At 44.5% G+C, this 72,089-nt stretch overlaps 3 protein-coding genes across 3 annotated transcripts; 2 read left to right on the top strand and 1 right to left on the bottom strand.

Moving 5' to 3' along the window:
* Nucleotides 1-39,356: 39,356 nt before the first annotated feature.
* Nucleotides 39,357-50,132, bottom strand: LOC139384024 (alkB homolog 1, histone H2A dioxygenase). The gene is made up of 6 exons (XM_071128654.1): nt 49,995-50,132; nt 48,260-48,368; nt 45,833-45,995; nt 45,431-45,521; nt 40,652-40,845; nt 39,357-40,001 (listed from the first exon to the last, which is right to left on the bottom strand). The coding sequence occupies exons 1-6, from the start codon at nt 50,130-50,132 to the stop codon at nt 39,539-39,541; spliced, it is 1,158 nt and encodes a 385-aa protein (XP_070984755.1). The 3' UTR covers nt 39,357-39,538.
* Nucleotides 50,133-50,286: 154 nt separating this feature from the next.
* On the top strand, nt 50,287-53,366 carry LOC139383736 (SRA stem-loop-interacting RNA-binding protein, mitochondrial-like). The gene is made up of 4 exons (XM_071128294.1): nt 50,287-50,398; nt 50,869-50,927; nt 51,712-51,819; nt 52,902-53,366. The coding sequence occupies exons 1-4, from the start codon at nt 50,335-50,337 to the stop codon at nt 52,971-52,973; spliced, it is 303 nt and encodes a 100-aa protein (XP_070984395.1). The 5' UTR covers nt 50,287-50,334; the 3' UTR covers nt 52,974-53,366.
* Nucleotides 53,367-53,450: 84 nt separating this feature from the next.
* Nucleotides 53,451-56,871, top strand: LOC139384023 (zinc finger BED domain-containing protein 4-like). The gene is made up of 3 exons (XM_071128653.1): nt 53,451-53,895; nt 54,070-55,454; nt 55,599-56,871. Exons 1-3 carry the CDS (start codon nt 53,744-53,746, stop codon nt 55,988-55,990), a joined length of 1,929 nt encoding a protein of 642 aa, XP_070984754.1. The 5' UTR covers nt 53,451-53,743; the 3' UTR covers nt 55,991-56,871.
* Nucleotides 56,872-72,089: the final 15,218 nt, after the last annotated feature.

Genomic DNA, 72,089 nt, shown 5'->3' with positions numbered 1-72,089 from the left:
ACATCCACGTTATGATAGAACACATCCACGTTATGGTAGAATACATCCACGTTATGTTAGAACACATCCACGTTATGATAGAACACATCCACGTTATGCTAATCATCATGTGACAGGGCTTTGTAAACCCACTCTGAAGAATAATAATTAATTAGGCTGGCTGGCTGTAGTCCACGTCCCGGGTCGTCTTCATTAGGCTGGCTGGCTGTAGTCCACGTCCCGGGTCGTCTTCATTAGGCTGGCTGGCTGTAGTCCAGGTCCCGGGTCGTCTTCATTAGGCTGGCTGTAGTCATGACCCCCGGGTCGTCTTCATTAGGCTGGCTGTAGTCATGACCCCCGGGTCGTCTTCATTAGGCTGGCTGTAGTCCAGGTCCCGGGTCGTCTTCATTAGGCTGGCTGGCTGTAGTCCAGGTCTCAGGTCGTCTTCATTAGGCTGCCTGTAGTCCAGGTCCCGGGTTGTCATTATTAAGCTGGCTGGCTGTAGTCCAGACCCCCGGGTCGTCTTCATTAGGCTGGCTGGCTGTAGTCCAGGTCCCGGGTCGTCTTCATTAGGTTGGCTGTAGTCCAGGTCCCGGGTCGTCTTCATTAGGCTGGCTGTAGTCCAGGTCCCAGGTCGTCTTCATTAGGCTGGCTGTAGTCCAGACCCCCGGGTCGTCTTCATTAGGGGAGGTAGTAACTGAATTTGTCCAATAAGAAACACTTATTTTAGTACAGTTGAAGTCAGAAGTTTACATAAACCTTAGCCAAGTACATTTAAACTCAGTTTTTCACAATTCCTGACATTTAATCCTAGTAAAAATTCCCTGTCTTAGGTCAGTAAGGATCACCACTTTATGTTAAGAATGTGAAAGGTCAGAATAATAGTAGAGAGAATTATTTATTTCAGCTTTTCTTTCTTTCATCACATTCCCAGTGGGTCAGAAGTTTATATACACTCAATTAGTATTTGGAAGCATTGCCTTTAAATTGTTTAACTTGGGTCAAACTTTTCAGGTAGACTTCCACAAGCTTCCCACAATAAGTTGGGTGAATTTTGGCCCAATCTTCTTGACAGCGCTGGTGTAACTGAGTCAGGTTTGTAGGCCTTCTTGCTAGCACACGCTTTTTCAGTTCTGCCCACAAATTTTCTATGGGATTGAGGTCAGGGCTTTGTGATGGCCACTCCAATACCTTCTTTGTTGTCCTTAAGCCATTTTGCCACAACTTTGGAAGTATGCTTGGGGTCATTGTCAATTTGGAAGACCCATTTGCAACCAAGCTTTAACTTCCTGACTGATGTCTTGAGATGTTGTTTCAATATATCCACATAATTTTCCATCCTCGTGATGGCATCTATTTTGTGAAGTGCACTGGTCCCTCCGGCAGTAAAGCACCCCCACAATATGATGCTGCCACCCCCGTGCTTCACGGTTTGGTTGGTGTTCTTCGGCTTGTAAGCTTCCCCCTTTTTCCTCCAATATAACCTTTCAGGTTATGTCGATATAGGACTCGATTAACTGTGGATATACAGTGCCTTGCGAAAGTATTCGGCCCCTTTGAACTTTGCGACCTTTTGCCACATTTCAGGCTTCAAACATAAAGATATAAAACTGTATTTTTTTGTGAAGAATCAACAACAAGTGAAACACAATCATGAAGTGGAACGACATTTATTGGATATTTCAAACTTTTTTAACAAATCAAAAACTGAAAAATTGGGCGTGCAAAATTATTCAGCCCCTTTACTTTCAGTGCAGCAAACTCTCTCCAGAAGTTCAGTGAGGATCTCTGAATGAGCCAATGTTGACCTAAATGACTAATGATGATAAATACAATCCACCTGTGTGTAATCAAGTCTCCGTATAAATGCACCTGCACTGTGATAATCTCAGAGGTATGTTAAAAGCGCAGAGAGCATCATGAAGAACGAGGAACACACCAGGCAGGTCCGAGATACTGTTGTGAAGAAGTTTAAAGCCGGATTTGGATACAAAAAGATTTCCCAAGCTTTAAACATCCCAAGGAGCACTGTGCAAGCGATAATATTGAAATGGAAGGAGTATCAGACCACTGCAAATCTACCAAGACCTGGCCGTCCCTCTAAACTTTCAGCTCATACAAGGAGAAGACTGATCAGAGATGCAGCCAAGAGGCCCATGATCACTCTGGATGAACTGCAGAGATCTACAGCTGAGGTGGGAGACTCTGTCCATAGGACAACAATCAGTCGTATATTGCACAAATCTGGCCTTTATGGAAGAGTGGCAAGAAGAAAGCCATTTCTTAAAAGATATCCATAAAAAGTGTTGTTTAAAGTTTGCCACAAGCCACCTGGGAGACACACCAAACATGTGGAAGAAGGTGCTCTGGTCAGATGAAACCAAAATTGAACTTTTTGGCAACAATGCAAAACGTTATGTTTGGCGTAAAAGCAACACACCATCCCCACTGTCAAAAATGGTGGTGGCAGCATCATGGTTTGGGCCTGCTTTTCTTCAGCAGGGACAGGGAAGATGGTTCAAACATTTTTTATTTTATTTTACCTTTATTTAACTAGTCAGTTAAGAACAAATTCTTATTTTCAATGATGGGAAGATGGATGGAGCCAAATACAGGACCATTCTGGAAGAAAATCTGATGGAGTCTGCAAAAGACCTGAGACTGGGACGGAGATTTGTCTTCCAACAAGACAATGATCCAAAACATAAAGCAAAATCTACAATGGAATGGTTCAAAAATAAACATATCCAGGTGTTAGAATGGCCAAGTCAAAGTCCAGACCTGAATCCAATCGAGAATATGTGGAAAGAACTGAAAACTGCTGTTCACAAATGCTCTCCATCCAACCTCACTGAGCTCGAGCTGTTTTGCAAGGAGGAATGGGAAAAAATTTCAGTCTCTCGATGTGCAAAACTGATAGAGACATACCCCAAGCGACTTACAGCTGTAATCGCAGCAAAAGGTGGCGCTACAAAATATTAACTTAAGGGGGCTGAATAATTTTGCACGCCCAATTTTTCAGTTTTTGATTTGTTAAAAAAGTTTGAAATATCCAATAAATGTCGTTCCACTTCATGATTGTGTCCCACTTGTTGTTGATTCTTCACAAAAAACAGTTTTATATCTTTATGTTTGAAGCCTGAAATGTGGCAAAAGGTCGCAAAGTTCAAGGGGGCCACTGTAGATACTTTTGTACCTGTTTCCTCCAGCACCTTCACAAGGTCCTTTGCTGTTGTTCTGGGATTGATATGCACTTTTCACACCAAAGAACGCGTCTCTTTCCTGAGCGGTATGATGGCTGCGTGGTCCCATGGTGTTTATTCTTGCGTACTATTGTTTGTACAGATAAACGTGGTACCTTCAGGTGTTTGGAAATTGTTTCCAAGGATGAACCAGACTTGTGGTCTACCATTTTTTTTCTGAGGTCTTCTTTTGATTTTCCCATGATGTCAAGCAAAGAGGCACTGAGTTTGAAGGTAGGCCTTGAAATACATGCACAGGTACACCTCCAATTGACTCAAATTATGTCAATTAGCCTATCAGAAGCTTCTACAGCCATGGCATAATTTTCTGGAAATGTTCCGTGCTGTTTAAAGGCACAGTCAACTTAGTGTTTGTAAACTTCTGACTCACTGGAATTGTGATACTGTGAATTATTGTAACGGTATTCGTCGTCGGAAGAAGAGGAATCATCGGACTAAAGCACAGTGTGCTAAGTGTTCATACTCTTATTTCAACTGAACACTAAATAACAAAACTAACACAGAGAATGAACGAAAACCGATACAGTCCTGTCAGGTGCAGAAACACAAAACAGAAAATAACTACCCACAAAAAACCCTGTGGGAAAAAGCTACCTAAGTATGGTTCCCAAACAGAGACAACGATAGACAGCTGTCCCTGATTGAGAACCATACCCGGCCAAAACATAGAAGTTCAAAAACATAGAAGAAGGAACATAGAATGCCCACCCAAATCACACCCTGACCAAACCAAATAGAGACATAACAAGCTCTAAGGTCAGGGCGAGACAATTATAAGTGAAATAATCTGTCTGTAAACAATTGTTGGAAAAAGGACTTGTGTCATGCACATAGTAGATATCCTAACCGACTTGCTAAAACTATAGTTTGTTACCAAGAAATTTGTGGAGTGGTTGAAAAACTTGTTTTAATAACTGCAACCTAAGTGTATGTAAACTCCCGACTTCAACTGTATTTCCATTGCAAAACTCATCCGCACTGCCCTGGTCTGTGGTCCTGATGAGGCCTAGACTAGCCCTGTATAATGACTGCCCTGGTCTGTGGTCCTGATGAGGCCTAGACTAGCCCTGTATAATGACTGCCCTGGTCTGTGGTCCTGATGAGGCCTAGACTAGCCCTGTATAATGACTGCCCTGGTCTGTGGTCCTGATGAGGCCTAGGCTAGCCCTGAATAATGACTGCCCTGGTCCGTGGTCCCGATGAGGCCTAGACTATCCCTGAATAATAACTGCCCTGGTCTGTGGTCCTGATGAGGCCTAGGCTATCCCTGAATAATGACTGCCCTGGTCTGTGGTCCTGATGAGGCCTAGACTAGCCCTGAATAATGACTGCCCTGGTCTGTGGTCCTGATGAGGCCTAGACTAGCCCTGTATAATAACTGCCCTGGTCTGTGGTCCCGATGAGGCCTAGACTAGCCCTGTATAATGACAGCCCTAGGTCTGTGGTCCTGATGAGGCCTAGGCTAGCCCTGAATAATGACTGCCCTGGTCTGTGGTCCTGATGAGGCCTAGACTAGCCCTGAATAATGACTGCCCTGGTCTGTGGTCCTGATGAGGCCTAGGCTATCCCTGAATAATAACTGCCCTGGTCTGTGGTCCCGATGAGGCCTAGACTAGCCCTATATAATGACTGCCCTGGTCTGTGGTCCCAATGAGAACTAGACTAGCCCTATATAATGACTGCCCTGGTCTGTGGTCCTGATGAGGCCTAGGCTATCCCTGTATAATGACTGCCCTGGTCTGTGGTCCCAATGAGAACTAGACTAGCCCTATATAATGACTGCCCTGGTCTGTGGTCCTGATGAGGCCTAGGCTATCCCTGAATAATAACTGCCCTGGTCTGTGGTCCCGATGAGGCCTAGACTAGCCCTGAATAATGACTGCCCTGGTCCGTGGTCCCGATGAGGCCTAGACTAGCCCTGTATAATGACTGCCCTGGTCTGTGGTCCTGATGAGGCCTAGGCTATCCCTGAATAATAACTGTCCTGGTCTGTGGTCCCGATGAGGCCTAGACTAGCCCTGAATAATGACTGCCCTGGTCTGTGGTCCCGATGAGGCCTAGACTAGCCCTGTATAATGACTGCCCTGGTCCGTGGTCCTGATGAGGCCTAGACTAGCCCTATATAATGACTGCCCTGGTCTGTGGTCCTGATGAGGCCTAGACTAGCCCTATATAATGACTGCCCTGGTCTGTGGTCCCGATGAGGCCTAGACTAGCCCTGTATAATGACTGCCCTGGTCTGTGGTCCCGATGAGGCCTAGACTAGCCCTGTATAATGACTTCCCTGGTCTGTGGTCCCGATGAGGCCTAGACTAGCCCTGTATAATGACTGCCCTGGTCTGTGGTCCCAATGAGAACTAGACTAGACCTATATAATGACTGCCCTGGTCTGTGGTCCCAATGAGAACTAGACTAGCCCTATATAATGACTGCCCTGGTCTGTGGTCCCAATGAGAACTAGACTAGCCCTATATAATGACCTCCCTGGTCTGTGGTCCCAATGAGAACTAGACTAGCCCTGTATAATGACTGCCCTGGTCTGTGGTCCCAATGAGAACTAGACTAGCCCTGTATAATGACTGCCCTGGTCTGTGGTCCCAATGAGAACTAGACTAGCCCTATATAATGACTGCCCTGGTCTGTGGTCCCAATGAGAACTAGACTAGACCTGTATAATGACTGCCCTGGTCTGTGGTCCCAATGAGAACTAGACTAGCCCTATATAATGACTGCCCTGGTCTGTGGTCCCAATGAGAACTAGACTAGCCCTGTATAATGACTGCCCTGGTCTGTGGTCCCAATGAGAACTAGACTAGCCCTGTATAATGACTGCCCTGGTCTGTGGTCCCAATGAGAACTAGACTAGCCCTATATAATGACTGCCCTGGTCTGTGGTCCCGATGAGAACTAGACTAGCCCTGTATAATGACTGCCCTGGTCTGTGGTCCCGATGAGAACTAGACTAGCCCTGTATAATGACCTCCCTGGTCTGTGGTCCCAATGAGAACTAGACTAGCCCTATATAATGACTGCCCTGGTCTGTGGTCCCGATGAGAACTAGACTAGCCCTGTATAATGACCTCCCTGGTCTGTGGTCCCAATGAGAACTAGAATAGCCCTATATAATGACTGCCCTTGTCTGTGGTCCCGATGAAAACTAAACTAGCCCTGTATAATGACTGTCCTGGTCTGGGGTCCTGATGAGGCCTAAACTAGCCCTGTATAATGACTGCCCTGGTCTGTGGTCCCGATGAGGCCTAGACTAGCCCTGTATAATGACTGCCCTGGTCTGTGGTCCCGATGAGGCCTAGACTAGCCCTGTATAATGACTGCCCTGGTCTGTGGTCCCGATGAGGCCTAGACTAGCCCTGTATAATGACTGCCCTGGTCTGTGGTCCCGATGAGGCCTAGACTAGCCCTGTATAATGACAGCCCTGGTCTGTGGTCCCGATGTTGCCTAGACTAGCCCTGTATAATGACTGCCCTGGTCTGTGGTCCCAATGAGAACTAGACTAGACCTGTATAATGACTGCCCTGGTCTGTGGTCCCAATGAGAACTAGACTAGCCCTATATAATGACTGCCCTGGTCTGTGGTCCTGATGAGGCCTAGACTAGCCCTGTATAATGACTGCCCTGGTCTGTGGTCCCAATGAGAACTAGACTAGCCCTGTATAATGACTGCCCTGGTCTGTGGTCCCAATGAGAACTAGGCTAGCCCTGTATAATGACTGCCCTGGTCTGTGGTCTCGATGAGGCCTAGACTAGCCCTGTATAATGACTTCCTTGGTCTGTGGTCCCGATGAGGCCTAGACTAGCCCTGTATAATGACTGCCCTGGTCTGTGGTCCCAATGAGAACTAGACCAAACCTATATAATGACTGCCCTGGTCTGTGGTCCCAATGGGAACTAGACTAGACCTGTATAATGACTGCCCTGGTCTGTGGTCCCAATGAAAACTAGACTAGACCTATATAATGACTGCCCTGGTCTGTGGTCCCAATGAGAACTAGACTAGACCTGTATAATGACTGCCCTGGTCTGTGGTCCCAATGAGAACTAGACTAGCCCTATATAATGACTGCCCTGGTCTGTGGTCCCAATGAGAACTAGACTAGCCCTGTATAATGACTGCCCTGGTCTGTGGTCCCAATGAGAACTAGACTAGCCCTGTATAATGACTGCCCTGGTCTGTGGTCCCAATGAGAACTAGACTAGCCCTGTATAATGACTGCCCTGGTCTGTGGTCCCAATGAGAACTAGACTAGCCCTGTATAATGACTGCCCTGGTCTGTGGTCCCGATGAGGCCTAGACTAGCCCTGTATAATGACTGCCCTGGTCTGTGGTCCCGATGAGGCCTAGACTAGCCCTATATAATGACTGCCCTGGTCTGTGGTCCCGATGAGAACTAGACTAGCCCTGTATAATGACCTCCCTGGTCTGTGGTCCCAATGAGAACTAGACTAGCCCTATATAATGACTGCCCTTGTCTGTGGTCCCGATGAGAACTAGACTAGCCCTGTATAATGACTGCCCTGGTCTGTGGTCCCGATGAGGCCTAAACTAGCCCTGTATAATGACTGCCCTGGTCTGTGGTCCCGATGAGGCCTAGACTAGCCCTGTATAATGACTGCCCTGGTCTGTGGTCCCGATGAGGCCTAGACTAGCCCTGTATAATGACTGCCCTGGTCTGTGGTCCCGATGAGGCCTAAATTAGCCCTGTATAATGACTGCCCTGGTCTGTGGTCCCAATGAGAACTAGACTAGCCCATATATAATGACTGCCCTGGTCTGTGGTCCCGATGAGGCCTAGACTAGCCCTGTATAATGACTGCCCTGGTCTGTGGTCCCGATGAGAACTAGACTAGTCCTGTATAATGACTGCCCTGGTCTGTGGTCCCAATGAGAACTAGACTAGCCCTGTATAATGACTGCCCTTGTCTGTGGTCCCGATGAGGCCTAGACTAGCCCTGTATAATGACTGCCCTCGTCTGTGGTCCCGATGAGAACTAGACTAGCCCTGTATAATGACTGCCCTGGTCTGTGGTCCCAATGAGAACTAGACTAGACCTGTATAATGACTGCCCTGGTCTGTGGTCCCAATGAGAACTAGACTAGCCCTATATAATGACTGCCCTGGTCTGTGGTCCCGATGAGAACTAGACTAGCCCTGTATAATGACCTCCCTGGTCTGTGGTCCCAATGAGAACTAGAAGAGCCCTATATAATGACTGCCCTTGTCTGTGGTCCCGATGAGAACTAAACTAGCCCTGAATAATGACTGTCCTGGTCTGTGGTCCTGATGAGGCCTAAACTAGCCCTGTATAATGACTGCCCTGGTCTGTGGTCCCGATGAGGCCTAGACTAGCCCTGTATAATGACTGCCCTGGTCTGTGGTGAAGATGAGGCCTAGACTAGCCCTGTATAATGACTGTCCTGGTCTGTGGTCCCAATGAGAACTAGACTATCCCTGTATAATGAATGCCCTGGTCTGTGGTCCCAATGAGAACTAGGCTAGCACTGTATAATGACTGCCCTGGTCTGTGGTCTCGATGAGGCCTAGACTAGCCCTGTATAATGACTTCCTTGGTCTGTGGTCCCGATGAGGCCTAGACTAGCCCTGTATAATGACTGCCCTGGTCTGTGGTCCCAATGAGAACTAGACCAAACCTATATAATGACTGCCCTGGTCTTAGGTCCCAATGGGAACTAGACTAGACCTGTATAATGACTGCCCTGGTCTGTGGTCCCAATGAGAACTAGACTAGACCTATATAATGACTGCCCTGGTCTGTGGTCCCAATTAGAACTAGACTAGACCTGTATAATGACTGCCCTGGTCTGTGGTCCCAATGAGAACTAGACTAGCCCTATATAATGACTGCCCTGGTCTGTGGTCCCAATGAGAACTAGACTAGCCCTGTATAATGACTGCCCTGGTCTGTGGTCCCAATGAGAACTAGACTAGCCCTGTATAATGACTGCCCTGGTCTGTGGTCCCGATGAGGCCTAGACTAGCCCTGTATAATGACTGCCCTGGTCTGTGGTCCCGATGAGGCCTAAATTAGCCCTGTATAATGACTGCCCTGGTCTGTGGTCCCAATGAGAACTAGACTAGCCCATATATAATGACTGCCCTGGTCTGTGGTCCCGATGAGGCCTAGACTAGCCCTGTATAATGACTGCCCTGGTCTGTGGTCCCGATGAGAACTAGACTAGCCCTGTATAATGACTGCCCTGGTCTGTGGTCCCAATGAGAACTAGACTAGCCCTGTATAATGACTGCCCTGGTCTGTGGTCCCGATGAGGCCTAGACTAGCCCTGTATAATGACTGCCCTCGTCTGTGGTCCCGATGAGAACTAGACTAGCCCTGTATAATGACTGCCCTGGTCTGTGGTCCCAATGAGAACTAGACTAGACCTGTATAATGACTGCCCTGGTCTGTGGTCCCAATGAGAACTAGACTAGCCCTATATAATGACTGCCCTGGTCTGTGGTCCCGATGAGAACTAGACTAGCCCTGTATAATGACCTCCCTGGTCTGTGGTCCCAATGAGAACTAGAAGAGCCCTATATAATGACTGCCCTTGTCTGTGGTCCCGATGAGAACTAAACTAGCCCTGTATAATGACTGTCCTGGTCTGTGGTCCTGATGAGGCCTAAACTAGCCCTGTATAATGACTGCCCTGGTCTGTGGTCCCGATGAGGCCTAGACTAGCCCTGTATAATGACTGCCCTGGTCTGTGGTGAAGATGAGGCCTAGACTAGCCCTGTATAATGACTGCCCTGGTCTGTGTTCCCGATGAGGCCTAGACTAGCCCTGTATAATGACTGCCCTGGTCTGTGGTGAAGATGAGGCCTAGACTAGCCCTGTATAATGACTGCCCTCGTCTGTGGTCCCGATGAGAACTAGACTAGCCCTGTATAATGACTGCCCTGGTCTGTGGTCCCAATGAGAACTAGACTAGACCTGTATAATGACTGCCCTGGTCTGTGGTCCCAATGAGAACTAGACTAGCCCTATATAATGACTGCCCTGGTCTGTGGTCCCGATGAGAACTAGACTAGCCCTGTATAATGACCTCCCTGGTCTGTGGTCCCAATGAGAACTAGAAGAGCCCTATATAATGACTGCCCTTGTCTGTGGTCCCGATGAGAACTAAACTAGCCCTGAATAATGACTGTCCTGGTCTGTGGTCCTGATGAGGCCTAAACTAGCCCTGTATAATGACTGCCCTGGTCTGTGGTCCCGATGAGAACTAAACTAGCCCTGAATAATGACTGTCCTGGTCTGTGGTCCTGATGAGGCCTAAACTAGCCCTGTATAATGACTGCCCTGGTCTGTGGTCCCGATGAGGCCTAGACTAGCCCTGTATAATGACTGCCCTGGTCTGTGGTGAAGATGAGGCCTAGACTAGCCCTGTATAATGACTGTCCTGGTCTGTGGTCCCAATGAGAACTAGACTATCCCTGTATAATGAATGCCCTGGTCTGTGGTCCCAATGAGAACTAGGCTAGCACTGTATAATGACTGCCCTGGTCTGTGGTCTCGATGAGGCCTAGACTAGCCCTGTATAATGACTTCCTTGGTCTGTGGTCCCGATGAGGCCTAGACTAGCCCTGTATAATGACTGCCCTGGTCTGTGGTCCCAATGAGAACTAGACCAAACCTATATAATGACTGCCCTGGTCTGTGGTCCCAATGGGAACTAGACTAGACCTGTATAATGACTGCCCTGGTCTGTGGTCCCAATGAGAACTAGACTAGACCTATATAATGACTGCCCTGGTCTGTGGTCCCAATTAGAACTAGACTAGACCTGTATAATGACTGCCCTGGTCTGTGGTCCCAATGAGAACTAGACTAGCCCTATATAATGACTGCCCTGGTCTGTGGTCCCAATGAGAACTAGACTAGCCCTGTATAATGACTGCCCTGGTCTGTGGTCCCAATGAGAACTAGACTAGCCCTGTATAATGACTGCCCTGGTCTGTGGTCCCGATGAGGCCTAGACTAGCCCTGTATAATGACTGCCCTGGTCTGTGGTCCCGATGAGGCCTAAATTAGCCCTGTATAATGACTGCCCTGGTCTGTGGTCCCAATGAGAACTAGACTAGCCCATATATAATGACTGCCCTGGTCTGTGGTCCCGATGAGGCCTAGACTAGCCCTGTATAATGACTGCCCTGGTCTGTGGTCCCGATGAGAACTAGACTAGCCCTGTATAATGACTGCCCTGGTCTGTGGTCCCAATGAGAACTAGACTAGCCCTGTATAATGACTGCCCTGGTCTGTGGTCCCGATGAGGCCTAGACTAGCCCTGTATAATGACTGCCCTCGTCTGTGGTCCCGATGAGAACTAGACTAGCCCTGTATAATGACTGTCCTGGTCTGTGGTCCTGATGAGGCCTAAACTAGCCCTGTATAATGACTGCCCTGGTCTGTGGTCCCGATGAGGCCTAGACTAGCCCTGTATAATGACTGCCCTGGTCTGTGGTGAAGATGAGGCCTAGACTAGCCCTGTATAATGACTGCCCTGGTCTGTGTTCCCGATGAGGCCTAGACTAGCCCTGTATAATGACTGCCCTGTTCTGTGGTCCCGATGAGGCCTAGACTAGCCCTGTATAATGACAGCCCTGGTCTGTGGTCCCGATGAGGCCTAGACTAGCCCTGTATAATGACTGCCCTGGTCTGTGGTCCCAATGAGAACTAGACTAGACCTGTATAATGACTGACCTGGTCTGTGGTCCCAATGAGAACTAGAATAGCCCTATATAATGACTGCCCTGGTCTGTGGTCCTGATGAGGCCTAGACTAGCCCTGTATAATGACTGCCCTGGTCTGTGGTCCCAATGAGAACTAGACTAGCCCTGTATAATGACTGCCCTGGTCTGTGGTCCCAATGAGTACTAGGCTAGCCCTGTATAATGACTGCCCTGGTCTGTGGTCTCGATGAGGCCTAGACTAGCCCTGTATAATGACTTCATTGGTCGTTGGTCCCGATGAGGCCTAGACTAGCCCTGTATAATGACTGCCCTGGTCTGTGGTCCCAATGAGAACTAGACCAAACCTATATAATGACTGCCCTGGTCTGTGGTCCCAATGGGAACTAGACTAGACCTGTATAATGACTGCCCTGGTCTGTGGTCCCAATGAGAACTAGACTAGACCTATATAATGACTGCCCTGGTCTGTGGTCCCAATGAGAACTAGACTTGTATAATGACTGCCCTGGTCTGTGGTCCCAATGAGAACTAGACTAGCCCTATATAATGACTGCCCTGGTCTGTGGTCCCAATGAGAACTAGACTAGCCCTGTATAATGACTGCCCTGGTCTGTGGTCCCAATGAGAACTAGACTAGCCCTGTATAATGACTGCCCTGGTCTGTGGTCCCAATGAGAACTAGACTAGCCCTGTATAATGACTGCCCTGGTCTGTGGTCCCAATGAGAACTAGACTAGCCCTGTATAATGATTGCCCTGGTCTGTGGTCCCGATGAGGCCTAGACTAGCCCTATATAATGACTGCCCTGGTCTGTGGTCCCGATGAGAACTAGACTAGCCCTGTATAATGACCTCCCTGGTCTGTGGTCCCAATGAGAACTAGACTAGCCCTATATAATGACTGCCCTTGTCTGTGGTCCCGATGAGAACTAGACTAGCCCTGTATAATGACTGCCCTGGTCTGTGGTCCCGATGAGGCCTAAACTAGCCCTGTATAATGACTGCCCTGGTCTGTGGTCCCGATGAGGCCTAGACTAGCCCTGTATAATGACTGCCCTGGTCTGTGGTCCCGATGAGGCCTAGACTAGACCTGTATAATGACTGCCCTGGTCTGTGGTCCCAATGAGAACTAGAATAGCCCTATATAATGACTGCCCTGGTCTGTGGTCCTGATGAGGCCTAGACTAGCCCTGTATAATGACTGCCCTGGTCTGTGGTCCCAATGAGAACTAGACTAGCCCTGTATAATGACTGCCCTGGTCTGTGGTCCCAATGAGTACTAGGCTAGCCCTGTATAATGACTGCCCTGGTCTGTGGTCTCGATGTGGCCTAGACTAGCCCTGTATAATGACTTCATTGGTCGTTGGTCCCGATGAGGCCTAGACTAGCCCTGTATAATGACTGCCCTGGTCTGTGGTCCCAATGAGAACTAGACCAAACCTATATAATGACTGCCCTGGTCTGTGGTCCCAATGGGAACTAGACTAGACCTGTATAATGACTGCCCTGGTCTGTGGTCCCAATGAGAACTAGACTAGACCTATATAACGACTGCCCTGGTCTGTGGTCCCAATGAGAACTAGACTTGTATAATGACTGCCCTGGTCTGTGGTCCCAATGAGAACTAGACTAGCCCTATATAATGACTGCCCTGGTCTGTGGTCCCAATGAGAACTAGACTAGCCCTGTATAATGACTGCCCTGGTCTGTGGTCCCAATGAGAACTAGACTAGCCCTGTATAATGACTGCCCTGGTCTGTGGTCCCAATGAGAACTAGACTAGCCCTGTATAATGACTGCCCTGGTCTGTGGTCCCAATGAGAACTAGACTAGCCCTGTATAATGATTGCCCTGGTCTGTGGTCCCGATGAGGCCTAGACTAGCCCTGTATAATGACTGCCCTGGTCTGTGGTCCCGATGAGGCCTAGACTAGCCCTATATAATGACTGCCCTGGTCTGTGGTCCCGATGAGAACTAGACTAGCCCTGTATAATGACCTCCCTGGTCTGTGGTCCCAATGAGAACTAGACTAGCCCTATATAATGACTGCCCTTGTCTGTGGTCCCGATGAGAACTAGACTAGCCCTGTATAATGACTGCCCTGGTCTGTGGTCCCGATGAGGCCTAAACTAGCCCTGTATAATGACTGCCCTGGTCTGTGGTCCCGATGAGGCCTAGACTAGCCCTGTATAATGACTGCCCTGGTCTGTGGTCCCGATGAGGCCTAGACTAGCCCTGTATAATGACTGCCCTGGTCTGTGGTCCCGATGAGGCCTAAATTTGCCCTGTATAATGACTGCCCTGGTCTGTGGTCCCAATGAGAACTAGACTAGCCCTGTATGATGACTGCCCTGGTCTGTGGTCCCGATGAGGCCTAGACTAGCCCTGTATAATGACTGCCCTGGTCTGTGGTCCCGATGAGAACTAGACTAGCCCTGTATAATGACTGCCCTGGTCTGTGGTCTTAATGAGAACTAGACTAGCCCTGTATAATGACTGCCCTGGTCTGTGGTCCCAATGAGAACTAGACTAGACCTATATAACGACTGCCCTGGTCTGTGGTCCCAATGAGAACTAGACTTGTATAATGACTGCCCTGGTCTGTGGTCCCAATGAGAACTAGACTAGCCCTATATAATGACTGCCCTGGTCTGTGGTCCCAATGAGAACTAGACTAGCCCTGTATAATGACTGCCCTGGTCTGTGGTCCCAATGAGAACTAGACTAGCCCTGTATAATGACTGCCCTGGTCTGTGGTCCCAATGAGAACTAGACTAGCCCTGTATAATGACTGCCCTGGTCTGTGGTCCCAATGAGAACTAGACTAGCCCTGTATAATGATTGCCCTGGTCTGTGGTCCCGATGAGGCCTAGACTAGCCCTGTATAATGACTGCCCTGGTCTGTGGTCCCGATGAGGCCTAGACTAGCCCTATATAATGACTGCCCTGGTCTGTGGTCCCGATGAGAACTAGACTAGCCCTGTATAATGACCTCCCTGGTCTGTGGTCCCAATGAGAACTAGACTAGCCCTATATAATGACTGCCCTTGTCTGTGGTCCCGATGAGAACTAGACTAGCCCTGTATAATGACTGCCCTGGTCTGTGGTCCCGATGAGGCCTAAACTAGCCCTGTATAATGACTGCCCTGGTCTGTGGTCCCGATGAGGCCTAGACTAGCCCTGTATAATGACTGCCCTGGTCTGTGGTCCCGATGAGGCCTAGACTAGCCCTGTATAATGACTGCCCTGGTCTGTGGTCCCGATGAGGCCTAAATTAGCCCTGTATAATGACTGCCCTGGTCTGTGGTCCCAATGAGAACTAGACTAGCCCTGTATGATGACTGCCCTGGTCTGTGGTCCCGATGAGGCCTAGACTAGCCCTGTATAATGACTGCCCTGGTCTGTGGTCCCGATGAGAACTAGACTAGCCCTGTATAATGACTGCCCTGGTCTGTGGTCTTAATGAGAACTAGACTAGCCCTGTATAATGACTGCCCTGGTCTGTGGTCCCGATGAGGCCTAGACTAGCCCTGTATAATGACTTCCCTGGTCTGTGGTCTCGATGAGGCCTAGACTAGCCCTGTATAATGACTGCCCTGGTCTGTGGTCCCGATGAGGCCTAGACTAGCCCTGTATAATGACTGCCCTGGTCTGTGGTCCCGGTGAGAACTAGACTAGCCCTGTATAATGACTGCGTTTGGCCCAAAGGTCTGAGATCGTGTTTTCACTTTACAGGTTTCCTGCAACTTCAGAGATTAAAGCTCTACTGTACCACTGCCTGTCTAGGAGATCAATTATACTGCCTGTCTAGGAGATCAATTATACTGCCTGGTTAGGAGATCAATTATACTGCCTGTCTAGGAGATCAATTATACTGCCTGTCTAGGAGATCAATTATACTGCCTGGTTAGGAGATCAATTATACTGCCTGGTTAGGAGATCAATTATACTGCCTGGCTAGGAGATCAATTATACTGCCTGGCTAGGAGATCAATCATAATGCCTGGCTAGGAGATCAATTATACTGCCTGTCTAGGAGATCAATTATACTGCCTGGATAGGAGATACATTATACTGCCTGGCTAGGAGATCAATTATACTGCCTGGCTAGGAGATCAATTATATTGCCTGGCTAGAAAATCAATTATACTGACTGGCTAGGAGATCAATTATATTGCCTGGCTAGAAAATCAATTATACTGACTGGCTAGGAGATCAATTATACTGCCTGGATAGGAGATCAATTATACTGCCTGGCTAGAAGATTAATTATACTGCCTGGCTAGGAGATCAATCATAATGCCTGGCTAGGAGATCAATTATACTGCCTGGCTAGGAGATCAATTATACTGACTGGCTAGGAGATCAATTATATTGCCTGGCTAGAAAATCAATTATACTGACTGGCTAGGAGATCAATTATATTGCCTGGCTAGAAAATCAATTATACTGACTGGCTAGGAGATCAATTATACTGCCTGGATAGGAGATCAATTATACTGCCTGGCTAGAAGATCAATTATACTGCCTGGCTAGGAGATCAATTATACTGCCTGGCTAGGAGATCAATTATACTGCCTGGCTAGGAGATCAATTATACTGACTGGCTAGGAGATCAACTATACTGGCTGGCTGGAATCCAATCACACCATGGACTGTGTGTGTATGTGTGTGTGTCTGTGTGTGTGCATGCTTGCATGTGTATGTGTGTATGTTGGTATGCGTGTGTGTATATAAAAAAAGCCCTGTTCCCCCAGTGTAGGGTAATGTATCTGTGTTACACAGAGAGAAAAGGGTTTTGAATCTTTTGATGGTTTCCCCATGGACTTCCACTGGTAAACCTCACAGTGTTTGTCTTCGGAGATCAACACGAAGGTTGAGTGAGAACCAAGTGTTGATCGATTTAACTTTACCTCTAACAGGCCAAGATCAAGTATGAAAACCTCATATAGGATGAGATCGTCTCACTCAATCACTTCTTCTGATTCTTTATTCTCAATTCTCTCATTGAATGTCTCTTCATTCTTAATTCTCAATTATTTCATTGATCTCTCTTCATTCTTCATTCTCAATTCTTTCATTGAATCTCTCTTCATTCTTCATTCTCAATTCTCTCATTGAATCTCTCTTCATTCTTCATTCTTTTTTCTCAATTCTCTCATTGAATCTTTCTTCATTCTTCATTCTCAATTCTCTCATTGAATCTCTCTTCATTCTTCATTCTCAATACCAACGGATTCCTCATTCTCAATACCAACTGATTCCTCATTCTCAATACCAACTGATTCCTCATTCTCAATACCAACTGATTCCTCATTCTCAATACCAACTGATTCCTCATTCTCAATACCAACTGATTCCTCATTCTCAATACCAACGGATTCCTCATTCTCAATACCAAAGGATTCCTCATTCTCAATACCAACTGATTCCTCATTCTCAATCACCGATTCTCACTGAGATACGTGCATGTGATATGTTCTTCCACACACTCACTTACACACTCACTCACTCAATCACACACACACACACACACACACACACACACACACACACACACACACACACACACACACACACACACACACACACACACACACACACACACACACACACACACACACACACAACTTCACTTGGGACGCACAAGGTGTGTAAGTGAGTGTGTGAGTGAGTGTGTGAGTGAGTGAGTGAGTGAGTGAGTGAGTGAGTGAGTGAGTGAAAGAGAGAGAGAGAGAGAGTCTGCAGACATGGCCAGTACTGCAGGTAGCTAGCCTAAATTAAATCGGTCTCCTTCTGACTTAGCCCAGAGCAAGCTGAGGATTGCACCCTCATTCATTCCATTCCAAGATCACTTGATGGCACTGTAGATGAATGCTGAATGGTCTACTGTATAGTCAGAGCCTTCACCAGTCTCTGTATAACATGTACATTTCCACCAATATACCACACTGATTACCTCACACACAGTCAGTAAATAAGAAACCCACTGTCTACCTGTCGAGAGTGAGCAGTCTAACCCAACCAGTTGTAAACTGCAGTTGCTCCAGTCTCACACAAGCTTCTACAGCCCCCTTGTGGTGATAGCTGGTATGAACCAATAGAAAATCATTCTGTACCAACCCCAGACCAAACACCTCATGACATGTTTTTGCACCTAAGTGCAATGTCTTCAAAATGGCATTCAGTTGTATCAGTGTGTGTGTGGAAAATAGAACCTTTCCCATTCTATCTACCACGTTTCTACGTGTCAGACTCACCTATCGCTGTCCCGTCCTCCCCCATAATGCACTTCATGGAGGTGATGATCTGCTCCACGACGGGAGATGACATTGACGTGGCATACACCGCACCGTGAGAGTGGGACCGCAGGTACACTATCAATTCCTAGAATTGAGTAAAATAGAATAGAACAAATAGAATAAAACAAAATAGAACAGAATACAACAAAATAGAATGCAACAAAAGAGAATACAACAAAATAGAACAGAACAAAATAGAATAGAACAGAACAAAATAGAATACATCAAAATAGAATGCAACAAAAGAGAATACAACAAAATAGAACAGAACAAAATAGAATAGAACAAAACAAAATAGAATACATCAAAATAGAACAGAACAAAACAAAATAGAATACATCAAAATAGAACAGAACAAAATAGAATAGAACAAAACAAAATAGAATATATCAAAATAGAACAGAACATGTGTTCCAGTGCATTCAGAAAGTATTCACCCCTTGACTTATTTTACATGTTGTTCTGTTACAGCTTGAATTCAACATGGATTAAATACATTGTCTTTCTCTCACACATCTACACACAATACCTCATCGTGCCAAAGTAAAAACATGTTTTTAGAAATGTTTTCTAATGTATTGAATGAGAAACAATAAGAAACCCACACACTGCTCTTGATAGTATCACTGATCTTTAATAAGCTTTACGTATCGGCCTCACAGCCTTCATCAGAGCTTTACATATCGACCTCACAGCCTTCGTCAGAGCTTTACGTATCGGCCTCACAGCCTTCGTCAGAGCTTTAGGTATCGGCCTCACAGCCTTCGTCAGAGCTTTACGTATCGGCCTCATGGCCTTCGTCAGAGCTTTAGGTATCGGCCTCACAGCCTTCGTCAGAGCTTTAGGTATCGGCCTCACAGCCTTCGTCAGAGCTTTACGTATCGGCCTCACAGCCTTCGTCAGAGCTTTAGGTATCGGCATCACAGCCTTCGTCAGAGCTTTACGTATCGGCCTCACAGCCTTCATCAGAGCTTTACGTATCGGCCTCATGGCCTTCGTCAGAGCTTTAGGTATCGGCCTCACAGCCTTCGTCAGAGCTTTACGTATCGGCCTCACAGCCTTCGTCAGAGCTTTACGTATCGGCCTCACAGCCTTCGTCAGAGCTTTACGTATCGACCTCACAGCCTTCGTCAGAGCTTTACGTATCGGCCTCACAGCCTTCGTCAGAGCTTTACGTATCGGCCTCACAGCCTTCGTCAGAGCTTTACATATCGACCTCACTGCCTTCGTCAGAGCTTTACATATCGACCTCACAGCCTTCGTCAGAGCTTTACATATCGACCTCACAGCCTTCGTCAGAGCTTTACGTATCGGCCTCACAGCCTTCGTCAGAGCTTTAGGTATCGGCCTCACAGCCTTCGTCAGAGCTTTACGTATCGGCCTCACAGCCTTCATCAGAGCTTTAGTAGGTATCGGCCTCACAGCCTTCGTCAGAGCTTTACGTATCGGCCTCACAGCCTTCGTCAGAGCTTTAGGTATCGGCCTCATGGCCTTCGTCAGAGCTTTACATATCGGCCTCACAGCCTTCGTCAGAGCTTTACGTATCGGCCTCACAGCCTTCGTCAGAGCTTTACGTATCGGCCTCACAGCCTTCGTCAGAGCTTTACATATCGACCTCACAGCCTTCGTCAGAGCTTTACATATCGACCTCACAGCCTTCGTCAGAGCTTTACGTATCGGCCTCACAGCCTTCGTCAGAGCTTTAGGTATCGGCCTCACAGCCTTCGTCAGAGCTTTACGTATCGGCCTCACAGCCTTCATCAGAGCTTTAGGTATCGGCCTCACAGCCTTCGTCAGAGCTTTACGTATCGGCCTCACAGCCTTCGTCAGAGCTTTAGGTATCGGCCTCATGGCCTTCGTCAGAGCTTTACATATCGGCCTCACAGCCTTCGTCAGAGCTTTACGTATCGGCCTCACAGCCTTCGTCAGAGCTTTACGTATCGGCCTCACAGCCTTCGTCAGAGCTTTACGTATCGGCCTCACAGCCTTCGTCAGAGCTTTACGTATCGGCCTCACAGCCTTCGTCAGAGCTTTACGTATCGGCCTCACAGCCTTCGTCAGAGCTTTACGTATCGACCTCACAGCCTTCGTCAGAGCTTTACGTATCGGCCTCACAGCCTTCGTCAGAGCTTTAGGTATCGGCCTCATGGCCTTCGTCAGAGCTTTACATATCGGCCTCACAGCCTTCGTCAGAGCTTTACGTATCGGCCTCACAGCCTTCGTCAGAGCTTTACGTATCGGTCTCACAGCCTTCGTCAGAGCTTTACGTATCGGCCTCACAGCCTTCGTCAGAGCTTTACGTATCGGCCTCACAGCCTTCGTCAGAGCTTTACGTATCGGCCTCACAGCCTTCGTCAGAGCTTTACGTATCGACCTCACAGCCTTCGTCAGAGCTTTACGTATCGGCCTCACAGCCTTCGTCAGAGCTTTACGTATCGGCCTCACAGCCTTCGTCAGAGCTTTACATATCGACCTCACAGCCTTCGTCAGAGCTTTACGTATCGACCTCACAGCCTTCGTCAGAGCTTTACGTATCGACCTCACAGCCTTCGTCAGAGCTTTACGTATCGGCCTCACAGCCTTCGTCAGAGCTTTACGTATCGACCTCACAGCCTTCGTCAGAGCTTTACATATCGACCTCACAGCCTTCGTCAGAGCTTTACGTATCGGCCTCACAGCCTTCGTCAGAGCTTTAGGTATCGGCCTCACAGCCTTCGTCAGAGCTTTACGTATCGGCCTCACAGCCTTCATCAGAGCTTTAGGTATCGGCCTCACAGCCTTCGTCAGAGCTTTACGTATCGGCCTCACAGCCTTCGTCAGAGCTTTAGGTATCGGCCTCATGGCCTTCGTCAGAGCTTTACATATCGGCCTCACAGCCTTCGTCAGAGCTTTACGTATCGGCCTCACAGCCTTCGTCAGAGCTTTACGTATCGGCCTCACAGCCTTCGTCAGAGCTTTACATATCGACCTCACAGCCTTCGTCAGAGCTTTACATATCGACCTCACAGCCTTCGTCAGAGCTTTACGTATCGGCCTCACAGCCTTCGTCAGAGCTTTAGGTATCGGCCTCACAGCCTTCGTCAGAGCTTTACGTATCGGCCTCACAGCCTTCATCAGAGCTTTAGGTATCGGCCTCACAGCCTTCGTCAGAGCTTTACGTATCGGCCTCACAGCCTTCGTCAGAGCTTTAGGTATCGGCCTCATGGCCTTCGTCAGAGCTTTACATATCGGCCTCACAGCCTTCGTCAGAGCTTTACGTATCGGCCTCACAGCCTTCGTCAGAGCTTTACGTATCGGCCTCACAGCCTTCGTCAGAGCTTTACGTATCGGCCTCACAGCCTTCGTCAGAGCTTTACGTATCGGCCTCACAGCCTTCGTCAGAGCTTTACGTATCGGCCTCACAGCCTTCGTCAGAGCTTTACGTATCGACCTCACAGCCTTCGTCAGAGCTTTACGTATCGGCCTCACAGCCTTCGTCAGAGCTTTAGGTATCGGCCTCATGGCCTTCGTCAGAGCTTTACATATCGGCCTCACAGCCTTCGTCAGAGCTTTACGTATCGGCCTCACAGCCTTCGTCAGAGCTTTACGTATCGGCCTCACAGCCTTCGTCAGAGCTTTACGTATCGGCCTCACAGCCTTCGTCAGAGCTTTACGTATCGGCCTCACAGCCTTCGTCAGAGCTTTACGTATCGGCCTCACAGCCTTCGTCAGAGCTTTACGTATCGACCTCACAGCCTTCGTCAGAGCTTTACGTATCGGCCTCACAGCCTTCGTCAGAGCTTTACGTATCGGCCTCACAGCCTTCGTCAGAGCTTTACATATCGACCTCACAGCCTTCGTCAGAGCTTTACGTATCGACCTCACAGCCTTCGTCAGAGCTTTACGTATCGACCTCACAGCCTTCGTCAGAGCTTTACGTATCGGCCTCACAGCCTTCGTCAGAGCTTTACGTATCGGCCTCACAGCCTTCGTCAGAGCTTTACGTATCGGCCTCACAGCCTTCGTCAGAGCTTTAGGTATCGGCCTCACAGCCTTCGTCAGAGCTTTACGTATCGGCCTCACAGCCTTCGTCAGAGCTTTACGTATCGGCCTCACAGCCTTCGTCAGAGCTTTACGTATCGGCCTCACAGCCTTCGTCAGAGCTTTACCTATCGGCCTCACAGCCTTCGTCAGAGCTTTACGTATCGGCCTCACAGCCTTCGTCAGAGCTTTACGTATCGGCCTCACAGCCTTCGTCAGAGCTTTACATATCGACCTCACAGCCTTCGTCAGAGCTTTACATATCGGCCTCACAGCCTTCGTCAGAGCTTTACATATCGTTCTCACAGCCTTCGTCAGAGCTTTACATATCGACCTCACAGCCTTCGTCAGAGCTTTACATATCGGCCTCACAGCCTTCGTCAGAGCTTTAGGTATCGGCCTCATGGCCTCCGTCAGAGTTTTACATATCGACCTCACAGCCTTCGTCAGAGCTTTACATATCGGCCTCACGGCCTTCGTCAGAGCTTTACATATCGGCCTCACAGCCTTCGTCAGAGCTTTACATATCGACCTCACAGCCTTCGTCAGAGCTTTACATATCGGCCTCACAGCCTTCGTCAGAGCTTTAGGTATCGGCCTCATGGCCTCCGTCAGAGTTTTACATATCGACCTCACAGCCTTCGTCAGAGCTTTAGGTATCGACCTCACAGCCTTCGTCAGAGCTTTACATATCGACCTCACAGCCTTCGTCAGAGCTTTAGGTATCGACCTCACAGCCTTCGTCAGAGCTTTACATATCGGCCTCACAGCCTTCGTCAGAGCTTTAGGTATTGGCCTCATGGCCTTCGTCAGAGCTTTAGGTATCGGCCTCATGGCCTTCGTCAGAGCTTTAGGTATCGGCATCACAACCTTCATCAGAGCTTTACATATCGGCCTCACAGCCTTCGTCAGAGCTTTAGGTATCGGCCTCACAGCCTTCGTCAGAGCTTTACATATCGGCCTCATGGCCTTCGTCAGAGCTTTACATATCGGCCTCATGGCCTTCATCAGAGCTTTACATATCGGCCTCATGGCCTTCGTCAGAGCTTTACATATCGGCCTCATGGCCTTCGTCAGAGCTTTACATATCGGCCTCACGGCCTTCGTCAGAGCTTTACATATTGGCCTCACGGCCTTCGTCAGAGCTTTACATATCGGCCTCATGGCCTTCGTCAGAGCTTTACATATCGGCCTCATGGCCTTCGTCAGAGCTTTACATATCGGCCTCATGGCCTTCGTCAGAGCTTTATGTATCAGGAACTTATTCTACATCACAGAACTGAGAACTGAACAATATCCATGTTTTGGAGAATGTGTAAACGGTCGGTGGAGAAGCCAGCTACGACCCGGTCCGTTTTGTTTCATGTTTGTGACCTCATGAAAGACAATACGGCCACATTACCATAACTCTGTTCATACAGGAGCCTCAGTTTGCGTCTAATTATTGTATAAAATGAATGAGTAAAGATGAAACTATTTGTGAAATGATGTAATGATGTTAATGTGAGAGAATTGTATTCCCTTTAAAGTTTCATTAAGTCATTGGCCCGCCCCCATGAGTAACGACATGATTGGCCCTTTTCTACTGTTACCAATATAAAAAAAAACACCTGAAGAAATCCTCTTGAGACCACGCATACCTCGATCACCGAGGGGGCGAAGGTTTGAGTAGAGACCACAAAAAATTCAGTATAAGGTTGTAATGGTTGTTGAATTCCTAACCATACTATGTGGAGCATTGACTACACGGGTGGAAATTGTTAAACTCTGAGACTCGATCCCAACAGAATAAGAGCAAATCTTAGAAAGTAATTACTAGTCTGCAGCTAGAAATTGTCAACCTGAGATGCGAAGACTGACAACCGCCAAAACATCTATTCCATGAGAACATTTCTGAATGGTACTCTGAAGTATCCATTCTAACCACAAAAATACTTCAGGGAAGCAGAGAGAGACGCTCAGATGAACTTTCCAACAGAAGGACTGATGATTGCAACAGAGATTACGACGACACACTGGGCGTAAATATATATTGATTGCAATTACTCCCAAATGAGTGAGCATTTCAATTAATATAATTATCAACTGTGTAGTGATTCCTTTTGTCTTTCCCGCCTTTCTCAGTCCACACCCACTTCTCAGTCCACACCCACTTCTCAGTCCACACCCACTTCTCAGTCCACACCCACTTCTCAGTCCACACCCACTTCTCAGTCCACACCCACTTCCCTTTGTCCATCAAGCCGTCATATCGGCTTAGACAACTGGGGAGCCTCCCCTATCATTTCCTTGTAACCATATCTACTGTTTGTTTATGCATTTCTGTGAATTATTTACTTAGTTAGTAAATAAATGATTAAGACAATTGATGTATGGATGATTCATAGTAAAGGCTGGGTTCGTGCAGATAACCAACAATTTACAACGTTTGGAATGAGACTAACGTGAGGTAAAGAACAATTCATTAATTAGTAGACTAATTCATCAGATATTAAAACATCTGAAGAGTTATAATAGGAAAATTATAACTTGTAATCTAAAGATTTTCCTTGGTGCCCGGAAACTCTCCTTCCAGACTCACATCAAACATCTCCAATCCAAAGTTAAATGTAGAATTGGCTTACTATTTCACAACAAAGCATCCTTCACTCATGCTGCCAAACATACCCTCGTAAAACTGACCATCCTACCGATCCTCGACTTTGGCAATGTCATTTACAAACTAGCCTCAAATACCCTACTCAATAAATTGGATGCAGTCTATCACAGTGCCATCCGTTTTGTCACCAAAGCCCCATATACTACCCACCACTGTGACCTGTACGCTCTCATTGGCTCGCCCTCGCTTCATTCTCGTCGCCAAACCCACTGGCTCCAGGTTATCTACAAAACCCTGCTAGGTAAAGTCCCCCCTTATCTCAGCTCGCTGGTCACCATAGCAGCACCCACCTGTAGCACGCGCTCCAGCAGGTATATCTCTCTGGTCACCCCCAAAACCAATTCTTTCTTTGGCCGCCTCTCCTTCCAGTTCTCTACTGCCAATGACTGGAACGAACTACAAAAATCTCTGAAACTGGAAACACTTATCTCCCTCACTAGCTTTAAGCACCAGCTGTCAGAGCAGCTCACAGATTACTGCACCTGTACATAGCCCATCTATAATTTAGCCCAAACAACTACCTCTTCCCCTACTGTATTTATTTATTTATTTATTTTGCTCCTTTGCACCCCATTATATCTATCTCTACTTTGCACATTCTTCCACTGCAAATCTGCCATTCCAGTGTTTTACTTGTTATATTGTATTTACTTTGCCACCATGGCCTTTTTTTTTGCCTTTACCTCCCTTATCTCACCTCACTTGCTCACATTGTATATAGACTTATTTTTCTACAGTATTATTGACTGTATGTTTGTTTACTCCATGTGTAACTCTGTGTCGTTGTATGTGTCGAACTGCTTTGCTTTATCTTGGCCAGGTCGCAATTGTAAATGAGAACTTGTTCTCAACTTGCCTACCTGGTTAAATAAAGGTGTTCTCAACTTGCCTACCTGGTTAAATAAAGGTGTTCTCAACTTGCCTACCTGGTTAAATAAAGGTGAAATAAATAAAAAATAATAATAAGCATGGTAAGACCTGAAAAACAACTTGACAGAGCTTGAAGAATTTTAAAAGAGTAATGTGCAAATATTGTGCAATCCAGCTGTGCAAAGCTGTTAGAGACTTACCCAGAAAGACTCACAGCTCTTAGAGACTTACCCAGAAAGACTCACAGCTGTACTCGCTTCCAAAGGTGATTCTAACATGTATTGACTTAGGGGCGTGAAAACACACACCGTATTTCATTTTCAAAACATTTTCAAAAATGTCAAAAAACATGTTTTCACTATGTCTTTTTGCGGTATTGGGTTTGGATGGGTAAGATTTTTAAAAATAAATTTAGAATTTAGGCTAACAAAACAAAATCTGGAATAAGTCAAGTGGTATGAGTACTTTCTGAAGGAATTGTATATAACAGTTTGGCTGGAATGTCAGTCAAGGAGATTGGTGTCATGGCCAATAAGGGGACAAAGTGATCGAAGTCTGATGTATCGCCACCTCAATATCTGGCTCTCGCCCGCCATGCGTCTGGAAGAGGCCGATAAGAGGCGTGGAGCTGATGGGAATAAAACCGGTTTGGGGAGAGGAAGGGAGAGAGAGAGGAGGGAGGGAGGGAACCTAAGCAGTTCCTCTCTCCTTCCCTGCCTGAATTAATGTTAGCAGCTGGCAGAGAGAGATGGAGGGAATGGGAGAGAGAGAGAGATGGAGAAGTAACACAGACGGACAAAGGGGACAGACGGACAAAGGGGACAGACGGAGAGAGACGGTAGCCATTTTCTGCCTTACATTTCGCCACAGGGTCGACGGCTGCTGTAGTAATTGACCATGTGTGACCAAACACCAGTCTGACCACGTAGCGATATGGTGGCGCTGTAACACCTCAATAACGGATGCTCCTCCCCATCGAACCTCCTAGCCCACACACCTACACTGGCTGGTTAGTGCTTGAAGTGTGTTAGACTTTCTTATGCCTGGGGATGAATTGGTATCTGAAACCATCAACCAATGACTCGGAGATGAACCAGACACTAAGTAGCCTTTGGCACTCATTATCAGATGTGAACTTTTTCAGCACACGTGACTTACAGGTGTGTGTAGAGAGAGAGAGAGAGAGAGAGAGAGAGGGAGAAAGAGAGAGAGAGAAAGAGAGAGAGAGAGAGAGAGAGACAGAGCGAGAGAAGAAGAGCCCTGCAGTAGTTCTGTCAGTCAACGGGTTAATGAAGTGATAATTCCAAAATGGAAGACTCCACTTGACAAATAAGTCAAAAAATAAGTACGCGTAAAGCATTTAGCTGTCTAGCTACACTTGATAGCGGTCCTGACTGTCCTCATGTTTGTTCTCATCCCCAGGCAGGCCATATATCACTAATTGCTTCTGTCTGGCATCACTCCCAGTCACAAGAAGAATCCACTCACGGATTCCATTCCTCAGAGTTTGACAGCCCAGGCAGCCTAGCCTGTACACAGAGTATTCCTTTGTGTGTGTGCACTGGTATCACCTTCCTAGAAGTGACTGGACCTGCTCTATAATCCCCTCAGGGCATGATGTCACCACGCTCTAACAGACACTGTTGTTGCTTAGCCAGCTGCACCTGTCACTTGATACTGTCTCTCCATAAAAAACATAGCAGTTTTTTTAAAGTGTGTATATGAGTTCATGGAGAAGGAAACCCTTCAACATACTGTTGTTTTATAGTCTATTTATAAACAATATATCCCAACATATGATAAGTATGAATTTTACACCAATACACTTTTGTCACGTTTAACCGCTATCGTTAAAATCTAAACTCTGTAAAAATTGATTATGGGGTGAATTGAAAAAAATAACAATAAAATAATAAACATACTTAATAAAAATGTATGCAGATCGTTTCAATAATTTGTTAATTTAATTCATTTAAAAAGAAAAGTCAACTTAATATGTTGCTCAAAATGTAAGTACAGGTGAAGTTAGAAGTTTACATACACCTTAACCAATTACATTTAAACTCAAATACATTTAAACTCAGCTTTTCACAATTTGTGACATTTAATCCTAGTAAAAATGCCCTGCCTTAGGTCAGTTAGGATCACCACTTTATTTTATGAATGTGAATGGTCAGAATAATAGTAGAGAGAAGGATTCATTTCAGCTTTTATTTATTTCATCACATTCCAAGTAGGTCATAAGTTTACATACACTCAATTAGTATTTGGTAGCATTGACTTTGATCCAAGTTAAATAGTTTAAACGTTTCAGGTAGCCTTCCACAAGCTTCCCACAATAAGTTGGGTGAATTTTGGCCCATTCCTCCTGACAGAGCTGGTGTAACTGAGTCAGGTTCGTAGGCCTCCTTGCTCGCACACACTTTTTTACAGTGTAGCACCTGATTGAGAGACCATAGAGCACTGTGATCAACACCTCTAAAGACGTATCCCTCTAACACAGTAAATACACTAACAGGTGAAACTGCTGCTACAGAGTACCACTGCACTACCGCCCCTGGCCTGCAGGTGTCACTGTTGCACTGCAGAGCGTTGCATCTACCTGTGAGTTGATCACTGTTGATTTAGCACGAACCACAAGCTTCATTCGGAGGTGGGATTACACCATTAGCCCAGCAGGATGCTGGTCAAGTCACTTGCTGTATGCACTACACACATAAAGGCCTCCTGGAATTACCAGGGCTTTAGCTGAGCATATAACTTTTAGAGAAAGATCATCTGACAAACATGAAGACAAACAACAACTGAAATATATATCCACAAGCTATCTTGATTAGTTTCCCAATGCAGGCGGGATCATCGGATTAGAAGAGATAAAATACCTAAACTTGATCAATTAAACAACCAATGTAAACTTTTAACTTAACCACCATTGTGGGTAGTAGTAATGTGTTAGTAAGACATGTTTCATTACATATGACTAATTTATGAAATCAAAGCGCTTCGATGACATCATTTTCCTAGCAGTTTCCTGCAGTTAGGCCTAGCTACATCAGAAAGCCAATAACACCTGGTCACGTGATAACGCATGGGTGAAAACACACAGCGTTTTTCTCTCCACCTAACCTGCTACCAATTACAGCTGTGCCCTGGAACCATTTCACAGACCCTCTCTGGTACACTCAGCAAATAGTTACCATGGGAGTCGGTGTAATTGAAGGAGAAAAAATGACAGGCTGCCTAAAGATGAGAGAAAGAGAGAGGACAGATGAGAGGGAGGAATAGAAAAAAGAGAAGGACAGAGAGGCACAGTGCCAGCACTCTCCAGCTCTCGCTCACAAAAGGAGATTATGTTAAATGTACACAAAAGTAGTTTCACTCCTCTGTTCCCCCTTGGGCGAACTCACTGGGGAGGAGAACTCAACGGTCACAGTGTGGAGGACAGGAGACAAGGAACCAATTTACCCCTGGTTCTGAATCTCTTCTACAGGCCAGAAAACAAAATGGACGCCAGTTTCCTTCAGCTTTCACCCTCTGCATAACCAAGCAAGTCAAACACAGGCTGGTAGCTTTCTGGTTTAGGTCCAGGGTGGCAGCTTTCTGGTTTTCATGACCATGTGACCTGGTAGTTCTATTCTATGACAAGGCTACAGGCTATAACTAGGGCCTGGAGTCCTTCCTGGTCAGGTCAAAACTCATGACCGGCCATAAGCTAATACAAGGAGAAGGAAACATTGTTTTCAATTAGCGTGAAAGGCCATATAGCATATACAGTGCCTTGCGAAAGTATTCGGCCCCCTTGAACTTTGCGACCTTTTGCCACATTTCAGGCTTCAAACATAAAGATATAAAACTGTATTTTTTTGTGAAGAATCAACAACAAGTGGGACACAATCATGAAGTGGAACGAGATTTATTGGATATTTCAAACTTTTTTAACAAATCAAAAACTGAAAAATTGGGCGTGCAAAATTATTCAGCCCCTTCACTTTCAGTGCAGCAAACTCTCTCCAGAAGTTCAGTGAGGATCTCTGAATGATCCAATGTTGACCTAAATGACTAATGATGATAAATACAATCCACCTGTGTGTAATCAAGTCTCCGTATAAATGCACCTGCACTGTGATAGTCTCAGAGGTCCGTTAAAAGCGCAGAGAGCATCATGAAGAACAAGGAACACACCAGGCAGGTCCGAGATACTGTTGTGAAGAAGTTTAAAGCCGGATTTGGATACAAAAAGATTTCCCAAGCTTTAAACATCCCAAGGAGCACTGTGCAAGCGATAATATTGAAATGGAAGGAGTATCAGACCACTGCAAATCTACCAAGACCTGGCCGTCCCTCTAAACTTTCAGCTCATACAAGGAGAAGACTGATCAGAGATGCAGCCAAGAGGCCCATGATCACTCTGGATGAACTGCAGAGATGTACAGCTGAGGTGGGAGACTCTGTCCATAGGACAACAATCAGTCGTATATTGCACAAATCTGGCCTTTATGGAAGAGTAGCAAGAAGAAAGCCATTTCTTAAAGATATCCATAAAAAGTGTTGTTTAAAGTTTGCCACAAGCCACCTGGAAGACACACCAAACATGTGGAAGAAGGTGCTCTGGTCAGATGAAACCAAAATTGAACTTTTTGGCAACAATGCAAAACGTTATGTTTGGCGTAAAAGCAACACAGCTGAACACACCATCCCCACTGTCAAACATGGTGGTGGCAGCATCATGGTTTGGGCCTGCTTTTCTTCAGCAGGGACAGGGAAGATGGTTAAAATTGATGGGAAGATGGATGGAGCCAAATACAGGACCATTCTGGAAGAAAACCTGATGGAGTCTGCTAAAGACCTGAGACTGGGACGGAGATTTGTCTTCCAACAAGACAATGATCCAAAACATAAAGCAAAATCTACAATGGAATGGTTCAAAAATAAACATATCCAGGTGTTAGAATGGCCAAGTCAAAGTCCAGACCTGAATCCAATCAAGAATATGTGGAAAGAACTGAAAACTGCTGTTCACAAATGCTCTCCATCCAACCTCACTGAGCTCGAGCTGTTTTGCAAGGAGGAATGGGAAAAAATTTCATTCTCTCGATGTGCAAAACTGATAGAGACATACACCAAGCGACTTACAGCTGTAATCGCAGCAAAAGGTGGCGCTACAAAGTATTAACTTAAGGGGGCTGAATAATTTTCCACGCCCAATTTTTCAGTTTTTGATTTGTTAAAAAAGTTTGAAATATCCAATAAATGTCGTTCCACTTCATGATTGTGTCCCACTTGTTGTTGATTCTTCACAAAAAAATACAGTTTTATATCTTTGTTTGAAGCCTGAAATGTGGCAAAAGGTCGCAAAGTTCAAGGGGGCCGAATACTTTCGCAAGGCACTGTACACTATGAAACTGCTACCCACTTCATGCATGACTTCATGCCAGATATCATGCCAGACTTCATGCCAGATATTATGCCAGACATCATGCCAGACTTCATGCAAGACATCATGCCTGATTTCATGAGTGACTTCATGCCAGACATCATGCCTGATTTCATGAGTAACTTCAGGCCAGATATCATGCCTCACTTCATGCCAGACATCATGCTTGATTTCATGCCAGACATCATGAGTGACTTCACGCCAGACTTCATGCCAGATATCATGCCTCACTTCATGCCAGACATCATGAGTGACTTCACACCAGACTTCACGCCTCACTTCACGCCAGACTTCACGCCTCACTTCACGGCAGACTTCACGCCTCACTTCATACCTCCACGCTGGCGGACCACCAGTAGGCTAGTGGAGGGTAAACAAACCTTTTAGAATGGACCACTACAGTACATCACTGCTGACCACACATGGTCATCAGGATAACAGGCCCATATAATAATATGGCCGCTCTACCATAGCCCAGACCTTTTCCTGATCAGATCACATTGAAAAACTCCTGACCTATTTCACAATAGATGACCTCAAAACACAAAGCCTGTTTGTCTGTCTGTCAGTCAAGAGCACAGCTAGCCGTTAGCCAAAGCAGTCTGAAAAGAGCAGCTAGCAGCGCTCCATCGGTGACCATGGTAACGGGGGCAGGCCGGCCAATTAAAAACAAAGCAAGAGTGAAATGGCATAATTGGGTCTAATGAAGTCATGGAGAGGCCTTGCTGCTACAACGCTCCTAGCCAAGCCCGCCATCACCTTAACAACCAACGGCAGCTGGTGCTCTCCTCCAGAACATCGAGAGAGAGAGAGAGAGACTTCCACAAAGCTGTGAACGATCTGAGCGACAAGGCAAGAAGGGCCTTCTACGCCATAAAAAGGAACATACAATTTGACATCCCAATTAGGATCTGGCTAAAAATACATGAATCATAAACAGAACCCATTGCCCTTTAAACAATCAAATCAAATGTTATTTGTCACATACAGCTGTTAATGCTAGTGTAGCCAAATGCTTGTGCTTCTACGTAGTCCTGACGGTGCAGTAACATGTAACAAGTAATCTAACAATTCCCCAACAACTATCTAATACACAAATCTAAAGGGATGGAATAAGAATATGTACATATAAATATATGGATGAGCGTTAGCCGAGCGGCATAGGTAAGATGCAATAGATGGTACAAGATGCATATGAGATGAGTAATGTAAGATATGTAAAACATTATTGAAATGGCATAGTTTAAAGTGACTAGTGAGTCTCTATGTAGGTAGTAGCCTCTCTGAGGTAGTGATTGCTGTTTGGCATTCTGATGGCCTTGAGATAGAAGCTGTTTTTCAGTCTCTCGGTCCCAGCTTTGATACACCTGTACTGACCTCGCTTTCTGGTTTGCAGCGGGGTGAACAGGCAGCAGCTCGGCTGGTTGTTGTCCTTGATTATCTTTTTGGCCTTCCTGTGACATCGGGTGCTGTAGGTGTCCTGGAGGGCAGGTAGTTTGCCCCCGGTAATGTGTTGTGCAGACCTCACCACCCTCTGGAGAGCCCTGTGATTGTGGGCGGTGTAGTTGCCGTACCAGGTTGTGATGCAGCACGACAGGATTCTCTCAATTGTGCATCTGTAAAGGTTTGTCAGGGTTTTAGGTGAAAAGCCAACAAAAAAAAGGCACTATTGCGCCTTCTTCACTACAATGTATGTGTGGGTGGACCATCTCAGTTTGTCAATGATGTGTACGCCGAGGAATTTAAAACCTTCCACCTTCTCCACTACTGTCCCTTCGATGTGGATAGGGGGGTGCTGCCTCTGCTGTTTCCTGAAGTCCACAATCATCTCCTTTGTTTTGTTGACGTTGAGTGTGAGGTTATTTTCCTGACAACACACTCCGAGGGCCCTCACCTCCTCCCTGTAGGCCGTCTCGTCGTTGTTGGTAATCAAGCCTACCACTGTTGTGTCATCTGCAAACTTGATGATTGAGTGCGTGGCCACACAGTCATGGGTGAACAGGTAGTACAGGAGGGGGCTGAGCACGCACTCTTGTGGGGCCCCAGTGTTGATGGTCAGCGAAGTGGAGATGTTGTTTCCTACCTTCACCACCTAGGGGCGGCCCGTCAGAAAGTCCAGGACCAAATTACACATGGCCGGGTTGAGAATCTTCCATTCCTCTCAATTTTTTTTGAAAAGGCTGTTGCGCAGCAACTCACTGCCTTCCTGAAGACAAACAATGTATACGAAATGCTTCAGTCTGGTTTTAGACCCCATCATAGCACTGAGACTGCTCTTGTGAAGGTGGTAAATTACATTTTAATGGCATCAGACCGAGGCTCTGCATCTGTCCTCGTGCTCCTAGACCTTAGTGCTGCTTTTGATACCATCGATCACCACATTCTTTTGGAGAGATTGGAAACCCGAATTGGTCTACACAGACAAGTTCTGGCCTGGTTTAGATCTTATCTGTCGGAACGATATCAGTTTGTCTCTGTGAATGGTTCGTCCTCTGACAAATCAAGTGTAAATTTCGGTGTTCCTCAAGGTTCCGTTTTAGGACCACCTATTGTTTTCACTATATATTTTACCTCTTGGGGATGTCATTCAAAAACAATGTTAACTTTCACTGCTATGTGGATGACACACAGCTGTACATTTCAATGAAACATGGTGAAGCCCCAAAATTGCCCTCGCTAGAAGCATGTGTTTCAGACATAAGGAAGTGGATGGCTGCAAACATTCTACTTTTAAACTCAGACAAAACAGAGATGCTTGTTCTAGGTCCCAAGAAACAAAGAGATCTTCTGTTGAATCTGACAATTAATCTTAATGGTTGTACAGTCGTCTCAAATAAAACTGTGAAGGACCTCGGCGTTACTCTGGACCCTGATCTCTCTTTTGAAGAACATATCAAGACTGTTTCAAGGACAGCTTTTTTCCATCTACGTAACATTGCAAAATCAGAAAATGTATGTCCAAAAATGATGCAGAAAAATAAATCCATGCTTTTGTCACTTCTAGGTTAGACTACTGCAATGCTCTACTTTCCGGCTACCCGGATAAAGCACTAAATAAACTTCAGTTAGTGCTAAATAAGGCTGCTAGAATCCTGAATCCTGAAAAAAATTGATCATATTACTCCAGTGCTAGCCTCCTTACACTGGCTTCCTGTCAAGGCAAGGGCTGATTTCAAGGTTTTACTGCTAACCTACAAAGCATTACATGGGCTTGCTCCTACCTATCTCTCTGATTTGGTCCTGCCGTACATACTTACATGTACGCTACGGTCACAAGACGCAGGCCTCCTAATTGTCCCTAGAATTTCTAAGCAAACAGCTGGAGGCAAGGCTTTCTCTTATAGAGCTCAATTTTTATGGAATGGTCTGCCTACCCATGTGAGAGACGCAAACTCGGTCTCAACCTTTAATCTCCACCCGGCACAGCCAGAAGAGAACTGGCCACCCCTCATAGCCTGGTTCCTCTCTAGGTTTCTCCCTAGGTTCTGGCCTTTCTATGGAGTTTTTCCTAGCCACCGTGCTTCTACACCTGCATTGCTTGCTGTTTGGGGTTTTAGGCTGGGTTTCTGTACAGCACTTTGAGATATCAGCTGATGTACGAAGGGCTGTATAAATACATTTGATTTGATTTTGATCTTTCATGTCTCTTGTAGCCCGCAAAAGCCAGCATGGATAGAATGCAATAACTATATTCTAATAATTGTCATGTGCCAACGTATCACCACGGTCTGTTTCACAGTGTAACTTGCCCTCATGTAGACCTAGTTCTGAAATAATTCAACAGTGTAACTTGCATCCAGTCAACTACAAAAGCAAGGGGAAGCTATTCTTGAAAGTCAGGAAAATCCTTGAACTGCAAAGAAAGATTTTTTTTTAATATAATTGAAAAAATAGTTTAGCTAACAGTAGGTCGTATAGAATTGCCACGATCGTGATGAGAGACGGACCAAGGCGCAGCGTGATTAAAGTTCCACATCTTTAAATAAAGCAAATCTTCCAAACAAAACAATAACCGAACCATGCACATACATTTTGTGTATGTGCATGGTGCTTCATGCACATACACAAAACAATAACCGAACCAAAGGCTCTCTATAGTCAGAGCGTGACAATAATTAAATGTGTAGTGGAGGTTTATGGTTATGTGACAACATCACATGCCCTGTGTACCTGCAAAAGGATTCTACAATCATTACGGGGGGAAAAAACACTGTTTTAATCATAATTTGACAAAGGAAAAATCCAACACTGTCGAACAAATATAATCGTTTATCCTATAGTTTCCGTTTCAATTACACGTCGCAATGTTTTGTTTTGTGGCATTGCATTTTGTTGAATAAACCTGCGTCAATGGAAACCTGCCTAATGTTGCATTGAAAAGAGAGATACAGAGAGGAGGAACATAACAAATCATTTTCACTCAACTTCTCAAGTTTGAGTTCAAGTTGATTTAGTATTTTGGATATTAAAACATACATAGGTCCAGAGACATGCTTTTAGAGGTAGAACATTTAGGTTTCTGCATTATGAAGCATTTACATGACACTACAACATTCTATGGCAGCCATGTTAGAGCCGATTAACATGACACTACAACATTCTATGTCAGCCATGTTGGCTCTACAATTACATGACACTACAACGTTCTATGGCAACCATGTTGGCTCTCCAATTACATTACACTACAACGTTCTATGGCAGCCATGTTGGCTCTCCATTAACATGACACTACAACGTTCTATGGCAGCCATGTTGGCTCTCCAATTACATGACACTACAACGTTCTATGGCAGCCATGTTGGCTCTCCATTAACATGACACTACAACATTCTATGGCAGCCATGTTGGCTCTACAATTACATGACACTACAACGTTCTATGGCAGCCATGTTGGCTCTCCATTAACATGACACTACAACATTCTATGGCAGCCATGTTGGCTCTCCAATTACATGACACTACAACGTTCTATGGCAGCCATGTTGGCTCTCCAATTACATGACACTACAACGTTCTATGGCAGCCATGTTGGCTCTCCATTAACATGACACTACAACATTCTATGGCAGCCATGTTGGCCCCTCAATGACATAAAAAGGGGAATATTTAATGCTATGAAACTTAATGTCTAGAACAATATTCAACATTCTAAAAGTTAGTCCAACTCTCTATGGTTCTGCATAGGTATATTTATCCTGCATACTTTTGGAATTCCGTGTTCTTATAAAGTAATATATAAACTGTCTGTATTATATAATACATGAACAAAACAACTTTAGATCCCCTTGATGACAAAGTGATCCTGTAATATCGGCCCATGCATTGATGACCTAACATCCCACACGGGACAATAACGTTTTTCTGGATCCTCTTCTACAAGTCTCAGCTCTCCCCCAGTTCACTCATCATTAGCAGAAGGGGATAATGAGTCGCTTCATTTTACCGTCCAAAGGCATTGTATGCAGCAGGCTATACAGTCGTCTCCCATACACGGGGGAAAAAAAAGAGAAACTATGTATGCTTTCTTTACGAAACACCATTTTCCACCACCATGCTAGTGGCTAATACCTCGGAATGCTAGTCCCTGATGTTGCGTATTGCATTCAGCCAATCAGGTTGCAGCAGTCTGTTGTTTCCCCTTGGCTGAACGAGGGCCACAACATCAGGGAGTTAACATTAGCCACTTTAGCACGGTGGTGGAAAACGGTGTTTCACAAAAAACAGACGCATATACTTTCCAAGTTTTTTTTTTACGCCTTTTTGCCATTAAATCGAGTTGAAGAGGAAATGGACGTCTTTGCAGCCTGAGTGGAGAATTTATGTACGAACCGGACCGCAGGGTATACAAATGTATCGCATACAAATGCCTTTGGACGGTAAGATGAAACGACTCATTATCGCCATCTGCTGGCCTTCGGGCGAACTCGTCATGTGATATGGGTCAAATGCAGTTCACTTCACTGCTCATTCCAACATTACTTTCTCCATAAATGGACCATGAAGGAAAGACTATTTTTTTCCTATTTCGCGGAGACAAACGTCACAACCCATTTATAAAAACAATTTTGTTTGCTGTAATTAATGTAGTGAAACTCTGAACTCAACTATAGTTGACTAATAATCACTGCTATAGTATAAACTGTTGGGTTTACAGTAGTACAGAAGAACACACAAAATATCTCACCATGAAACCCAATTTATTCTCACTCTATCAGGTTTCTCTGACCCCTTTAAGAAACACATTCTCAATAGGAGGCAATTAATCCAGTGTTATTCTCCATTGATGCGTTTTTCAAGGGGCCGAACAAGTGTGAAGAACTTCAGGTGGCTTCACTGTTACATGACTTCAAACACGTAGAGAAAAACAAACAATCACTTTTTATAAAAGGAATCACTTTTAATAGGTTTCCAATGAGGGATGTTAATGGTCTGTTTTTGTTGATGCTATTTTCTCTCTCTGTCTCCAGGGCCCAGTTTTTCTAAAACGTTTAATCTGGATGAGAATGTTCTGGGTTCTGTAATCGTCTTTTTTTTGTAATCCAGCATCAGATTAATCGGGGTGTTTTTTTTAATCCGGTTTAAAGAAACTAAGTCAGAAAGGATCATTCTGATCCAGATAACCCAGATTCTGTGATCTTGATATGGTGGTTTCAGTGCTTTGAACCGGCCTACACCTTGCCAGCTGACCCTCACATAACTCCACTATGATGTCAGTCTGCATACAGTCTGAACAGCTGACCCTCACATAACTCCACTATGACGTCAGTCTGCATACAGTCTAACAGCTAACCAACAGCTAACCCTCACATAACTCCACTATGATGTCAGTCTGCATACAGTATGTAACAGCTGACCTCACATAACTCCACTATGACATCAGTCTGCATACAGTCTGTAACAGCTGACCCTCACACAACTCCACTATGATGTCAGTCTGCATACAGTATGTAACAGCTGACCCTGCATAACTCCACTATGACGTCAGTCTGCATACAGTATGTAACAGATAACCCTCACATAACTCCACTATGATGTCAGTCTGCATACAGTATGTAACAGCTGACCCTCACATAACTCCACTATGACGTCAGTCTGCATACAGTCTGTAACAGCTGACCCTCACATAACTCCACTATGACGTCAGTCTGCATAGAGTATGTAACAGCTGACCCTCACATAACTACACTATGATGTCAGTCTGCATACAGTATGTAACAGCTGACCCTCACATAACTCCACTATGACGTCAGTCTGCATACAGTATGTAACAGCTGACCCTGCATAATTCCACTATGACGTCAGTCTGCATACAGTATGTAACAGCTGACCCTCACATAACTCCACTATGATGTCAGTCTGCATACAGTATGTAACAGCTGACCTCACATAACTCCACTATGACGTCAGTCTGCATACAGTATGTAACAGATAACCCTCACATAACTCCACTATGATGTCAGTCTGCATACAGTATGTAACAGCTGACCTCACATAACTCCACTATGACATCAGTCTGCATACAGTCTGTAACAGCTGACCCTCACACAACTCCACTATGTCAGTCTGCATACAGTATGTAACAGCTGACCCTGCATAACTCCACTATGACGTCAGTCTGCATACAGTATGTAACAGATAACCCTCACATAACTCCACTATGATGTCAGTCTGCATACAGTATGTAACAGCTGACCCTCACATAACTCCACTATGACGTCAGTCTGCATCCAGTCTGTAACAGCTGACCCTCACATAACTCCACTATGACGTCAGTCTGCATAGAGTATGTAACAGCTGACCCTCACATAACTACACTATGATGTCAGTCTGCATACAGTATGTAACAGCTGACCCTCACATAACTCCACTATGACGTCAGTCTGCATACAGTATGTAACAGCTGATCCTCACATAACTCCACTATGACGTCAGTCTGCATACAGTATGAAACAGCTGACCCTCACATAACTCCACTATGATGTCAGTCTGCATACAGTATGTAACAGCTGACCCTGCATAACTCCACTATGACGTCAGTCTGCATACAGTATGTAACAGCTGACCCTGCATAACTCATTTGGTGTAAAATGAAGGAGTCCACAATTTCTTTAAATACAATGTCACATTTATTACAACATCACCATGTGAAATTATCCAGAAATAAATATTCATCATAAGAGGTAACGCTGTCCAGTAGAACTCTTATTATAACGGTCTTCTGGTACTCCTCTTAGACCTGTTAACATTTAACAGTCCATACATTTAACCTCTATTGGTGTGGTGTCTCATGAGTCACTCCTCCTCCTCTTCAGTCCCACATTCTCTCCATCCTGGTTGTCATGGTACCCATCCGTGTGTCCCGCATCTATTCGTTTGTCTGTTGTGTCCATGGCGGGGAAGGCTTGGCCAGACCCAAGCACCTGTCTGATGGTCATATTCACCCTGGAGGTCTCGATGTACCTGGAGCACACCGCCCAGTCCTCCTCTGATACCGGCTGGATCAGGGTGGCCTCTCCCTGGGTATGGTCCTGTGCGAGTCCCTGGTCTGACCCTGGGCCTAGGCCATCCTCCTCCAGAGAGGGGTGTAAGGGGTCTCCTTTGGGGGCGGGGACAACGCGAGGCACGGCGTGGTAGAGGAGGCGGCTGTGTCCTGACATTACCATGACGTCACCACTGTGCATGTACATGGCGGTGGGCGGGTCTTCCCTCTGAGTTCCACCAAGCAGGAAGACGGCGGATTGGCCGAAACTGAGGTCAATCCCCCCCCAAAAAAAAAAAAAAAAAAAAGAGGGGAAGACACGTGTGAGGATAACAACAAGACAAACAGGAAATGTTCAATAGCCGCTTTCACATTCAGAGTAGCACATCCAGAGAGTATTACCAAAGAGTGTCAGGTTGTAATTTAGGATGAATTGAGACAATATTCAACGAGGGAGTTTGATTAAGCTGGCCCGGGTTATGGATAAGGGAGTTTGATTAAGCTGGCCCGGGTTATGGATAAGGGAGTTTGATTAAGCTGGCCCGGGTTATGGATAAGGGAGTTTGATTAAGCTGGCCCGGTTTATGGATAAGGGAGTTTGATTAAGCTGGCCCGGGTTATGGATAAGGGAGTTTGATTAAGCTGGCCCGGGTTATGGATAAGGGAGTTTGATTAAGCTGGCCCGGGTTATGGATAAGGGAGTTTGATTAAGCTGGCCCGGGTTATGGATAAGGGAGTTTGATTAAGCTGGCCCGGGTTATGGATAAGGGAGTTTGATTAAGCTGGCCCGGGTTATGGATAAGGGAGTTTGATTAAGCTGGCCCGGGTTATGGCCCGTCACGTGTCCGGGCGAAGCCGGTGTGGGAGGCGCGCCCTGCTCAAATGTTGGGTTGGTACAACAAGCCCCTCCTCCACTCACCTGAATGACAGGAGGGGTCTAGTGTGGTCCAGCTCTGATTCGTCTACGTGGATCCCGAGTGACGAATCGGAGCGGTAGTAGTTGAGGATTCCAGCTTCTGCGTTGAACCCAGGAAATCGGCAGGCTGCGGCCACATGGAGGGATAAAGAGTGGAGATCTGATGGGAACACAGTGTAGTGATCTGCTGAGTATGTCTGCAACAGAAAGAAGAGAAGAAGAAGAAAAATAACTAAAACAATATATTCATTCATTTCCATTTCAGGGAAGAATCATAACATCCATGTTGCACAAGCCTTTCAGTGGTCGGTCTCGGTCACGGAGGTCGGTCTCGGTCACGGAGGTCGGTCTCGGTGGTCAGTCTCGGAGGTCAGTCGCGGAGGTCAGTCACAGTCGCAAAGGTCAGTCTCTGAGGTCAGTCACGGTCGCGGAGCTCAGTCGCGGAGGTCAGTCTATGTCGCGCAGGTCGGTCTCGGAGGTCGGCCTGGGTCGCGAAGGTCAGTCTCGGTCGCGCAGGTCAGTCTCGGAGATCAGTCCCGGTCGCTGAGGTCAGTCTTAGGGAGATCAATGTTCTCAGAAGTCAGTCAGCAAGCCAGTCAGCTAGCCAGTCAGCAAGCCAGTCAGCAAGCCAGTCAGCTAGCCAGAAAGCCAGTCAGCAAGCCAGACAGCAAGCCAGACAGCATGGGGAGGGGGGGGAATCATTTCCATTAATAAACAAACAAACTCTCTGCATCTCTTCCTGGTTAGTGTTGGGGGCATGCACTCAGCCACACGTGCAATCACAGGATAATCACTGTGCTGCTGTCCTCTAAACACATGGATTAGCTGGGGGGGCATGCTAAAAATGCAGCGATTGTTGTCAGACATTTGGCAGTGTCGGAGCCAGGATGGGAGCTAATGAATCCGGTGTAAAACTCCTGACTGATTTAAACGGGACAGACGACTAAACACATTGGATGTCATTAGCATATAAACGAGACAGGCAGGCGCCTGCACAATTACAGATGACCTGACCTGAAAGGAGAACACCAGGCTAATATGATCCAAAACACCCCTGTGATCTCTCACACACCCACACACACACCTCCAATATTTAAAACACAGAGAATACTACTGTGTACATACAGTACTCATGTCCTGTTTGAAGTGATGACTGTTCCATCTACCGTTGTAACATAATGGAGACTGGTGGTGTGGTGGATGGAGGACATGTTTAGGATCTTTAGCATACGTAACTGGTGCACTGACTGCTGTGGTATCAATGGGACATCGCCTCACTAGTGACGTCATTGTCAGATATGGTAACATGGTATCGTCGAGACATTTATTTAACGATCTACTCTCAATATAAAAGGCTCTGCTCTCACTTTTCTGTGTTTAATGATCTGGACAGATGTTATAACTAATAGAAATATGACATTGATAGAGTACTATAAAAAAATAAACGTCCTCCCACTGTCAACTGCAAACCGAGAGCGACTCAGCAAACTTAACTTGTGTAAATATTTGTATGAACATAAAATTCAACAACAGACATAAACTGAATAAGTTCCCAAGACATGTGACTAACAGAAATGAAATAATGTGTCCCTGAACAAAGGGGGGGGGGGGGGGGGGGGGTCCAAATCAAAAGTAACAGTCAGTATCTGGTGTGGCCACCAGCTGCATTAAGTACTGCAGTGCATCTCCTCCTCATTGACGGCACCAGATTTGCCAGTGCTTGCTGTGAGACGTTACCCCACTCTTCCACCAAGGCACATGGGGGGGGCACTAGCCCTCACCCTCCGATCCAAAAGGTCTGAGACGTGTTCAATGGGATTGAGATCCGGGATTTTCGATGGCCATGGCAGAACACTAGCATTCATGTTTTGCAGGAAATCATGCACATAACGAGCAGTATGGCAGGTGGCATTGTCATGCTGGAGGGTCATGTCAGGATGAGCCTGCAGGAAGGGTACCAGACGAGGGAGGAGGATGTCTTCCCTGTAATGCACAGCGTTGAGATTGCCTGCAATGACAACAAGCTCAGTCCGATGATGCTTTGACACACCGCCCCAGATCATGACAGACCCTCCACCTTCAAAATTGATCCCGCTCCAGAGTACAGGCCTCGGTGTAACGCTCCGACCATCACCCCTGATGAGACAAAACCGTGACTCGTCAGTGAAGAGCACTTTTTGTCAGTCCTGTCTGGTCCAGCGACGGTGGGTTTGTGCCCATAGGCGACGTTGTTGCCGGTGATGTCTTGCGAGGACCTGCCTTACAACAGGCCTACAAGCCCTCAGTCCAGCTTCGCTCAGCCTATTACGGACAGTCTGAGCACTGATGGAGGGATTGTGCATTCCTGGTGTAACTCAGGCAGTTGTTGTTGCCATCCTGTACTTGTCCCGCAGGTGTGATGTTCGGATGTACCGATCCTGTGCAGGTGTTGTTACAAGTGGTCTACCACTGCGAGGACGATCGGCTGTCCATCCTGTCTCCCTGTAACACTGTCTTAGGTGTCTCACAGTACAAACATTGCAATTTATTGCCCTGGTCACATCTGCAGTCCTCATGCCTCCTTGCAGCATGCCTAAGGCACATTCACGCAGATTAGCAGGAACCCTGGGCATCTTTCTTTTGGTGTTTTTCAGTCAGTAGGAAGGCCTTTTTAGTGCCCTAAGTTTTCATAACTGTGACCTTAATTGCCTACCGTCTGTAAGATTAGTGTCTTAACGACCGTTCCACAGGTGCGTGTTCATTAATTGTTTATGGTTCATTGAACAAGCATGGAAAACAGTGTTTAAACCCTTTACAATGAAGATCTGTGAAGGTATTTGGATTTTTTATGAAATATCTTTGAAAGACAGGGTTGTTTCTTTTTTTGCTGAGTTTATTTTAGATTGACATGTTTGACTATTTGGCAATAAGTGTAATTCCTTCCTGACAGGAAGTGGACTGACTTCAGTTGAAAAATGTTTTCCCTCCAGTGTCGGAGATGTGGGAACTCATATACATACATACACTTTATATAAAGTAGAAAAGACACCGGTACAGATGAAGGGAAGGAAACAAGGAGAGAACACCTAAAACAATTGAGAAGCACCCATAGAGTGGGTTTGGTCGACCGAGTTAGGCTTCATTGTAAATAAGAATTTGTTCTTAGCCGACTTGCCTAGTTAAATAAAAGGTGACGTTATTTTTTAAAGAGAGCGACAGCTCTACTAAGATTATTGAGATGCACCCATAGAGTGAGCTTTACCTAGACCAGGGGGTATTCAACTCTCACACTATGAGGTCTGGAGTCTGCTGTTTTTGTGTTCTACCTGATAACTAATTGCGCCCACCTGGTGTCCCAGGTCTAAACCAGTTCCTGATTAGAGGGGAACAATGGGAGGAAAAAAAATGCAGCAGAACTGGCTTCGAGGTCCAGAGTTGAGCTTGAAGCACCTAGACAATTGAGAAGCACACAGTTCTACTAAGACCATTAAGAGGCAGGCAGGCAGATCTACTAAGACCATTGAGATGCACCGATAGTACATAGTGAATAGCAACGTGTATGCCCCCGCTCACTTGAGGATCTGTCTTGATCAGCCATCTCTTTCCTGTGTTTGAGGGCAGCAAAATCTACTTCACTTAAATCTCGCTAGATTGATTGCTTGCTTTACTTTTACTCCTGCGACTCTTTCATACTCTTGCTTGTGCCTGTAGTTTTTTTAATCTCCCGTTAACCCACGGACATGTTTGTAAGGACCTGTAAAAACACCCAGGTAATGGCTAGAATGGGTCCAATGGAATACTGCACGTATATTGGGGCGGCAGGGTAGCCTAGTGGTTAGAGCATTGGACTAGTAACCGGAAGGTTGCAAGTTCAAATCCCAGAGCTGACAAGGTACAAATCTGTCGTTCTGCCCCTGAACAGGCAGTTAACCCACTGTTCCTAGGCCGACATTGAAAATAAGAATTTGTTCTTAACTGACTTGCCTAGTTAAATAAAGGTTAAATAATATATCTTACAAGAAGCTTCGTTGGGGATTAAACGCATCGTCTCGACACTTACATCACAAGTTAGTAGTAATTAGTAGTTAGTCTATAAGTTTGTTTTGATGCGCGTAAAAAAATGTTTTGGTGGAATTATTAAAGTGACCAATGATTTTAAGCCAGCAGCCTCTCGGTGTTAGTAACAGTCTGATAGACTTGAGATAGAGACTTAAAAAACAGCTTCTCGGTCCCAGCTTTGATGCACCTGTACTGACCTCATGACTTCATTTGTTTTATCACAAAATAATTTTTAAAATATCTGATACCTTAAGAAAATGTATGAGTGAATTCTTTGATTTTTTTTGCTGTTGAAATTTTTCCAATAAATTTAATATTTGAATTCCTACCAGATCCCCTGAACTCAGCTCATTGTCTGTGCCAGTAAAACATTTTATGTGATATGATTCAGTTAATATCTGGTGGATTAAAACACATCTAAACATTTGGAGTGACATCCATTGTCCAACTGTTGCATTTATTAGAATTGTTTTTAAAACCTATTAACAATGTATATGACCGTTGAGAGCTAGAGAGAGAGAGAGAGAGAGAGAGAACGCTCTACATAAAACCATTAAGATGCACCCATAGTGAGAGAGAGATACAGAGAGAGAGAACGCTCTACATAAAACCATTAAGATACACCCAGAGTGAGTGAGTGAGTGAGTGAGTGAGTGAGTGAGTGAGTGAGTGAGTGAGTGAGTTCTACATAAAACCATTAAGATGCACCCATAGTGAGAGAGAGAGAGACAGACAGAGCTCTACCTTGGTGTCCCAGTTGTAGTGGTAGCCCAGGGTCACCCAGCGAAGCTTCTCCAGCAGTGTCTTGGGCTCCCTGACCCTCGAACCTGTCTTCCTGTGGGGATATCACACCAGGCTCAGACATCGGCTAAGGGCTAAAAGGAATGCTACCCATTCAAGTCAATTGATTACATTAGACATCCTACCCCTTTCACATGTATCAAACGTTCAATTTCAACCTTCAAGGCTGAGAAAGAGAGAATTATCAAATATAGTATTTTGACTGAATTGGGTCTCTCGGCAAAATCTAAGGTGGAAGTTCCATTCTGATAAATTATTCATTTTTCACTCAAATAACAATGGGAAATAGACACACGACACTCCAGCAGCATGTCCGCTGGTGCTGAAAGTAGTTAGTCTATTTACCGGAGCGCGTCTGCACTCCTCCCCCAGATGTCTTGTGTTTCCGTGGGTGCCATGTGCATGTCCAGGTTACACACGTTGGGTTTCTGTGGGTAGTTCTTCAGACACTGTCTCACCCAGTGCTGCTGGGAGCCTGGCAGGAACGGGTTGGATATAAAGATGAACCCTGGAGGGGGGGACACAGGGATTACTACATTCAATTCAATACAACTTTATTGATCCCCTCAAGGGCCAGGAAGGTACAATAACAACAGATTAGGGGGCTGTCGAGACTAGTGGTGTACTGGAGGTCAAACATCACGAGCATTTTGCCTAGCCTGACACGCCCATCCACATAGCTTCAGCCAAACGCCACATCCACTAGTGGTTTTTCTGCACAATGAGTCTGGGATTACTACATTCAATACAACTTTATTCCACCTTTTGTGGAAAAATGCATTTGAAAGTATAGGGAGCGTTACTTTACTCACTGCGAATGGCAATCAGCATTTAAACCCACATTTTTTATATATCATTGGTGAACATTTATCTATAAAAAGTAGCATCTTACATACTGACTAGGGCTAGTTAAAGGGTAACATTTCTGCTATATGGACAGCTTATACATTGCTCAAAAAAATAAAGGGAACACTTAAACAACATAATGTAACTCCAAGTCAATCACACTTCTGTGAAATCAAACTGTCCACTTAGGAAGCAACACTGATTGACAATAAATTTCACATGCTGTTGTGCAAATGGAATAGACAACAGGTGGAAATTATAGGCAATTAGCAAGACACCTCCAATAAAGGAGTGGTTCTGCAGGTGGTGACCACAGACCACTTCTCAGTTCCTATGCTTCCTGGCTGATGTTTTGGTCACTTTTGAATGCTGGCGGTGCTTTCACTCTAGTGGTAGCATGAGACGGAGTCTACAACCCACACAAGTGGCTCAGGTAGTGCAGCTCATCCAGGATGGCACATCAATGCGAGCTGTGGCAAGAAGGTTTGCTGTGTCTGTCAGCGTAGTGTCCAGAGCATGGAGGCGCTACCAGGAGACAGGCCAGTACATCAGGAGACGTGGAGGAGGCCAACAACCCAGCAGCAGGATCGCTACCTCCGCCTTTGTGCAAGGAGGAGCAGGAGGAGCACTGCCAGAGCCCTGCAAAATGACCTCCAGCAGGCCACAAATGTGCATGTGTCTAATCAAATGGTCAGAAACAGACTCCATGAGGGTGGTATGAGGGCCCGACGTCCACGGGTGGGGGTTGTGCTTACAGCCCAACACCGTGCAGGACGTTTGGCATTTGCCAGAGAACACCAAGATTGGCAAATTCGCCTGTGCTCTTCACAGATGAAAGCAGGTTCACACTGAGCACGTGACAGAGTCTGGAGACGCCGTGGAGAACGTTCTGCTGCCTGCAACATCCTCCAGCATGACCGGTTTGGCGGTGGGTCAGTCATGGTGTGGGGTGGCATTTCGTTGGGGGGGCCGCACAGCCCTCCATGTGCTCGCCAGAGGTAGCCTGACTGCCATTAGGTACCGAGATGAGATCCTCAGACCCCTTGTGAGACCATATGCTGGTGCGGTTGGCCCTGGGTTCCTCCTAATGCAAGACAATGCTAGACCTCATGTGGCTGGAGTCTGTCAGCAGTTCCTGCAAGAGGAAGGCATTGATGCTATGGACTGGCCCGCCCATTCCCCAGACCTGAATCCAATTGAGCACATCTGGGACATCATGTCTCGCTCCATCCACCAACGCCACGTTGCACCACAGACTGTCCAGGAGTTGGCGGATGCTTTAGTCCAGATCTGGGAGGAGATCCCTCAGGAGACCATCTGCCACCTCATCAGGAGCATGCCCAGGCGTTGTAGGGAGGTCATACAGGCACGTGGAGGCCACACACACTACTGAGCCTCATTTTGACTTGTTTTAAGGACATTACATCAAAGTTGGATCAGCCTGTAGTGTGGTTTTCCACTTTAATTTTGAGTGTGACTCCAAATCCAGACCTCCATGGGTTGATAAACCCAGATCTAGGATGTGTTATTTTAGTGTTCCCTTTATTTTTTTGAGCAGTGTGTGTATATATATATATATATATATATATATATATTTATATATATATATTTGTTAGTTAAATATTTTTAACTAACAAGTACTAAATATCAGTGGAGGCTGCTGAAGGGAGGACGGCTCATACTAATGGCTGTTTTGATGTATTTTACACCATTCCACTCCAGCCATTACCATGAGCTCATCCTCCTTAATTAAGGTGTCACCAACCCCCTGTACTACATATCTGAATCAGTTCAGTCAGGAGTCAAGACTAATATTATTAGGCAATTTCTTACCCATCATGGTCCTGGAGAGTTAAAATGATGTGCAGGATTATGTTACAGCTCAGCATAAAAAATAAAAAAAACTCCACTAGCCTAATATCCTACCTGGATAACCGTGCAAGCCAAAGGCTGTCCAGTCTCTGATGGGGCGAAGGCCTGCCCTCCTGGCCTCAGCATCACTCACTGCAGCTGGGTTCAGTTCGGTGGGAAAGACCTGTCAATCACCATCACATCGTTTCATTTGATTAATCACATCAACCAGAGTTCATAGTGGGCATACACACACACACACACACACACACACACATAACCGTTCAAAAGTTTGTGGCCACTTAGAAATGTCCTTGTTTTTGAAAGAAAAGCAAATTTTTTATCCATTAAAATAACATTAAATTGATCAGAAATAGTGTAGGCATTTTTAATGTTGTAAATGACTATTGTAGCTGGAAACGTCTGATTTTTAATAGAATATCTACATAGGCCCATTATCAGCAACCATCACTCCTGTGTTCCAATTGCACGTTTTGTTAGCTAATCCAAGTTTATCATTTTAAAAGGCTAATTGATCATTAGAAAACCCTTTTGCTAATATGCTGGCACAGATGAAAACTTTTGCCCTGATTAAAGAAGCAATAAAACTGGCCTTCTTTAGACTAGTTGAGCATCTGGAACATCAGCATTTATCAGCACAGGCTCAAAATGGCCAGCAACAAAAGCACTTTCTTCTGAAACTCGTCAGTCTATTTTTGTTCTGAGAAATGAAGGCTATTCCTTGTGAGAAATTGCCAAGAAACTGAAGATCTCGTAAAACGCTGTGTACTACTCCCTTCACAGAACAGTGCAAACTAGTTAAATAAAAAATAACTGTCTCTAACCAAAATAGAAAGAGTGGGAGGCCCGGGTGCACAACTGGTCAAGCGTACAAGTACATTTGAGTGTCTAGTTTGAGAAACAGACGCCTCACAAGTCCTCAACTGGCAGCTTCATTAAATAGTACCCCTAAAACACCAGTCTCAACGTCAACAGTGAAGAGGCGACTCCGGGATGTGGATTTAGAGGTGGATGTCCATCAAGGCAGCCCCCCGCACTTCTCTGATTCAGAGGGGTTGGGTTAAATGCGGAAGACACCTTTCAGTTGAATGCATTCAGTTGTACAACTGACTAGGTATCCCCCTTTCTCTAATAAACTGTATTATTTCCCGAGAAGTCGTAGTGGGAAGACCACACACACACACCACAGCGTCGCGTGACTCCCAAGTTTACATCGGTATGATGGTTATATATAGTTTACACTGACATATCTCGCACAATTTGTTTTACCGTAAAAAAAACATTTGTCGAAAGTATTTTGTTGTGTCAACATTTGCAAAGTTTACCGACATGTTCTGTTTCCATCAAGCCTGTCATTACATTTGTATCTGACTTGCATAAAACGGTTGGAGACTGGTTACTGACTGAAGCAGTTTGCAAAGTGGAAGATGATTATTCTGACAATGACTTTTTATTTCGTCGAAATTGAAAGACCCGTGATTGTGTTTTAGTTGTTTCTGAAAATCTGAATCTAATCGCAGTTGTTTTGCTGTTAAGTTCTCTAATAAAACGAACAACAAATGGCGAGTGACACGCCCACGCAAAAGTGGTAAATGCACTGCAATTTATCAAAGAGTTGACTTCGTATAACAGCACATTAATTCACGTTCTAGGTGTTAATTGTATATCAGAAGGAAATCTGGTAGTATTTTCGAACTAGTTAGCTACAGCCAGTAGTATTATACCAGGAAGTTTGTCTGTTTACACATCAATATTTAGTTGTTAGCTAGCTATATTTGGAAACGCTCACCTTCTCATGTTTCACAATTTTCGAGAAGTCAATGACATCCCTGAGATCTGGTGGAGGATTTCTTCGCTTGTAAAATTTGAACAATTTTCTAAATGCATCTTCTCCATGCTCCACCACGGAGGACGCCATCTTTGTCATCACTAAAATTACCTTTCAACTCTAAAATGTACACAAAAAAATAAGCAAAACATTAAAAAGCATAGTATGTTAAATATGTAAAGTAAAGCTTTGCTTTTAGTGATTTTAAGTCCATATTTGAAAAATGAACAGTTAAATAACACCGGTCACGTGACTCGGGTCAAAGGTAACTTCTAGCTAGTTAGCTTTCCAAGGACGCAACATGGCATCGTCTAAGAAGGTTTTTGAGGTGTTTGTGTCTAAAATACCATGGACCATTGCAAGCAGTAAGCATGCTTTTTTAAAAATATATATATATTGGAAACAAAATTACTGTATGTTGGCTATTTTATGCTAGGCTATGAGCTTTTGTAGGCGTCTTTATACATCATGCTGTGTGACTGCTGCCTTGACATTGCTGCTAGCCAAGCTCACTAGCTAACTATGTGTGGCTGCGTCTTTCAGCTAACCTTATTTTAATCAACCTTTCTATCTTTTTTTTCTTTTTTTTTCTCATCAATGCTCATTTGACATTGTCGTTGTGCCGATTACTAAGTTGTGGGGCTTATTGCAGCCTAATGATGTGGGCAATGTATGTCAATGAGATAGTTGGCATCAGCTGGCTAGCTAAACCATCAGTGTCTGTGTGTATAGTCAAAGATTAAGACCACGTCCTCTCTAGTACAGTCATTTGCACTATAGATAACTAGTACAGTGGGAGAACATACAGTATAACATCCTGTCATTATTTTTTCAGAGGACATGAAGGAGTACTTTGGGCAGTTCGGGCAAGTCAAGAAATGCCTACTTCCTTTTGTAAGTACACCTTTTAACAGATTGTTTAATAAGTGAGAAACCCAGCCCTCTGATATCACAATGTGTATCTTCATTTGACCTACAGGTAGCTGCCAAAAGTAAAGGAAACGCACTAGTAAATAAGCAATTGACATCCCATCAAGCAATGTATAAAAATGCCCAGTTGCCCATGATGTTGGCTAGAAGAAGAGATCTGTGACTTTGTGTGTGGTGTCAGTTGAACACTTATGGGAGATTCTGGAGAGGCACCTGCGACAGAGTTTTCCACCATCATCAACAAAACACCAAATGATGGAATTTCTCATGGAAGAATGGTGTCGCATCCCTCCGATAGTGTTCCAGACACTTGTAGAATCTATGCCAGGGTTCATTGAAGCTGTGCTGACTCCTGATGGCCCAACGACCTATTAAGACACTTTAAGTTGGTGTTTCCTTTATTTTGGCAGTTACCGGTATATCAAATCAAAATCAAATTTATTTATATAGCCCTTCATACATCAGCTGATATCTCAAAGTGCTGTACAGAAACCCAGCCTAAAACCCCAAACAGCATGCAATGCAGGTGTAGAAGCACGGTGGCTAGGAAAAACTCCCTAGAAAGGCCAAAACCTAGAGAGGAACCAGGCTATGTGGGGTGGCCAGTCCTCTTCTGGCTGTGCCGGGTGGCGATTATAACAGAACATGGCCAAGATGTTCAACTGTTCATAAATGACCAGCAGCATGGTCCAATAATAATATATACCACAACCTCTATATTCACCTCACAATGTCTATCTCCTAACAGGACAAGGAGACAGGATTCCACAGAGGCTTCTGCTGGATCGGCTATACGTCCGAGGAAGGCCTGCACAATGCTCTCCAGAAAGACCAACACATGCTGGAGGGAGCCACGGTATAGTTTGTTAGCTCATGTCATACCCTGAACTGGGGTGTGTTCACTTGGAACCCAAACCAAATGGATAGAAACAGAAGCAAATGGAATTAAACATGTAGGGACCAACCTCAGTTCCTACCAATAGAAACTTGTTTTTGTTGGCAAAACATATGTTTGGAGTAAACTGTTACCGTTGCAAAACATTTTGCAACTGTTTGCTACAGTGTTTGCCTAATGAAAACACCCCTGTTGTTGTTGACTGAAATGTGACTGAAATGTGTTGACTGTTGTATTCTTAGTATGGAATATGTTGATTTTCTCCATTCTAGTTTGAAAGCTAACGTCAGTCTCTAACATCAGTGGTCTGAAATCAAATACATCCCATCAGGCAGTGTGATATCACTCCCCTTATTAAGGGAATTACCATGTCCTTAACCCCTTAGTCTATTTCCATGGACCCATGGAAATCTAATTAGCATAACACAAATCCTTCAGTTTTAAGGTAGAGAGACCTTGTTTTTTTTGTTGCATCAGATGCATCTCAATCCACCGATGTTGCACTTCCGCATCTGCGTTCAAAGAGCTAGAGCGGTGTTTGTCAGACCGTGAGACACCATGAAACATCGGTCTTCTCACACCTGTAGCGACTGAAGTTTGGGCTACACACTAGTATGGCCCTTCTCTAGGATGCCCACAGGCCTCACAAGACTCATCTGAAGGTCCCCCGGGAACCAGTTTGAGACAATTTTTAGACAATTTAGGGGTAAAAAAAAATATATATGAAAAATATTCAGATTTTTCTTTTATCTTTCAGATATAGGATAGACACTTCAGAACAAACTTCTTTAGATTTTATTTTGGGACTGTTGTTCCATATAGTTAGTCTGTTATTCAATGAGTTTGTTTGGCTAATATCAGTAAGTCCAAATGTACCATTTTCACTTAAAAAAAAAAATCTAATAGCTAAATGATCCTTGGTATGATCTTAAAACAATTCCCAAAAATGTTGTAGAACCCCCCCCCCCCCACACACAGGCAAGACTGTAGATGGTTTTAAACAAGCTAAACATGTATTCCTCTCTTCCATCATCTCCTTTCAGCTTCAAGTTCAAAGAAACAGGAAAGTGTTTGCGGGACAGAAGACAAACAAAGAGGTGGTGGAGGGATGGTGAAGGGTGTGCGTTTTGTACCATGTTTGTGTGTATATGAGAGGGTGTATTAAATACCTTTTAAATAGAAACAGAACTAGGCCATTCAACATTCGTTTTTTTTTTTTTCATAGTACGGTGTCTTCATATTTTATTGTAATTTGTCAAAAGAAAGAATCATGATTACTGTGTCTGTTTTGCATGTTGACAAAATGGTTGAAGGGAGAAGTGTGTTCCTTTTGGCACCCTGTCAGTAACTGCATATTAAGACAGGACGAGGAGGAGGATGATGATGGCAGGATCTCTTATTGTGCTTCTATCATGATTATTGATGGCTGCTTTACACAACCTCTGCATCTGTCTGTATTTGACTAGGCGGGCATCACACTTCACTTAATAAAAATGACTGATTTACAACTTAGTTTCTCATTCCTTTCTTTTTGTGTGTGTGGGTTTAATCTGAGTGTCAGTACATTTCAGAGGTGTGGACTCGAGTCACATGACTTGGACTCGAGTCACATATAAGATGACTTGCAACTCGACTTTGACACCGATGACTCGTGACTTGACTTGGACTTGAGCCTTATGACTCGATCTGACTTGATATCCTCCCCAAACCCAAATATAAAAAAAGACGCTAATTAAAAAATAAAGTGTTTAGCGCATCAACTCTCCATTTAACAGAGAAGTTTGAATCGGACAGCAGCCAATCAAATTGTGCCAGCGGAGAAAAAGTTGTGCGTGGCAATACAGAGGAACGTCTGCGGGTGAATTCAGATTGAGCCATTGGAAAGATGATACCCAAAATTATTATTTTTGGATATACAGACTACACTGTAGTCAACAAAAAACGTATTGCAACTTGCAAAACATGCGGGAAAAAAATTACAGATGGAGGCGCAACAACTTCCAACTTTGTTCGACATTTGAAGCTGCACAAAGAACGGTAAGTCGTGGCTAATATATAGCCGGCAGCTAAATATAACTGCTAGTATAGCATGTAGGCTAACGTAACGTTAAATCGATGAGCCTCCACACAGTCAGCCAGTGCGGGAACGTGATCTTTGCACCCAAGATTGTGCTACTGCCCCGCTCAATTATTTTTTTCATGTGTTTACAGATTTGAACAATACCAGATGAACAAAAGTGTCACACGTGAACCACAACAGTCTCCAATCTCACAGTTCATGGAGACCCGTGTAGGGCAGTACAGCATGAATCATCCACAGCAGAAAGCTATCAACAATGCAATACTGTCCGACCTGGTTATCGATTGCAACTTGCCTCTGTCTGTTGTGGAAAACAAGAGTTTTCGTCACTTTCTGTCAGTGGTTGACAGTAAGTACAGCCCAGTGTGTTGTAGAACATTGACATCAAAAGTAGAGAACCTCGCTACAGAGAGACGTTCAAAACTGAAAACTCAGTTGAGCAACACAGACCATGTTTCAGTCACAGTGGACATTTGGTCCGACCGAAAGATGAGGGGGTTCCTTGGTGTCACTGTGCACTGTATGGAGAAAGATGGAGAGAGGCTACAGCTCAAATCCAATCTCTTGGCCTGTGACAGCGTCAAAGGCCCACACATGGCCGAAAGAATCTGTGAGCAATTTGAGGCCATATGTGGTGAGTACGGGATCAAAGATAAATTGGACTATATCATTAGTGACAATGCTGCCAAAATGAGAAAAGCATTCACGGTGTGCTTCCCCATTGAACAAGAAGATGAAGTACATGACGAAGATCACCTTGATGACCCAGAGCTCTGGAATGACCTAACCCTGGAAGACCAGCAAACAGTGGATGCTGCTATTGCAAAAAAACAGTGCTTGCAGTGTTTTGCCCACACTCTCCAGCTGGTGGTGGGAGATGGCTTGAAAGAAACAAAAGTGATGACTCCTTCTCTTTCAAAGTTATCAAAAATCGGCTCACTGCTACATACAAACACAACATTCAGAGAGGTGTTTGAGGCTGAATTTGGGGAAAGAGGCATCCCTGCTGCTGTCAACACAAGATGGAACTCAACACTGAAACAAGTGAAGGCAGTTATCCAATGTGACCATCGAAAACTCAGTCATGTTCTAGAAAAGGCTGGGCACAAGGAGTTGTTGTTCACAGTACGGGAGTGGAATAAGATGAAGGAGTTGGTGGACATCCTGAAGCCATTCGGAGAAGCAACAGATATGACACAGGGGGAGAAGATCGTCACAATCAGTTCTGTTGTTCCCTCGGTCCTGTCCCTGAATCACCACCTGGAGCAGCGGAAGCCTCAAGTCCATTTCCTGAGCGGCCTGGTCAGAAGTCTCCAGGCATCCCTGAACAAAAGATTTCTTGGAATCTTCATCAATGTGAAAATGGCCAGGACACAAGATGGAATCACTGCCCCATTTTCAGATCCAGTCTACCTCAAAGCAGCTGCCTTGGATCCGGCTTTTTCTCTGATGTGGGTGGAGCACCATGTGCTGGTCAAGGAGGAGGTCAAGGAGGAGGTGGCACAAAGAGTGAAAGGTAAATATTGAGTTTAATGTAACTTTTTCTCAATTTAATCCAATTGACTGCAACAATAATACTTTTTCAATTTAACCCACTGCATCACCAATACTCTAATACCGGCCTTTTTTGGTTCTGCTATGCTTTCACATGTTTTGCCAGAACTGATTCTGGAAGATGCTACAGGGACTGAGCAAGCTGTGCCTCTTGTTGATGAGAAAGAGCGAGAGGACCATAGTCTTGGACAAGAAGATGGGCTGTTTGCAGCATACTGTAAGAGGCAGAAGAAAGCTGTTGGGACCACTCCAGCACTACAACTAAGTCATTACCTTGACATATGCGAAGGACAGAATGCCCTCTTGTTCTGGGCAATGAACAGGAAGGCTCTTCCTTCACTGTCCCGAGTGGCCATCAGGGTCTTGGCAGTGCCTGCCTCCAGTGCCCCGGTAGAGCGTGTCTTCAGCCATGGTGGCATCATACTGCGACCTCATCGTGCACAAATGACTGACAGACTTTTATCGAATTTGGTCTTTTGCAAATGCAATGCATCATAGGACCCTGAGATAAGAGAAAAAAAATGAAACTATGCATTACACACACAGTCTCCATGTTCAGGTTTTATCTCCCATCTTTGGGCTCTGTATTGTATTGTTTGTTCAAATTGTAGGTCTACTTGAAGTTCAGTATCGTTTGTTTTGATGTATCTTTTTTAATAAATAATTGTAATTTTATGGCAGGATTGTTTTAAGTGTATAGAGTGTATCTGGAGAGAGAGCACTAGAATATTTAGTTTTTGTAATATGTCTGTCACATGGCTACCCATGGAAATAAAGTTTAATTGGAAATATATTTTTAAAAGCATTCATGATTTGCATAAATGTAATATACTATTACTCATTAAATATGAAGTGGTATTACATTTGGTGAAAAGCACATTGACTTGTTTAGGACTCAACTCAAAGTTAGGACTTGCCTGTCTTGACTTGGGACTTGAGTGCTAAGACTTGAGACTTACTTGTGACTTGTAAAACAATGACTTGGTCCCACCTCGACATTTCTTAAATATAACATTTGACTGCTTGATATTGAAGTTAGGGCAATAGGTAATGTTTATTTTTACATATACCCCAGTTCACTGTGCTGGGAGTAGGATCTTCGTCAAACTTTAAAGACAAATCCACCTTTCTCTCTTCTGCTGCCAGTATGTGTGTCTAATGAAGGTATCTAACTCTTCTCTCCTAGAACTTCATAAAAGTGTGTACAAAATACCAAAACATGCATGTTGCCATTTATAAAAATGTAACTTGGCGTGAGAACGTTCTTAGCTTCATGCAAACGTTAGACCATGCCTACGCACAATTCCTTATGGTTGAAGTATTGCATTGTAAGCAGGCCTAGTATTTTGTGCAAATGGGTGATGGAACACATTTAAAAACAATAACAGGTGAATATAACAAGATGCAATTATTTGCCATTAACAAAGATTCATTTATTTTTTGCATTTTTGCTTTCTTAAAAATAGAAATATGTATACAATGATGGACAAAACATTAAGAACACCTTCCTAATATTGAGTTGCACCCCCTTTTGGGTCTTCAGAACAACCTCAATTCATCGGGGCGTGGACTCTACAAGGTGTTGAAAGCGTTCCCCAGGGATGCTGGCCCATGTTGACTCCGATGCTTCCCACAGTTGTGTCAAGTTCTACGAATGTCCTTTGGTACCCACGGGACACTGTTGTGATTAAACCCAGCAGCGTTGCAGTTCTTGACACACTCAAACCAGTGTGCCTGGCATCTACAATCATAACCTGTTAAAAGGCACTTAAAATATTTTGTCTTGACCATTCACCCTCTGAATGGCACACATCCACAATCCATGTCTCAATTGTCGAGGTTTAAAAAATATATATTCTTTAAGCTGTCTCCCCTTCATATACACTGATTGAAGTGGATTTAAGTGACATCCATAAGAGATCATAGGCTTTCACCTGGTCAGTCTGTCATGGAAAGAGCATATGTTCTTAATGTTTTGTACAGTGAGTATATAAATGCACACAAATATTAACAAACACATCCTACCTGTCCTCTCACAATGTGAGCAGTGTCTGGTGGACTCAGTACCAGGGATTGTCTGTCCACACAACAGAAACTTACCAGAAATACAATAATCACACATGAAATGTTAATAGTTTGTTACATGTCCAGCGTATGTCCATGTGTGTGGTAACCTGCAGAGCCCAGCCACTGCTGAGGGGTGTATTGTCTTGTATTGAGGGGTGTATTGTCCCTGGTTGTCACACAGCAGGGTGAAGTCTCCAATCAAGTTAAGCCCCCGCAACATCTCTAGCAATCTCACAGGGGGTCTGGCGTCACTCCATGCACACAGGTAACTGTACTTACTGTACATAACATTCATTGCTGGACGTACATTCTGGAAGCTTTGGGCTGCGCCATCCTATTCCTTATATAGTGCACTACGTTACAGCAGTGCCCTATGGGCCCTGGTCAAAAGTAGGGCACTATGTAGGGAATAGGCTGACATTATAGATGCGACCTAGGTCTCCCTCAAAAAAGTGATACAAAGGATTTCCTCTGTAAATAAATACAAATTGTGGTTATAATTTAACTTAAAATGATCTCGGAATACAATGGAATGTATTTTACCTGTCAGTGTTCCGAGCAGAACAACAGCGGGGAGAAGCAGTGATAGGGTCATGGTGTCCATGGTAACAGTCTCCTGGCAACAACAAAGGGGAACAATGCATCTAAAGGATATACACTAGTCAGTAGATCACCGAAACAGAGGTTGAAGGTGCTCTTTGGTTCAGGTGTTATTGGACAATGTTACGCACGCCTCTTGGGAGGGGGGGGAACGCAACAACCTGCTACACTCAACTCCTCGTGGAGTGAAAGAGGTATGTGACTGTAGGTGCGGGTAAGGATGACAGAGGCAGAGAATATTACCGTTAACATGGAATTTATTCTTCCTTCACACGGTAATTTGGGGAAAAGGGGCTAGACAGAACAAAAGTAAAGAAAGTAAAAGTTAGAGCCCCCTCTCCTACCTTATTCTTAATGCCACCTGGCACGCTAACCAAAATACAGGGGGTGATCCACTCAGGTCTTACCAAGTGTGCATAGACAGTACATACGACAGGTGCATGCTCACAGGCCTCTTGCCTAAACACTCCCAAGGTGCCTTCCCCCCCTGGGAACAAAAACAGAATAATTACTAACTTAAAGTGAACAACTTCAATAATGGCATACACATACCTCAGCAGGACCGGCTACAAAATCCTTTACAAAACCTGTCTCTGAGCAACAACCAACACAGGACATAAAAAAAAAAAAAGCTCTCTCTCCTAACAAAGGAACACTGGCTTTTCAAGCTGCAGGAGTCGGTAATTACAGACAGCTGTATCCCCTGACGAGAGGGCGGGGTCAGAGCCCCAATCGTCGATGGGGCCGACCAATCAGCTGCTTCAAATACAGGAAGCCATTTCCTGAAACATACACATACAAACACATACAAACTCAAAACAGAAACTGGGGACCGTAACAGACAACAAGGAAAGAGGGAAAGAGATCAATTTGACCTCACTTGGATTTCCTGGTTAAATATTAAAACACAGTTTCAAGTTTTAATGTTACTGTTTTAAGTACAGTGAAATGCCTTTCTTGCAATCTCCAAACTTAACAATGCAGTAATCAATATTAATGTTGACCCTAAAAATAACAGAACAAACAGAACAAAAACAAGAAATGTCCTATCCTGTCCTATGAAACATCACAATAAAGACCCAGACTTTATCCTGTCCTATGAAACATCACAATAAAGACCCAGACTTTATCCTGTCCTATGAAACATCACAATAAAGACCCAGACTTTATCCTGTCCTATGAAACATCACGATAAAGACCCACACTTTATCCTGTCCTATGAAACATCACAATAAAGACCCACACTTTATCCTGTCCTATGAAACATGTTCAGTTGCTGCCCTCTTAAACCTGATAGATGCTCTGCTCTAATGCTACACATTGTGTATATCTTTCTTTTTTTTTTGTACCATTTTCCTATTGAGGGGATACCTGCTCAAGTTGTTCTTTCCAGGTTGTGATTAAATGCTCTACCGGCATGGTTTCCAAGTGTTCTATATTTGTCACCATGTTAACAGGCATTTAATAAATCTACAACCTTTTTGAGTTTTGTCTATTTTCTAAAGGTGCATATAATTATAGTAGACTATATTTTGTGTTATTCTTACTTAATCTGTACGTACTAGGGCAACATAACATAAGTAGTTATCTTTATAATGTTTTACAGACATCTACCATGATTTAGGAGGTATTTAATGGCGTTCTACAACTCGATAAAATACTTCGCAATGACCCAGTGTCACAAATGATAGCTTCTATTGATTATGCAGTTTACCCTGGGATGGCCTTGGATGTAATCTGGCTGGGCACATTGGTAAACTACCGTTAGCTAGCCATGCTGCCTCGTGCTAGCTGTGTTAAACCCAGCTATACATTTGTTTCATTACTTGTAGCTAGCATGTTTTATCTATCAGAGATCATCGCTTTGGTGATTGATCCGATGGGTAGTCATGGATACAGCACACTTACACAGCCAACGACGTGTGCCTCACCATGCCATAATTACTTCAAATGCATCTTCTCATTATTTGTTACATACCGTTCAACGTCTGTTGGAAACTGGAACAAGGATTTTCCTCCCTTCCATTTTACAGGTATTTATTGATGTCATATGTTTCTTATCGTGAAAAAAAAGTTGATTCACAGACGGAGAACTAGTAGTGGGAAAACTTGCAAAGAAATCGATTTCTAGCTATTTAAGCCAAGTACGTTTTTATTTTTATTTTTTGTGAATTAGCTAGCCAGATTGGTACAGCCAAGAAGAGAATGAAGACCATTTGTGCCTTCCTGAATAAGCATAACGTTCATTAGGAGAACGCCCACTATCTAGTGCTCTCGTCCTAAACAAAATCATCTCTAGAAACAATTAGGTAAGTCACGTCTACCAAACTTAGTACACTCTGTTATAAATTTTAGTTTTGGAAACAGAAAATTGTATGGAGATCAAATGTTTCCTTTATGAGAAAATTAGCATAGCATATCGGCCAAAACCCATCTAGCTCAATCTTCTCCCACTGCCTTTCACTGGGAGGTAGCCTGGCGGTTTGGCCAGTAACCGAAAGGTCGCTGGTTCGAATCCCCGAGCCGACTAGGTGAAGAATCTATCGACGTGCCCTTGATCAAGGCATTTAACTGTAATTGCTGCTATAAGTCACTGTGGATAAGAGTGTCTACTAAAATGTAAATATTTAACTTTTCCTTTTTTCTTATTTTATTGAGTTGCACCAATCCCCAACTAAAGGGTTGAATATTCATTCCCAGCAAAGTTATTATGATAAACAGTTTTATATGTTAGCAGTTGTTTTTTTAAATAATATTATATACAGTATTATTATTATTAATTAATTTATGTATTATTAACGTGCTCTATTATTGAGTAGAGAAAGATGCAATAACATCGACACATTTCAATTTACAACAGCAAGACGCATTGCACCATAACACATTAGCTCGCATTAATCTTCAGTACTGTCCCTAGATAGACAGTAACAGGATAAGAACATCCAGAAAAGAAACACAAAAAATAAAGAAAAACGAACTACATACACACATACATACATATACCAGTCAAAGGTTTGGACACACCTACTCATTCAATGGTTTGTCTTTATTTTGACTATTTTCTACAGAATAATAGTGAAGACATCAAAACTATGAGATAACACATATGGAATCATGTAGTAAACAAAAAAGTGTTAAACAAAACAATATATATTTTATGTTTGAGATCCTTCAAAATAGCCACCCTTTGCCATGATGACAGCTTTGCACACTCTTGGCATTCTCTCAACCAGCTTCATGAGGCAATCACCTGGAATGCTTTTCAATTAACAGGTGTGGAATTTCTTTCCTTCTTCATGCATTTGAGCCAATCAGCTGTGCTGTGACAAGGTATGGGTGGAATACAGAAGATAGTCCTATTTGGTAAAATACCAAGTCCATATTACTGCAAGAACAGCTCAAATAAACAAAGAGAAATGACAGTCCATCATGACTTTAGACATGAAGGTCAGTCGATGAGGAAAATTAAAATAACTTTGAAAGTTTCTTCAACTGCAGTCGCAAAAACCATCAAGCACAATGATGAAACTGTCTCTCATGAGAACTGCCACAGGAAAGGAAGACCCAGAGTTACCTCTGCTGCAGAGGATACGTTCATTAGAGTTAACTGCACCTCTGATTGCAGCCCAAATAAAAGCTTCACAGAGTAACAGGCACATCTCAACATCAACTGTTCAGAGGAGACTGCGTGAATCAGGCCTTATTGGTCAAATTGCTGCAATGAAACCACTACTAATGGACACCAACGTACATGGTCCAAGAAACACAAGCAATTTTATTTTTATTTTTATTTCACCTTTATTTAACTTCTTACGGCTAGCGGAAGCCCTCGACAGCATTCCGCTGAAAAGTCAGAGCGTGAAATTCATTTTTTTTTTTAAATATGTAACTTTCATACATTCACAAGTGCAATACACCAAATTAAAGATAAACTTCTTGTCCGATTTCAAAAAGGCTTTACAGCGAAAGCACACCATATGATTATGTTAGGTCAGAGCCAAGTCACAAAAACACACACAGCTATTTTCCAGCCAAAGAGATGAGTCACAAAAAGCAGAAATAGAGATAAAATTAATCACTAACCTTTGATGATCTTCATCAGATGGCACTCATAGGACTTCATGTTACACAATACATGTATGTTTTGTTTGATAAAGTTCATATTTATATCCAAAAATCTCAGTTTACATTGGCGCTTTATGGTCAGTGATGTTGTGCCTTGAAAACATCCGGCGAATTTTCAGAGAGCCACATCAATTTACAGAAACACGGATAATAAACTTTGATAAAAGATACAACTATTATGCACAGAATTATAGATATACTTCTCCTTAATGCAACCGCTGTGTCAGATTTCAAAAAAGCTTTACGGAAAAAGCAAACCATGCAATAATCTGAGTACGGCGCTCAGACACAAAAACAAGCCATGCAGATACCCGCCATGTTGTGGAGTCAGTAAAAGTCAGAAATAGCGTTATAAATATTCACTTACCTTTGATGATCTTCATCAGAATGCACTCCCAGGAATCCCAGTTCCACAATAAATGTTTGTTTTGTTCGATAAAGTCCATAATTTATGTCCAAATACCTCCTTTTGTTAGCGCGTTTGGTAATCAAATCCAAACTCACGAGGCGCGGGCAAGTCCAGGCGAAAGTTCAGATGAAAAGTTCAAAAAGTTATATTACAGTTCGTAGAAACATGTCAAACGATGTATAGAATCAATCTTTAGGATTTTTTTAACATAAATCTTCAATAATGTTCCAACCCAAGAATTCCTTTGCCTTTAGAATTGCATCGGAACGCAGGTCGCTCTCACGTGTGCGCGCAGGATCAGCTCATGGCACTCTGGCAGGCCTCTGGTTGAATCAGCTCTCATTCGCCCCCACTTCACAGTAGAAGCCTCAAACAACATTCTAAAGACTGTTGACATCTAGTGGAAGCCTTAGGAAGTGTGATATGAACCCCATAGACACTGTATATTTGATTGGCAATGAGTTGAAAAACTACCAACCTCAGATTTCCCACTTTCTGGTAGGATTTTCTCAGGTTTTTGCCTGCCATATGAGTTCTGTTATACTCACAGACATCATTCAAACAGTTTTAGAAACTTTAGAGTGTTTTCTATCCAAAACTTCTGGGCCTGAGTAGCAGGAGGTTTACTCTGGGCACGCTTTTCATCCGAATGTGAAAATGCTGCCCCCTATCCCAAAGGTAGGCAAGTTGAGAACAAGTTCTCATTTACAACTGTGACCTGGCCACATATAACAACACAGAGTTACACATGGAAGAAAACAAACATACAGTCAATAATGCAGTAGAAAAATAAGTATATATATACAATGTGAGCAAATGAGGGGAGATAAGGGATCTAAAGGCAATAAATAGGCCTTGGTGGCGAAGTAAATACAATATAGCAATTAAAACACTGGAATGGTAGATTTGACAGTAGATGAGTGTGCAAAGTATAAATAATGGGGTGCAAAGGAGCAAAATAAATAAATAAATAAATACTGTAGGGGAAGAGGTAGTTGTTTGGGCTATTTATAGATGGGCTATGTACAGGTGCAGTGATCTGTGAGCTGCTCTGACAGCTGGTGCTTAAAGCTGGTGAGGGAGATAAGTGTTTCCAGTTTCAGAGATTTTTGTAGTTCGTTCCAGTCAATGGCAGCAGAGAACTGGAAGGAGAGGCGGCCAAAAGAGGAATTGGCTTTGGGGGTGACCAGTGAGATATACCTGCTGGAACGCGTGCTACGGGTGGGTGCTGCCATAGTGACCAGAGAGCTGAGATAAGGCGGGACTTTACCTAGCAGGGTCTTGTAGATGACCTGGAGCCAGTGGGTTTGGCGACGAGTTTGAAGCGAGGGCGAGCCAACGAGGGCCAGCAAACGAGAGCGTACAGGTCTCAGTGGTGGGTAGTATATGGGGCTTTGGTGACAAAAAAGATGGCATCGTGATAGACTGCATCCAATTTGTTGAGTAGGGTGTTGGAGGCTATTTTGTAAATGACATCGCCGAAGTCGAGGATCGGTAAGATGGTCAGTTTTACGAGGGTATTTTTGGCAGCATGAGTGAAGGATGCTTTGTTGTGAAATAGGAAGCCAATTCTAGATTTGACTTTGGATTGGAAATGTTTTATGTGAGTCTGGAAGAAGAGTTTACAGTCAGACACCTAGGTATTAGGTATGTAGTTCTAAGTCAGAACCATCCAGAGTAGTGATGCTGGACGGGCGGGCAGGTGAAAAATTAAAATTAGACCGGTGGAAATCTTTCCTACGATTTTTGGTTCCAACCTCTGTGTCTTTGTGAGACGCAGACTAGGAGAACGGATAATCTCTGCATGTGTGGTTTCCACCGTAAAGCATGGAGGAGGGGGTGTGATGATGCTTTGCTGGTGACACTGTGATTTATTTAGAATTCAAGGCACACTGAACCAGCATGGCTACCACAGCATTCTGCAGCAATACACCATCTCATCTGGTTTGCGCTTAGTGGGACTATAATTTAATTTGGATTTTATTTAACTAGGCAAGTTCTCATTTTCAATGATGGCCTAGGGACAGTGGTTAACTGCCTTGTTCAGGGGCAGAACGACAGATTTGTACCTTGTCAGCTTGGGGATTCGATCTTGCGGTTACTAGTCCTACGCTCTAACCACTAGGCTACGCTGCCGCCCCATTGCCCTGTTTTTCAAAAGGACAAAGACCCAACACACCTCCAGGCTGTGTAAGGGCTATTTGACCAAGAAGGAGAGTGATGGAGTGCTGCATCAGATGACCTGGCTTCCAGAATCACCTGACCTCAACACAATTGAGATGGTTTGGAATGAGTTGGACAGCAGAGTGAAGATAAAGCAGCTAACAAGTGCTCAGCATATATGGGAACTCCTTCAAGGCGGTTGGAAAAGCATTCCTCATGAAGCTGGTTGAGAGAATGCCAAGAGTGTGCAAAGCTGTCATCAAGGAGAAGGGTGGATACTTTGAAGAATACAAAATAGATTTAGATTTATTTTGGTTACTACATGATTCCGTATGTGTCCGAACATTTGACTGGTACTGTATGTACCTCAGAGTACTTTTGTGAACTGACATGGGCCTTGTTTTTACCCTGCCTCTCAGAAGAGATCAGATGAAGAATAAAGAGAGAGGGAGCGGGAGAGAGGGAAGGAGAATGATGGAGAGAGGGAGAATGAGGGAGAGGGAGAATGAGGGAGAGCAAGAGTGAGAGATAGAGACCGAGAGCGAGAGAGAGATAGGGGGGAGAGAGAGAGAGAGAGAGGGAGAGAGAGAGAATGAGGGAAAGAGAGAGAGGGAGAGGGAGAGAGAGAGAGAGGGAGGGAGAGAGAGAGGGAGAGAGAGGGGGGAGGGAGAGAGAGAGAGAGAGGGAGAATGAGGGAGAGAGAGAGAGAAAGGGAGAGAGAGAGAGAGAGGGTGGGAGAGAGAGAGAGGGAGAGAGAGGGAGGGAGAATGAGGGAGAGAGAGGGAGGGAGAATGAGGGAGGGAAAGAGAGAGAGGGAGAGAGAGAGAGAATGGGAGAGAGGGGGAGGGAGAATGAGGGAGAGAGAGAGAGAGAATGGGAGAGAGGGGGAGGGAGAATGAGGGAATGAGAGCAATGGAGAGAGAGAGAGAGAGAGAGAGAGGGGGAGAGGGAGAGAGGTGATGCTGACAGGGGTTGTGAAGAGTTCATCACAGACATTTTTTGTGAAATTGTCTTCTTTGAGAGAATAATATGTTTTATTTCTTTTCCTGAGGAAAGACTATGCAGAGCTGACTTCCTTCCTGGGTTCTGCCGCATTGATCCACCTCATAAAGCCTCTTCTAAAGCTACGCTCCACGCAGCTCACATTCTGATTAATCCTTTCAACTGATTCTCCTTAATTTTTTAAGTGGTGAAATTACCCTGGCTAGAGTATGAAACGGGCTTTATTTTTGAAAGGGAAGATGGTTGCGGAGGCTTGTGAGCCTTCTGAGGTGAATGCAGTGTGTGAGAGTCTAGCAGCGGAGGGCTAGCACTTAAAGGGCTAACGTGAATAAACAGCCAAGTAGCCGGTAAACAGCCATGGACACCTCTCTCCACTACTATCTATAGTAGTTAAATGGACACCTCTCTCCACTACTATCTATGGTGGTTAAATGGACACCTCTCTCCACTACTATCTATAGTGGTTAAATGGACAGCTCTCTCCACTACTATCTATAGTGGTTAAATGGATACTCCTCTCCACTACTATCTATAGTGGTTAAATGGACACCTCTCTCCACTAATCTCTATAGTAGTTAAATGGACACCTCTCTCCACTACTATCTATAGTGGTTAAATGGACACCTCTCTCCACTACTATCTATAGTGGTTAAATGGACACCCCTTTCCACTACTATCTATAGTGGTTAAATGGATACTCCTCTCCACTACTATCTATAGTGGTTAAATGGACATCCCTCTCCACTACTATCTATAGTGGTTAAATGGACACCTCTCTCCATTATTATCTATAGTGGTTAAATGGACACCTCTCTCCACGCCGCAGTGTAAACACTTTAGATCCGCCACTCCAGATACCTGTCCTACACGACCTCTGACCCCTATTAGCTGTGCTTCCTCTACGCTACTCTCAAGCCCTCTCTCTCCAATTCACACATCTGGAAACTCCTATTCCTTCTATTTCTCGCACTGTCACAGTGGCTCAGTCATTCAAATGTCTACCATCATTTCTCTATTTCTCTCCACCTCATCCTCTCGTTCTCTTTATCAATCAATCTCTCTCAATTCAACTCAATTTCAATTTAATGACTTTGTTGGTATGGGAAACATATGTTAACATTGCCAATGCAAGTGAACTAGATAAACAAAAGTGAAATAAACTATAAAAATTAACAGTAAACATTACACACAAAAAATAAAGACATTGCAAATATCAAATTATGTGCAAATAGTTAAAGTACAAAAGGGAAAATAAATAAATATAATTATGGGTTGTATTTACAATGGTGTTTGTTCTTCACTGGTTGCCCATTTCTTGTGGCAACAGGTCACACATCTTGCTGCTGTGACGGCACTCTGTGGTATTTCACCCAGTAGATATCGGAGTTTATTCAAATTGGGTTTGTTTTCTAATTCTTTGTGGGTCTGTGTAATCTGAAGGAAATATGGTCATACCTTGGGCAGCAGGTTAGGAAGTGCAGCTCAGTTTCCACCTCATTTTGTGGGCAGTGGGCACATAGCCTGTCTTCTCCCGAGAGCCATGCCTGCCTACGGTGGCCTTTGTCAATAGCAAGTCTATGCTCACTGAGTCAGTACATAGTCAAGGATTTTCTTAAGTTTGGGTCGGTCACAGTGGCCAGGTATTCTGACACTGTGTCCTCTCTGTTTAGGGCCAAATAGCATTGTAGTTTGCTCTATTTTTTTTGTTAATTTTTTCAAATGTGTCAAGTAATTATCTTTTTGTTTTTTCATGATTTGGTTGGGTCTAATTGTGTTTTTGTGTACATGGATTTTATAATGTTGTATGTTTTTCCCGCAACACCACTTTCCATCAGTTTGTATAGCAGACCCTGATGCCAAATTGTGTCTAAAGTTTTTTTTAAATCAACAAAGCATGAGAAGAAGACTTTGCCTTTGTTTTGGTTTGTTTGTTTGTCAGTTAGGGTGTGCAGGGTGAATACGTGGTCTGTCGTATGGTTATTTGGTAAAAATACAATTTGGCATTTGCTCAGTATAGTACATTGTTTTCATTGAGGAAATGTATGAGTCTGCTATTAAATGAGGAAAACACATTTCAGTTAAATGTAGTCAGTTGTACAACTGACTAGGTATCCCCCTTTCCCCCTTCCCTCTCTCTTTCTTTCTCTCTCTCTTTCTCTCTCTCTTTCTTACTCTCTCTCTCTCTCTCTCTTACTCTCTCTCTTACTCTCTCTCTCTCTCTCTGCTGGGCGTCAGAACGCAACTTTTAAACCTGAAAAGATAGTCTGACCTTTATGATTCTGCTGCAAAAGAGGTATTTTACCCTGCACAGACTATGCCTCCTATTCTCACTGCTGGGTAAATGCCTCCTATTCTCAATCCCCCTCCCCTTGAGGCCCACTGGTCTATGCTGGCTACACACTCTGATTAGAATGAATGCAGCGCTGCGATTTAATCCAGAGAGAAGGTCTGGTGCCTAATTATGATGAAGCCATGGAGGTGAGGAAGTGTGTGTACGTGTGTGTGTGTGTGTGTGTGTGTGTGTGTGTGTGTGTGTGTGTGTGTGTGTGTGTGTGTGTGTGTGGCCTTGTGCCTGTTTACCTTCATTACACTGTCCATTCCTCTCAATAAGAGGACCAGAGGAGTAAACTCGTAGATGATTACTGTGTTAATGTTGACCCTGTTCCTGGAGAGCTACCATCCTGTGGGTTTTACACCAGGTCTCTCCAACCCTGTTCCTGGAGAGCTACCATCCTGTGGGTTTTACACCAGGTCTCTCCAACCCTGTTCCTGGAGAGCTACCATCTTGTAGGTTTTCACTCCAACCCTGTTTCTGGAGAGCTACCCTCCTGTAGGTTTTCACTCCAACCCTGTTCCTGGAGAGCTACCCTCCTGTAGGTTTTCACTCCAACCCATTCCTGGAGAGCTACCCTCCTGTAGGTTTACACCAGGACTCTCCAACCCTATTTCTGGAGAGCTACCCTCCTGTAGGTTTTTACTCCAACCCTGTTCCTGGAGAGCCACCCTCCTGTAGGTCTTCCCCCCAACCCTGTTTCTGGAGAGCTACCCTCCTGTAGGTTTTCACTCCAACCCTGTTTCTGGAGAGTCACACTTCTGTAGGTTAACTCCATCCCTATTCCTGGAGAGCTACCCTCCTGTGGGTAATTAATGTGCACTGTCCATGTAAACCTACATCGAATAATCTAAAAGTAGTGTGTACTGTTGCAGACGTTGTTGTTGTGTCATTGCAACTGATGTAGTTGTAGTGAAGTGTGGTTTGTCCAGGTGTTGTGATTCCCAGGTGCTCTGTATTTGGTAATAACTGGACTGTGTGAATGCTTGGGTAATGAGCTTGGTTTCACACAGTTAGCCCTCCCCCTCTCTCTCTCTCACTCTCTCCCACTTCTCTCTCTCCCACATCTCTCTCTCTCTCTCTCTCTCTCTCTCTCTCTCTCTCTCTCTCTCTCTCTCACTCTCTCCCACTTCTCTCTCTCTCTCTCTCTCTCTCACACACTCACCCACTTCTCTCTCTCCCATGTCTCTCTCTCTCCTACTTCTCCCCCCCCCCCCCTTTGTATCTTTGTGGAGCAGGGGCCAGCCACTCCGTGCTCTTGTTGAAGAGGTTTTGTCAAAAGCCACTTACCCAGCCAGCCACTCTGACTCTCTCTGGCAGCAGGGCTCATCAGAGGTTGTCTGGACTGGAGCACTGAGGGCCATTCACTGACAATGACGATTTTATACAGCCATTCAAGGGAAGGGTTAGGGCCTCCCGGGGGAGCTAGTTAGGGATTATTAGTGTTTGTGTGTGTGTGTGTGTGTGTGGGGGGGGCGGGGGGGGGGGGGGGGGGGGGGTAGTTACAGTTGAGTGGGGAAGGACAAGGCAGGGATTGTTAGTCATGGTCCAGTGGGTGGATATATCCACTGGTTTGATGTGTACTTAGTACGCTAATTAACATAAAAGGCAATCTTTAAACAGAGATGAGTCTCTGTTGTCCTTATTAGACCCTGTGGGCTTGTGGGACATTTAGGACTGGCTTCAGCTTTGACATGGGACATTTTCTTAAAAAAAAAAAAAAAAAAAAAAAAAAAAAAAAAACATTGCTTTTCTCTCAGCTACCTTGTAGTAGGCACGTCTGTCTCAGCTACCTTGTATTAGACAGGTGTATCTCAGCTACCTTGTATTAGACATGTCTGTCTCAGCTACCTTGTATTAGACAAGTATATCTCAGCTACCTTGTATTAGATAGGTCTGTCTCACCTACCTCTCTCTCTCTATCTATTCTCTCGCTCTCTTCTTTCTCTCTTCTTTCCCTCCCTTGGAGAAATCGAGAAATGAGAAATCAATTAGAAACAATGTCTTCCCTAACTGGGCCCAAGGCATGCCCTGGTAGAGCCTTTAACCCTCCTCCTGATGGAGCACAGGTCGATTGGAGGGAGTCTGGGTGTGAGGAAAAATACATTTTACTGCTTAATCAATGTGGCCAAACACACACATTAGTGCTGAGCAATTAACCGGTCCAAATATGTGAATTCCATTTAGTTCAGGTTTTGTTCTGTGAGTTTTGTTTCTAGAGAGATGAATTAATCAGATCAAGCCTGAACTGTGTGATGTAGTAGGGAGTTTCCAACATGCCAATATTCAACATAGTTTAGCACAGAAAACATGATAATTAACGATAATGACCATAAACCATTGCACACCCTCTTAAACTTGTCCGGTCTGTACGGAACAAGCAGACATGAAGACTGAGAGGGGAGAGAAGGAGAAATGGAGAGATGAAGAGAAGGAGAGATGGAGAGGAGAGATGGAGAGAAGAAGAGATGGAGAGATGAAGAGATGGAGATATGGAGAGAAGGAGAGATGGAGAGATGAAGAGAAGGAGAGATGGAGAGATGAAGAGAAGGAGAGATGGAGAGAAGGAGATGTAGAGATGAAGAAGAGATGGAGAGGAGAAGAGATGGAGAGGCGAGATGGAGAGATGAAGAGAAGAAGAGATGGAGATATGGAGAGATGGAGAGGAGAGATGGAGAGATGAAGAGATGGAGAGGAGGAGAGATGGAGAGAAGGAGAGATGGAGAGATGGAGGAGAGATGGAGAGATGAAGAGATGGAGAGATGGAGAGGAGGAGAGATGGAGAGAACGAGAGATGGAGAGATGAAGAGATGGAGATATGGAGAGATGGAGAGGAGGAGAGATGGAGAGAAGGAGAGATGGAGAGATGAAGAGATGGAGATATGGAGAGATGGAGAGGAGGAGAGATGGAGAGAAGGAGAGATGGAGAGATGAAGAGATGGAGATATGGAGAGATGGAGAGGAGGAGAGATGGAGAGGAGGAGAGATGTAGAGATGAAGAGAATGACAGATGTAGAGATGAAGAGATGGAGAGGAGAAGAGAAGGAGAGATGGAGAGATGAAGAGAAGGACAGATGGAGAGGAGAAGAGATGGAGAGGAGAAGAGATGGAGAGAAGGACAGATGGAGAGGAGAAGAGATGGAGAGGAGAAGCGATGGAGAGGAGAAGAGATGGAGAGAAGGAGAGATGGAGAGGAGAAGAGATGGAGAGGAGAAGAGATGGAGAGAAGGACAGATGTAGAGATGAAGAAGAGATGGAGAGGAGAGATGGAGAGATGAAGAGATGGAGAGATGAAGAGATGGAGAGATATAGAAAGCAGTTGCTTCATGAACCTGCAAATATATAATCTAACTGATGAAATAATCAAGTCATCAAATAAAACAAATATATTTTTTAAATTAAAGTAATGTGAATAAATGATGTTTAGTAAGTGATAAGCAGTAATGGACGGTCACTACCATCATGGGACTTTTATTTATTGTTTTAATCGTTACAGCATTCTACCCACATAATGCATAGTGCATTTAATGTAAAAACAAAATAATCAAAACCTAAATCTAAAACCGTGATTATTTTTTAATAATTGAACTGAAACTGAACCGACCTCAAAAAGCACTACTTGCTCAGCGCGCACACATACACACACACACACACACACACACACACACACACACACACACACACACACACACACACACACACACACACACACACACACACACACACACACACACACACACACACACAGAGTCTTGTACAGATAACCTTGTAGGGACAAACAATTCAGACCCATTCAAAATCATATTCCCCCTAACCCCTAACCCTACCACTAACCCTAACCCCTAACCCAAAAACCTTAAACCTAATTCTAACCCTAACCCTAACCCTACCACTAACCC

The sequence above is a fragment of the Oncorhynchus clarkii genome, chromosome 25 (assembly GCF_045791955.1).
Source record: "Oncorhynchus clarkii lewisi isolate Uvic-CL-2024 chromosome 25, UVic_Ocla_1.0, whole genome shotgun sequence".
NCBI classification, from domain to species: Eukaryota; Metazoa; Chordata; class Actinopteri; order Salmoniformes; family Salmonidae; genus Oncorhynchus; species Oncorhynchus clarkii.
The sequence above is the reverse complement of the archived record's forward strand: the minus strand, read 5'-3'. Positions and strand labels throughout refer to the sequence as shown.

What these genes read in the sequence shown, in the direction of transcription:
- LOC139384024 (XM_071128654.1), bottom strand. Translation starts at nt 50,132, where the DNA reads ATGACAAAGATGGCGTCCTCCGTGGTGGAGCATGGAGAAGATGCATTT. An exon ending in AAATTGTGAAACATGAGAAG is followed by an intron (nt 48,369 to 49,994) that starts GTGAGCGTTTCC and finishes GGTGATTGACAG; the next exon opens with GTCTTTCCCACCGAACTGAA. An exon ending in AGGAGTGCAGACGCGCTCCG is followed by an intron (nt 45,522 to 45,832) that starts GTAAATAGACTA and finishes ATATCCCCACAG; the next exon opens with GAAGACAGGTTCGAGGGTCA.
- LOC139383736 (XM_071128294.1), top strand. Translation starts at nt 50,335, where the DNA reads ATGGCATCGTCTAAGAAGGTTTTTGAGGTGTTTGTGTCTAAAATACCA. An exon ending in ACCATGGACCATTGCAAGCA is followed by an intron (nt 50,399 to 50,868) that starts GTAAGCATGCTT and finishes TTATTTTTTCAG; the next exon opens with AGGACATGAAGGAGTACTTT. An exon ending in AGAAATGCCTACTTCCTTTT is followed by an intron (nt 50,928 to 51,711) that starts GTAAGTACACCT and finishes ATCTCCTAACAG; the next exon opens with GACAAGGAGACAGGATTCCA.
- LOC139384023 (XM_071128653.1), top strand. Translation starts at nt 53,744, where the DNA reads ATGATACCCAAAATTATTATTTTTGGATATACAGACTACACTGTAGTC. An exon ending in TTGAAGCTGCACAAAGAACG is followed by an intron (nt 53,896 to 54,069) that starts GTAAGTCGTGGC and finishes ATGTGTTTACAG; the next exon opens with ATTTGAACAATACCAGATGA. An exon ending in GGTGGCACAAAGAGTGAAAG is followed by an intron (nt 55,455 to 55,598) that starts GTAAATATTGAG and finishes ATGTTTTGCCAG; the next exon opens with AACTGATTCTGGAAGATGCT.